General features: G+C 39.2%; 1 pseudogene; it reads right to left on the bottom strand.

Moving 5' to 3' along the window:
* Nucleotides 1–24,715: 24,715 nt before the first annotated feature.
* Nucleotides 24,716–34,244, bottom strand: LOC131515434 (parafibromin-like; annotated as a pseudogene).
* Between the last annotated feature and the right edge of the window lie 35,696 nt (nucleotides 34,245–69,940).

Raw genomic sequence — 69,940 nt, 5'->3', positions numbered from 1 at the left:
CATTCCCTTCCCCCATATCATACATTGCAAGGGCTGGAGCACTAAAATCCACATTTGCAGACATCCCTGATGTTAGAGCTCTGAGCTAGTTTATAATATGCTGATGAAATGCACTTGAGTGACTGAATTTTTTGGAGAGAGAAGACGGTCCAAACAGCTCAGATGGACTTAACATTGATAGCAGCTGGATCCCATGTTCCAACATTATCATCAGCTTCATTAGTGTGGAAGAGCTGTGAAGTCATCAGTGGTGGTAGCAATAGCAGAAGCAGTTTCCTGACTCTGAATCCCAGTCAAAGGAATGGTTCCTTGGGTTACAAAATATAATGGTGGTCTCTTGATTTCTCTTCTCTGGATTCACATCATTATGTAAGCATATAATTTCCTCTGTTAAAACACTTTCTGCTTCGGGGCACCTGGGTGGCTTAGTCAGTTGAGTGTCTGACTCTTGATTTTGGCTCAGGCCATGATCCCAGGGTCATGGAATTGAGCCTACATCATGGAGCATGCACACTGCTTAAGATTCTCTCTTTCCTTCTGCCCCCCTCCCCTGCTCATGTTCTCTCTATATATAAAACAAACAAACATACAAACAAACAAACAGAAACAGAAAGAAATACTTTTTGCTTGAAAACACGAGTTTCTGCTTCCTGCACAGAACGCTAAATAGCACAGATGATTGTTAAGAAATCTCACAGCACTTAAATTTTTAAGTATGATATGATAATGAAATATTTTAAGAATGCAATGGCAATACAATTACATATGGCTTTAGCATTCCAAAATGGTCATTCTTATCTTTGGCATGTCTTTTTCTCTTGCTGTGCCCAGGCTTTCTGGTAAATAAGCATTGAAATGTTTTTCTACATTTGAAGAGGTACCAAATAATTGGCCTAACTTGGGCACCCACATGTCTCAGCACAGCCTTGATTCCTAGACCTCTTGTGTCTTTTTGAGAAGGTTTCCTGAAGAGCCTAAGGCAAGGTCTTTGATACAGATAATTTGAGAGTTGATTCTGGGAAGCTAGAGCGAGTGTGTAAAGAAAGTAAGATCGGCACAGAGGAAAAGCCAATAAAGGGTATGTGTTAGCTTAGTTAGCACTGTGGGTAGCTGGGATACAGCTCTGCTGGTAACTCTCTGACAAACCATAAAGAAATCTTAGAATTCTGTATCTGGAGGATGGGAGACTGAGGCATCTAACTCTGCATTTCTGTCTCTCATTGGTTACACTGGGGAGTATGCTCTGCATCTGCACCTTCCTCCTTAATTCTGGAATATACCAGTTAGCCTAAGCAGCCCTGAGGCAGAAAACAAAGAATAGCAGCAAAAATGAGGTTGAAATGGGACACTGCCCGTTTTCATGGAACTGTCTATTATAGCACTGAAATGAGAGAGAGATTTGAGGAAATGTGGTTCTAGAAACAAATGTTCCTTTTGCATCTATCTGACTTGACTCTTAATAAGTCTTTCTTTTTTTAAAGATTACTCTCACTCTGTTTATAGTATAATTTCTAATATGTACAGTTGTTTACAATATTGTTTATGGTTGCTTACAAAATTGTCTATTACAATCTTGTCTAGGCACAAAATTCATTGGTAGCACATAGTGCTTTTTAAGAGTCATACAGTTGGTGTGATGGTTAGCTAATCACTTAAAGAATTTGTATAACTCTGCTTAAAAATTTTTAAGATATAAGTGTACACATATAAAAAGTAAAAAGTATACACAGTCATGTAATTTTAAATCAACAGTTTCTTACCTCATTCCTCTCCATCCTCAGTTCTGTTCCCCAGAAGCAACTCTTTTTAACTTTTCAGTTTGATTTCTTCTGGTGGTGTTTTATTTGTGTTTCTAAACATCTCCTATCTTCTGGTGGTCTCATATTCATATTTCTAAATAATAAACATGTGTTTCTTGCTATTCTTAGATTTGCCAACTTGAGGAGATTATATACCGAGTTCTGCTATCATAGACAAGGGTTCAGCTCTGTTACACCCCCTACCCACCTTGTTTAAGTCTAAATGATATACTTGCACCTCTACTTCTCTTCCCATGAGCTATAGAAAGTGTCCTTGATCTCACATTTTGTAAGATGTAAGTATAAATGCCCCTAGGTCCTTTCTCTCCACTCTTCCCCAATTTGTACTCTGCATCTGTATTTTTTAGCTTGTATTGTCAATAGTGATAATATTCACATTCTGTTCTATTATCAAAATTAAGTCTCTTCATTATGTGTTTTGTCTTCAAGATTATTCTAAAAGTTGAAAAACCAATAAAATCCATTTACATTATTTAGACCATGTAAATTCTGTGATCTTCAGAACCGAGTACTGTGTCCTGATCACATTTCCTTTCTTATATAGCTTTATGCTTTTCTTCGACTTTTGCATTACCTTTCTGTTTTCTTGAATTTTCTCTTCATTTTCCAATGTCTCATGGAATCTCCTTTTGTTCCTAGCGGACTATCTCACATAGTGAGGTATGCAGAATGTGTCTTCTGTAGGTCTTTTGTACAACCATCATTCCAGTAATTCCCTTCATTATTTACACGTGTTGAAACTGCTGCTTCTTGGGCCACTATCTTCCTCTACCTTGGTTTATTCTCTCATTTTTCTGGATTATATCCTTTCCTAAGACAAGCTATGTGGGTGATATATTTTCTGAGTGCTTACATCAGTCAAATTGTCTATTTATGTACTTACTAATTCATCTGGGTGCAGAATTCTCAGGTTGAATACCAACAGCTTTTCCTCAGAAATTTGGGGGGAATATATCCATTGTCCTCATGTGACTAATATTGTTTGGGAAAAATCGAATGCCAGTCTGAATTTTACTCCTTTGTTAGTGACATGTTTTCCCTTGCCTCACAGCATTTCTTTACCCTTAATTTTCTGAAATTTCACAGTGATTTGTCTAGGTGCATTTTTTTTTTCATGTATTCTGCTACATACTTGGATGTCTCTTTTGATTTGGCAAATATATATTTTTCCAATAAAGGAAAATTTTCTTCCATTATTTCTACAATTCCTTTCTCTTTCATCTTTTTTCTGGTCCTTCTGAAAATACTATTATTTGGGTGTTATAGCACCTGAATTGATCCTCTGAATGCCTTATGTTTTCACCAATATTTTTTGTCTTTTATTTCTTCTCCATTCTGAGAGACTTCCTTAACTGTATATTTCAATCCCTCTATTGCACTATTGTTTGATAAATCACATTTAAAATTTCTAAAAACATTCATAGTCTCTCATTATTTATTTTCCCCATAGCACTTATTTTTTTTTTATGGGTGCAGCATATTCTTTTTAAAAAAAGATATTTATTTATTTATTTTTGAGAGATAGCAAGACAGAGTGAGTCATGGAGGGGGCAGAGAGAGAGGGAGACAGAGAATTTTAAGCAGGCTCTGCACTGTCAGCTCAGAGCCCAAGGTGGGTCTCGAATCCATGAACCATGAGAACACGACCGAAGCTGAAATCAAGAGTCGGACGCTTAACCAACTGAGCCACCCCAGTAGTCTTGGGCACAGCACATTCTGGAAGATTTCTAACATTCATAAAGAATTGTTCAAAATTATCCTTGTTCCTTGAATCACCTCTGTTTCTTCTAGGGGCAAATTTTCAGTGTGTCTTCTATCTCAGAGCTATGTAATCCACGCTTGCCATTCGTATTTGAGCCTGACCCAAAGGCTGATTCAGAGTTGTGTGCTCATGGCAGGGTGTGTTCTCTGTTAGGCTATACTTCACTGTGAGCTGGCAAGGACCTAACCTTACACTGGGGGCCTCTCAATGCCAAAATGAGGAGGACTGTAATTTAAATCACCAACGCCTGTACTACCTGCCTTAGTTCTCCCCATAATTTTTTAAGACAAGAACTTTGGTGTGTTTTTTTCCTGTGAGGGAGAAAGAAGTGAAGATTGATAGTGTAATGCTATACATTTTGTGGATGAGAGTGCTAGAAGGGAATGAGAGTTTTGACTATTCCATATATAGGCTTTCCAACCCCCTTTTCTCAACTCAAATTCTCATGCCCAATCTCCATCAGGGTGGCATTTTCCAGATGTTATGGAGGGAATGTTGGCTCTCTTCTTCATTATAGCCACCTCTGCGTGTGATTCCTAAACAGTCTCCTCTACTCTACTTTGTGTTTCAATAATTTAAACACCTGCCTTCCATCTTCCAGAAAATTACTAAGATCTCTCACCTGCTGTGGCCCCTTCAACTTCTCCCCATTGTGGGTTTAGACATTTTACTACTCTTTTATTATCTTTAAAATGTTTTTAATCTTCATTTACTTTTGAGAGACAGAGTACAAGCAGGGGGGCGAACAGAGAGAGAGGAAGACACAGAATCTGAAGCAGGCTCCAGGCTCTGAGCTGTCAGCACAGAGCCTGATGCGGGGCTTGAACTCACAAACAGTGAGATCATGACCTGAGCCGAAGTCAGAGGCCCAACCAACTGAGCCAGCCAGGCGCCCCTCTTTTATGATCTTTTAAATAGATCTTTGAGAGGGATGGGAAATAGGTAATAATGATAAAATAGATACACAGATAAAAAATGTAGGTAAAGATGCAAGCTTTTTCTACCGTCTTGAGTCAGAGGACTCTTTACTGTTTCTGAAGGAGAAAACATTCTTTTTTATTTAATTTTTTAAATGTTTTTATTTATTTTTGAAAGAGAGAGAGAGCAAGCAGGGGAGGGGCAGAGAGAGAGGGAGACACAGAAACGGAAGTAGGGTGCAGGCTCCCAGCTGTCAGCACAGAGCCTGAGGCAGGGCTCCAACCCATGAACTGTGAGATCATGACCTGAGTTGAAGTCGGATGCTTAACCGGCTGAGCCACCCAGGTGCCTCTGAAGGAGAAAACATTCTTAAAGACATTCTTTGTAAAAAAAAAAATTTAACACTTATTTACTTTTGAGAGACAGAGTGAGAGTGGGGAGGGGGCAGAGGAGAGGGAGACACAGAATCCAAGGCAGTCTCCAGGCTCTGAGCTGTCAGCACAGAGCCTGATGAGGGGCTTGAACCCATGAACCATGAGATCATGGCCTGAGCCGAAGTCAAACACTTAACTTACTGAGCCAACCAGGTACTCCACCCCACCCTGCCCCTTAAAGATGCTCTTAAAGCAAATGAGAATTTCAGATCTGAGCTTGGTCACTGATATAACCTGAACAAGTTATTTAATCTTCCTGGAAGATAATAATATCTAATTCAAATAGGTAATATATAAGAATTAAATGGAAAGATGTATATAAAGTATTTAGTACGTGTGCTGCTCATAGAACTTGCTTAATGTGAATTCCTTGCATATTTCTTGGCATCTCCTTGAAAGTTCATTCATCCTCCAATTTGGTAGAATTGTTTCATTTTTATGTTTTGATTTATTCTGTGGCAATAATTCTTTCCACAGTCTTAAAAAGAGAAAGAACTACTGCCCTAGGCTTTTTTCTAATTGGAAGTGATCCACATCTATTTTTTTTTTTCAAGTTTTTAATTTATTTTTGGGACAGAGAGAGACAGAGCATGAACGGGGGAGGGGCAGAGAAAGAGGGAGACACAGAATCGGAAACAGGCTCCAGGCTCCGAGGCATCAGCCCAGAGCCTGACGCGGGGCTCGAACTCACGGACCGCGAGATCGTGACCTGGCTGAAGTCGGCCGCTTAACCGACTGCGCCACCCAGGCGCCCCTACATCTATTTTTATATTCACCTCTAAAAGAGGTTATTTTTCCCTTCAAAGAGACAAACTAGGCACTTTTTAAGACAACTTATTAGTTTCTTCTTGTTTTCTATTTACAGCTTAAAACCTACTTCTAAAATGGCTTTGCTATAGTTGGAAAATTATAGAGCCTTTCTTATGGGTTGATTGTATTAAACCTTTTTGAGATAACATAATACACTGTATGTATTAACTGCTTAGTAAAGGATTCAGTGCACTGTTATTTGCATAGCATAGCTAGTGTATTATGATTTATCACAAACTAGCTACAGTGATGCTCTGAATTTAGGGTTCCCTAGGAAAATATTTGTAATGAGATGCAAATAATAAAACCTCTAGTGCAGAGGGAGACCTTCCAATTAAAGAGTGATTGGGGTATTAATTGTACCTCTGCTGTCTTGATATTATTGATGGTGGATTAATACACTATAATTTGAATTCAGACAAAGAAAATCGCTAAAGGAAATAACATGATTTATTAATCAAGTACTGAAGCATTTCGAAGTTTATTTAGCAGTGCAATAAATTTAAAGGAATTTCTATATTAGCTCTTATTGTTTTATATTAGGAATTAATTTTCACTTGTTATAAGACAGTGCTGGAATAGATATGGTTAGAATAGCAGGAGAGATAATCAGATTAAGGGCTCATGGCCGGGCACTGTGACAATAATAGAAATTAATGACTTTAAATCCAGAGGGACCTGCCATGGATCCCTGGATTAAGAAACATTGCTAATACCATGCCCATCCCTGTGTACATCTATAAAACTCAGTTTGAATTATAAGTGTAATTATGAATAAAACTCCTCTAAAATCCACGTGTAGGCTTTTGTGTGGATGTAAGTTTCCGAGTCCTTGGTAAATACCCAGGAGCAAACTGCTGAATCACGTGGCAGGAGTATTTTTGCTTTTGTAAGAAACTAACAAACTGTCTTGCAAAGAGGCTGGACTATATTGCGCTCTCACGGCGGTGAATGAGAGTTCCTGTTGTTGCTCCACATCCTTGCCAGCATTTCATGCTGCCAGGCCATTCAAATAAGTGTATAGCGGTAATTCATTGTTGTTTTAATTTGCAATTCCCTAATGACATATGATGCGGAGCATCTTTTCATACCCTTATTTGCTATCTATACATCTTCTTGGGTGAGGGGGCTGTGCAGGTCTTTTGCCATTTAAAAAATCAGGTAGTTTATTTTCTTATTATAGAGTTTTGAGAGTGCTTTGTATATTTTGGATAGCAGTTCTTTATCTGATGTGTCTTTTGCAAATATTTTCTCTCTGTCTGTGGCTTGTCTTCTTGCTGTCTTGATAGGTCATATTTTTTTGGATTAAGTAGTTTATCATTCCTAAGGGGTTATAAACTCGAGCAAATATATCCCAAAATTGTGATTCTTGCTTATTAGAGATAAATTGTGATTTTAGAAATATATCGTCAAAGCAACCTTAGACTACTGCTACTTGCATCTCTGAATAATCAGTCACAGACACTTAAAGTTAATCACTTATGTTCCCCATTTTGTTTTACGGAGACATTATTGATTGAATCATCATGTTATGCCATCAATGTGCTATAAACTGGGTAGGGAAAGGGGATGGAGGAATTCTTTTTTCCAATGAGAAATTGAGGTAGCTTAGTTCACCTCAAATTTCATTTTTTTTAAAGTATGCTTTACATCCAGTGCAGAGCCCACTGTGGGGCTTGAACTCACAACCCTGAGATCAAGACCTGAACTGATATCAAGAGTTGGACCCTTAACCGACTGAGCCACCTGGGTGCCCCTCATATTTCGTTTTTGTATTTAAAATTCATGTCAGTTTTCCCACTTCTCTATCATAACTGAGTGGCTATAGTTTTGATGAGAATTCAATGAGATATTGTTTGAAAAGCATTTAGCCTAGGGCTTGACACATATTAAATGCTCAAGAGTCAATATTATCATAGGGTTTCCATAATATTATTGCTATAATAGTAATCCTTATTGTCACTGTCATTTAATTGTAAAGGTACATAATAATTATTTTGAATTATAACTTGCCTCATTTTGATTTATATTTATCAACATAATTATAGTTGAAACAAACATAAATAAATTCAACATAAATAAACTTGGGGAGCAGTGCTCATCTGCTATAGAGCTCACAGCACTATGTGGCCAGCAAGTTTCAGGAAAGGGATTGCCTTCAACATACACTGGACTGGGAGCCTATTGTAGGCGATACGATAGACTCAGGGTTACTTAATAAGCATACCATATGCAACTGGAAAAAAGTTCTGATTTTCCTATTCATGGAATTATATAAAGTCAGCCACCAGGACATAATGGGACTTCTAACTATTGTGGATGTACAGTGTTAACTATTTTCTAGTAAGGGAAAGGGATGATAGTAACATTGGAGAAGAGTAAAAAAATAAAGCAGATATGCATGTTATTTAATACTTTTCTCATAGATTTGCTAAATGGCATAAATTAATATATAGTTTTAATCTTTGACAGTTGTATTTACATATAAAAATTTTATTCTGAAAGGTTCATTTTATATATAAATTTTATATATATATATATATGTATATATATATATATATGCTTCTTAAGATACCTAGACATGGCTATGGAGTTAACTAACTTTCAAATTAACTATCTTTCAAAGACTTAATTTTAAACATCTTCAGGGATGATTAAAATTACAACTTGTAAAGGTTGTTTAAAGGTTAAAATTGCAACAATTTATGCAAAATTTACCCTTTCATATTCAGATTTAAGTCAGAGATTTCCTAATTATAACCATAATTTATGTAAACATTTGGGGAGGGGCAGCTACGTAATTCTGGAAACAAGACATTTCCTTGTTCAAGAAGTAGTATGCTTATGTTAGAAGCTGTAATATGAAGAGAGCTTTGCCTACCATTTGTATGGTAATTTTACTTTATGCTCTCAGATTATTGTTGAATATATTCATTTGACAAATACTTAACAAATTCTTTCTATGTCCCAATTATTGTGCTAGCCTGAGGGAGATAATAATACACATCCCAAGCTTATGAAGAAGCCAATGACTTATGGAAAAGATGGGCAAAGAACCAATTAATTATATTACAAAAGGTGCTAAAATAGAGGCCTAGACAAAGATGAGAGTTCTAACCACTTCAGAAATGCTTGTTTCTAATTTGTAAAGAGCTTTTTGGAGTAATATTTTCATGCCTAGACATGAATAGATTTGCATGTAACATTTATGGTCACCAAGGCAGACTTACATGTGACACTATAATGGAAACTGGACACCATGTTAATGAAATATACTACTTTTCTATAAGTTAATTGAAGAATTCATTGACTGAAACATGTGTTAATGGAAACATGAATCTGGGAAGATACTTAATTTAAATACCCCCTTATTTTGGCTATGTATAAAAAAATTAATCAGAGTACAAGCCAGAAAAATTTGACTAAGTTCTTCAGCCAGCCAGAATCTAAGGATCCTCTTTCCTAGTCTGTGTTGGCCCCCTTAACAATTAGAAGCCATTAGTATATGTGAAAGAGTTAAATAAAATACACTCCAAGAAGTAGGTAATTGGTCAGCGTGTTTCATATCTACTGGAAATGAGATTATGGTTTAATATAAGAACATGGTACAATTTAAAAGAACCATTAAAATCAGTACAGTGGATTTTTTCAATTAGTTACAAATTTCTAGAGTTAATGTTGCAGAAATAAGGGTTGTTGATATGGTGCTGGAGAGCACGCTATATTTTAATTCATTCCTTTAATATGTAGCTGTGGAAAAGGCCAAATGCCAACATATGCCTAGAAGAGAGTACATAGTAAATGCTCATGAACATAAAGGAAAATGTTAAACTTGTTGAAAATAAGAGCTAGTTGAGACCAAGTTGATCCAGGTCATTTTGTAATTATTAATTTAAGCAATAATAACTAACTACGTGTTTATTACCCATAAAGAATGATGATGGAGTTTGTCTTGCTAAGCAAGTTGGGATTCATTACCACTAGTTTAAATTGGTGCTATGGGGATGTTCTCCAGGCATGGTGATATTACACAATGCGCTAAACATCTGTATCAGTAGTCTCCCAGTCAATATTGAATTGTGCTTCAAAAATTTGTTGGTTATTCATTTGTTTAGTCCTCCAGCTAAAAGTGTCCCACGTAGGTATAAACTTCAGGCCTAAACACGGACTACAGCATTTAAAGGTCATGCGGAATGAAAAGATGTACTTGAAACTTACCATCAAGTAAATCAGCAGTATTTATCTGGGGAAAAGCTTTCAGAGCTCTGAGGTGCCTTTCCATAGCTGACATCCCTATCACACTTGAAGCAGGAATACATTGAGCTATATGGCGTTGCTGGCAGCTCTAATGGCTCAGAGCAGGACCACCGAAGGTCAAGGTCTGGGTAGAGGGGGGGTACAGTGGGACAGAGAGGAAACAGGCCAATGGGGAGCTTCCTATCAACTGGTGAGTTGTTTGAGGGCCAAGGCAATATCTTATTTGCCTTTGAATAGATGTTTCAGGCCTTAGGGTTTGGCAAAATAGCTTTTTAAAAATGGCTACTGTGATTTGTCTAGTACTGGCTAACGTCAGTATTAATACATAATATATCTCAGGAGTAAAGTGATAACTTGGACAACATCCATGAACTGAATGAAGATAAGTATCACATTTTTAGAAAGCTTTAGATCTTAGAAATAAAATCGACATTTCCTAAAACATAATACATAGTAAATATCACTATTATTACTTCTATTGATTAAATGCCTGCTATGACCCACTCGACACTGCCTCTTTACTCTGTCTATCCCAGCAATTTCAAATCACCCCCCAAACCTGTTATCATTTTATTTTATAAATATGCTCAATTAAATACAAATTTATCTCAGGTCAATAGATATCTGTTGTGCATCTCCTTGGTATAAGATGCTGTCCTAGAGAAGAGGTGTGTGTTCGGCCAATGGAGACTCAAAACTACTGATTTAGTGGGGTGCTCAGGTGGCTCAGTCAGTTAAGTGTCAGACTTCAGCTCAGGTCATGATCTTGCAGTTCATGAGTTCAAGCCCCACGTTGGGGTCTGTGCTGACAGCTCAGAGCCTAAAGCCTGCTTAGGATTCTGTGTCTCCCTCTCTCTCTGCCCCTCCCTGACTCACACTCTGTCTCTGTCTCTCTCTTTCTCTCAAAAATGAATAAACATTAAAAACATTTAAAAAAACAACAACTACTGATTTAGTTAGGAATATATTTGACTTCAAATAATTTTTATCTTTTTTCTTTACTGATCCCAACTTTAAGATGTTGATATTTTGTCATGTATTTTTTGCATTGATTCTGATTTTTTAAAAATATTGCATTACAACCTTAATGTGGATTATTGACTTTTTGTATCCTCTTATATTTTGTGACTAAAGCAAAGGTCTGTCTTGATTTACCCTAATCTTGTCCCTGCCTGTTCCAATTACTATAACAATCCTTGTTCAACACATTTACATTGATTAGTTTGTGAAACTGTCTCTTGAATTACTTTTGAATTTTCTGAAGCTTAAGATGAGGGAAGATATTTCAGGAACAAAAAACGAATGAATTGGCGTTTGTGTTTTCAGCTATTGGAAATGAGACTAGAAGGATCCAACCTTGACGTTGTTATGTACAGACACGTCATGAGATGTAGCTACAGGGAACAGGGGACTGATTACTAAGAGTATGACTCTTGTCCTGGCTTCACTCTTTAGAGTCCACGAGCTATTGAGCCTGTTACAAATCCTCTGTTGGCCTCAGTTTCCTCACCCCTAAATGAAGGTAATAAAGTCTGCTTTGCCTATTCCCCAGAGTTGCTATAAAGATCTAATGAGATCAGATGTGTGAAAGGCTGTTTAAACTGTAAAGATATGAAGAAGCTTTTTAAACTGTAAAGCACTTTTTGAGGAGGTCAGCTGGGGACAGTGTAAAAGGGAATAACTAAAGAACCGGGATCACAGAATTTAGGCCATAATCCAGGCCAGCCCTCTCATCCTGATGGCAAGGGAAGTGAGGACAGGGGAGTTTGTGCCTCTCACACACTTCAGACAGAAATACTGGCAGTGATGGAACAGGACACAGGCCTCCTGGGTGTGAGCCAGGTCCTGGACTCTTTCTCTTACTTAATTATGATCTCAATGACATCAGATTCAGAATAGAATCAGGATAGGTCCTTCTAGAAAAAGAGAGGCAGATTCATGTACTTAGTGAGAGGGAAATAATAGGTGCATAGGGAGAGAGGGAAGAGATGGGAAATTGAGAGGATCAGTTTCTGAGGTGTGGATAATTTTTGACTAGGACAAGCAAAGCTGGTGTTTCCAGGCTCCTATCCTGAGGTGTGGCCACACAGACAAACCACAATGAGTTACAGCAACCAGGTTTTTTAGTTCTGGTTGGTTCTGCCTGTGGTACACAGACACCAGCTTAACAAAGAGGCAAAGATGAAAACAGGAAAACCATGATGTAAGAATTAGTCATTTGTGTTTGCAAATAAACTATCTTTGAAAAAACATGTACGTTAAAATGATATGGCTCTTATATACTAGTCATCTACCTTATAAACCAAAGAAGAGCACCTGGAAAAGGATCTTTTTTGGTAATAAACAAAATTTCTTCCCATGAAATTAAAAATTTTGTTAAGCTCCACCCAATTCTTCATTGCTGTACCTGACTCATCAACTTAATCATTAGCTTTTACATAGTACAGTATGTGGTCTAATGGCATACCAAGCGAGAGGCTTTTTATTGTCATTAGTCTCAAATGGAAAAAAAAAAATTATGAAGGGTAAGAGTAAGAGAATCTAAATTTGGTTTAATTATCATGACTCACAGCACACAAGTAACTGGCTCAAAACGAAAGATAAATGGCATCATAACTCTATTGTGAGCAATGATTTTTGAGGGAACAAAATTATCCGCATCTTCTCAAAGTCATTCCCAAAATCTCATTGTGTCTTGGAAGTCGGACATTTATAACATGATGAAAAAACACTGAAACTGTTTTTTGGTTAGTGTAAACACTTAGCTTGCTTCTGCTGGACTCCACCCAAAAAACAAATTCTAGTGACCTGTTTGAAATAATTATGCTAAGCCTCCAGCAAAATTACTACATCACATTAGCAATGTCAAATTTCCTAAAGCCTAGCTACTCCTTGTGAAAATATTAGGAATCCTACGTGGATTGTTTTGTTACAGATTAGTAGCCACTACTCTTCATTCCTGGAAAGGGTGGGTCCACTCCATTTGAAAGGAAGTGTTAGGATCTATATTCCTGTGCCGAATGGCTCGTGTTTTCTCCAAAATTTAAAAGAAGAGATGTGTGTCTCTTTTGCAGTCTTAACATGGGTATTTTTTTTAAGATGATAATATTGCAGGAAACACACATAAGACTATTTTAATAGTATCTGCTTTCTTCTTCCATTCTTCTTTTAACTACCTTGGCACCAATGATACAAATTTATTGAATATATATGCGTAGATTTATTACTGGATTCTTTATTTTATTCTAAGAATCTAAACGTTTTTACACCAACACCACATTGCCTTGATTACTTTATTTTTTTTAAATATTTATTTGTTTATTTTTGAGAGAGAGAAAGAGAGAGAGTGCGGGGGAGCAGAGAGAGAGAGGGAGACAGAGAATCCCAAGCAGGCTTTGCACCATCAGCGCAGAGCACAATGCGGAGCTTGAATCTGCAAACTGTGAAATCATGACCTGAGTCAAAATCAAGAATCAGAGGCTTAACCGAGTGAGCCACTCAGGTGCCCCAATTACTGTATCTTTATAGCAAGTCTTAAAATCAGGTAGTATAAACCTCCAATTCTGTTCTTTTTCAAAATTCTCTTGGCTATTCTAGGTCCTTTGATTTGCCCATATAAACTTTAGAATCAGTTACTATGAACAATCCTGCTATGGTTTTCATTGGGATTGTGTTGACGCTATAGATCAAATTTATGAAAATGTCAATTGACACCTTAACAATATTGAATCATCTGATCCACAAACATTCTACATCTTTCCATACAAATCATTAAATGTTTCTTAGTTCAAGTTCCAAACTTTTCTGATTTCAGATTGTTTTTACAAGATCAAGATTTTTTTCAACAATCTTCAAGATTGTTCACCTCAATTTCATAGGTACAATTTTGTCTCACATTAGAAATGTTCTAACTTGTCTTTTTTCTTGAGTAAATCCACCTCGAAGAAAGGCATTTCAACTTCATCCAAAGGCATTTTCTCCTTTAGTAAGTCTAGTAGTTTTCCTCTATTTTCTCATTCAGAGATAAGCCCCACTATGATGGCTTCCTGCTGGTTACAGCCACGTGCTCTGGGAGAGGAAGGGGAAGTTCCTCCTTGCTATTGGGTTTTTGCTTGTTGTGTTCATCTACTCCAGAAGGAGGCCTACCACACCAAATTGCTGTTTTTTTCACTTCCTGCCCTTATGCCTTTCAATCTCAAAGTCTTTATGATTGAAATATGGTGTTCGGTGCTCACTTTGCAATAATCCAGTATGTGTGTCTGAGAGTGGGTGGAGGTGTAGACAACAAAGTTGATCAAGTTGATAGGGCTTCAAACTGGGCACTGGGCATCTGGGAGTTCATTATACTTCTTTCTGTACTTTTGCATGTTTAAATTTTTCCATAGTTAAAAGTTCAAAAAAGAATTAACCTGTGTGAGAAACAACAACAAAAAAAGTTAAATCTCTGTTTTCCACCTATCAGTGAGCTTATGATATGTTCACATTCTAAAAATGTGTGTATGTAGAGAGACTTCTACCCAGGCTGCATCACCACATCCCAGATGTCAGGGTTTGGGGTTATTGTATTGTTGCTCTTCCCACTCATGACTGAAAGAGTGAATTTGTATCCTATTTGACCTCCCAGACCATTAGATGTCACTGACTGCCCACTTTTCTGTCATATTAGAAAACACTCGTTTCTCTGTCAGCCTCTCGGACTCCCTCTGTTTTCTCTGGTGGGTAGTTCTTGTTTTCGTCCTTGGTCTCCTCTCTCTTAACACACCTTTAGCTGTTGATCTTCCTAATTCCATTGTTTCAACTATCGTTTTCTTTATCCCTTTGCTATTTTACCTTATTCTAGCCATTTGGTACAGAATCTACTTCTTTAGATTTGTAGCATATTAATTTGTTCACTTATTTTCCAAACATTTCAAAGCTTCTACCCTGGACCAGACACTAGGTTGAACACAGAAGATAAAGAGCTGAATAAGACATGATCATTTTCTTAAAACATTCATGTGCTAAAATAAAATAATAATTTTAATGTGTTTAAGAATGTGCTAGGGGCACCCAGGTGGCTCAGTTGGTTCAGCGTCCAACTTCCGCTCAGGTCATGATCTCGCGGTTCATGGGTTCAAGCCTTGAGTTGAGCTCTGTGCTGACAGCTCAGAGCCTGAAGCCTGTTCAGATTCTGTGTGTGTATGTCTCTCTCTCTGCCCCTCCCCTGCTCGTGTTCTATCTCTCTCTCTCAAAAATAAACAAACATTAAAATTTTTTTAATAAAAAAATAATGTGCTAAAGATTCCCCAGTTTTTCAAGCTCTGATCACTTTTCTAAGATCAGAGAGATGAAACTCGGTGGTTTGTTGGCCTCAAAATTGGCCCTCTATAAAAAAGTCTGACTTTGCCTCTCTACCACTCTGGGGTTTTGTTTTTTTTTTTTTTTTCATCATTTCTCCCGGTGGTCTCAGCATGCCAGCACTGAATTATCTTCCTTCTTTTGTCCATCTTCTCCTGATCAATTCCTACTCCTTTCTGACACTTACCTGATACTTTAGTTAATAGCTATGTCCTGAACACACGCCAACCTCCTCCCAGCCATCTACTGTCAAAAGGCTTCACTCCTAAGAAATGCTTCCTGGTGTTTATTCTGGTAAAAGATAGCATGCACACTGTAACAATATTAACTTTTATTTGTCAACTTCTATTCCTCCCTTACATGCATTTTCATAATGAATCTTCTATCTATGGCTATCTGAGGAGGATGTGTTATCATTTCATTTGATATATGGAGAAATCAAGATTATGCTACCAATAAGGGTCGAGGTCAGAAAAAGAATTTCCCTGTTTCCCAAGTATACATCTTTTTCATCGCTTGATGACTGTGAGGTAAATTCATTTCAGCTTCTTTTAGCAACATTTCCCAAAGTATGTTTCTTGAGATGCTAATTGATGCTATTAAAAAAAAAGAATTCTAGGGGCGCCTGGGTGGCGCAGTCGGTTAGGCGTCCGACTTCAGCCAGGTCACGATCTCGCGGTCCGTGAGTTCGAGCCCCGCGTCAGGCTCTGGGCTGATGGCTCGGAGCCTGGAGCCTGTTTCTGATTCTGTGTCTCCCTCTCTCTCTGCCCCTCCCCCGTTCATGCTCTGTTTCTCTCTGTCCCAAAAATAAATAAAAAACGTTGAAAAAAAAAATTAAAAAAAAAAAAAAGAATTCTATACAGATATGAATTTGGAAAATGATAGAAACCTTAAATGTTTTTTCTGCTAGTATTTGAATCTTTAATGCACTAATGTGCCTTCCCAATATATAAGGCACAATATATGTGATATAGCATTTTCCAAAGGTGTTTGACCAGAGAACCAGTGCTTGACAGCCTCTCCCAGGATTTGTTTTCTCTGGAATAAATCTGAGGAAATGTCATGCTGGATGGAGGGAACTCTAGACCACAGCTCTAGTTCTTGTTCTATTAATTTCACTTGCCAGGAGAAATCTGAACTTGAACATTCCCCCGGTTCACTATTCAACCACAGGCCATTTATGAAATGAGTCACACATCATTTTCATCCCTTATTGAAATCTTTTCTTAAGCTTAGTCTAGCTTATGGTTCCAGGAGGCCCTCACCTTCTGGCAGAAAACCAGTCGAGTCTGTGTATACATGCCTGGGAAAATCATATTATGAAGTGATAAGAGCTTCCTCTTATTGTGTGCTTGCGTAATTTAAAGCACTGGAACAAGTACTTTTATAAGTAGTGTCTCATCTAATCCTCACACCTGCCCTGGGGAGAAGGCACTGATGTGATCTCTGTTTTGCAAATGGGAATATGAAGGCTCAGTAGTACATGCATGTCCGTGAACACACAGGTAGCAATGACGAGGTTAAGTCTCATATTCAAGTCTCTCTCACTAGCGCCCATGATTTTAGCCTCATACTCTTATAGTTTGACTCATTATCAAAATATTTAGAGATAGGGGCGCCTGGGTGGCCCAGTCTGTTAAGTAGATGACTCTTGATTTCGGCTCAGGTGATGATCTCACAGTTTGTGAGTTCGAGCCCCGTGTCAGGCTCCGTGTCGACAGTGCAGAACCTGCTTAAGATTCTCTCTCTCTCTCTCTCTCTCTCTCTCTGCCCCTCCCCTGCTCTCTCTCCCTCTGTCTCAAAATAAATGAACTTAAAAAAATAAATATTAAAAAATATTTAAAAATAGATGAACCTGATTAAGTGAATAGAAGAATATAACAGAAGAGACAAGTGTCTGTGTCCACTTGATGATACCTATGGCTGCATTCCCAGCTCTGAGCTCAGTGTCTAGCATGTGAAAGAGGCTTAAGACATCTTTGTTGAGCAGAGATCGAATTGAATGAGAGTGAAGAGCCTTATAAGCAACTATAGAAACAATGGAACAAGTGTGAAGAAAAGCATCAATTAAACAACATAGTCTCTTCACTGCAAGCATGAGAAGAAAAATCCCATCACCCCCTGGAATTTCTGGAATGATTTTGGGAGCTGTTTGTTTCACCAGGCCATAATTTCCCTGTTGGCTTATGGAGCTAGAGAACCAGTTGCCATGGCTGGGCTGTCATCATCGCCGCTCTTTGTTGTTGCTCTATTATTACACACTGCAGTTGCAGAGGTATGAATCAGGTGTACTTACACAACCTTGAGTTTCCTGAAAGAGAATTGCCTGTTAATCATATATCAACTACTTGCCTGCCCACCCAGTAGATTTAATCTTAGATATTTGAGCAGGTGACATGTCAGCAATGTAGACAGAGGTTTTACAAGGAAACAAGTAGAAATAAGGTATAGAAATCATTTTCTAAGTAACTTATTCAATTAAAAGAGAGACAAATTATTACTGTTATGATATTATCTTCAAAGGGAAGTGCATAGGTATGTTTAGGTGTGTTTCTTACACCAAGATAAGATAATGATAATGAAATGTATGTACTGTGGGTGATGACTTAAAGAAGGAAATAGTAATTATCTAAGAGTATGAACAGTGCAAATAGCCAAGGAGGGAGCCATTGAGTAGCCCAAGAATTAAGTTATTTGGAAAAACAAAAAGTGGTAAGAGGAAAGAGGGGGACATTTAGTTAAAAGACTTAAAACTGTTCTTTTCTGGTTCTAATCGTAAGCCTAACCAGGTGACTAAGCTCTTTCTCTCTCCTGGTCCAGGAGAAAGACCCTCACCAAGGACCCAACCATGATGGCACCGTGACCTCAGACTTCCAGCTTCCAGAACTATGAGAAATAAATGTCCACTGTTTAAGCCACCAGTCCATGATGTTTTGTTGTAGCAGTCTGTGCTAACACACCATGAAGATCACATAAGGTAACAAGAGATGGTACCTGCCACATATTAGATGCATATTATTATTTCCTTCTTTATGAGTAATTTAAAAATGGGTGAGTACCTGATGTCTCAATTTCCTGTGCAAATACCTACCACCCTAGTGTGTGAGATGACAGATCAGGGCTAAGACAGGTGTACAAGGGGATGGAGGGCCAGCATATCTGTGTAGTAGGTATTAAGAGACAATCTGGTTAAAAGGGGCAACTTCTTGGCAATTTGCCTTGAAAATGCAAAGCAAGATGTTTGCTTTTGCTTAGATTCTCGCCTTCTGTGCTTGAGGGAGACTGAGGGAGACTAAAGTCCACCCTTGCCCCTAATCATCCTTAGTACTGCCACTGATGGGGGGGGGGGGGGATGTAGCTCCTAACACCAAAGTTGGTCATTAAAGTCTCTACTTGCCTTGCCTTAATCCCAATAATGTCAGTGAGTATGTTTCATGATAGGTAAATTTTGGTGTGGAGACAGCTGTGATAGTTTCATTCATTCATTCATTCATTCAACAAGCAACCATGGAACACCTCTACTGAAGGAACTGTCTGTCCTTCAAGGAATTCAAAATGTGAATCTGGGAGTCACCTCTGGATTCTAGAACCCATGCTCAGGCTCCATTCCACTATCATAGACGTTTCACTTACATTGTGAATCGTGTACTGTAAAACAATCTCACACTTCTTTCTAAACCCCTCACTTCAGCCAATGGTAAGTGAGGTAAGTCCACTATGGTAAGAGCGGGAGCGGAAGTGGAATTCCGAGACCCAATTCCACAGTCATTGCTGAAAGTTAAGTACTTCAGCTACCACCCCCTCTCCTCATGAAGTAGTCATTATCTGAGGATAAGAATGGGTTTCTTCTTTACTTTTAATTCAAAGCCACTAGTGTGCTACAATGTGAAACATATTTCAATGAAACATATTTACTGGGTGTTAGGCACATTACAGAAGACCGGTTAAGTGTCTCCACCTTCTTGGAGCTTGCTGTCTCAATAAATACTCCTGATAAAGCATTTGGGGTTAGTGGGGAGAAGGCCTTAGACTTCCCTTCAGGACGCAGTGACAGCTATCAGTCGGTCATTAGTGATGGAGTGCAGCGCTGGGTTAGACATTAACCAACAGCTTAGGTTGTTCTAGAGAGATTTTTCTATTGTACTTTGAATGGAAACAAAAGAAACTCCATTTTTGCTAATGGGAACAGGGCTACTTTCCTGTAGCCCGGGTGGTGGGGGGTGGTGTGTAATGGATCTAAGTTTAGCCCGCTTTGAACTTGGGCGCTTTCCCCACTGCTTGGAGAACGCCCCTGAGGGTGTGGTGTCTGAGCTTCTCCCAGGCCCCGGGCGCAGGGCAGCCGCTGCTCAGAGGGCACCTCCTCGGCGAGTGAGAGGTCCCTGACGGCCGCTAGAGGGAGCCAGCGCCCGACACAGCGGCGGCGGTGACCTGGGCCTCCTTCCCCTTCTGGCTTAGTAGTAGCTCAGGGGGGATTTAGAATGCCCTGGAAAACAAAGCAGTGAAATCAAAGATGGGTCGCCACATGAAATTCTGGACTCCAGTTAAATTTGAATTTCAGATAAACAATAAATGTAAATGATAAATTATTTTCTTACATGGAGATTTAACTGAGTGTCCTGTACTTTTTCTTCGCTAAATCTGGCAACCGTAATTAAAGAACAAAGGGACCCTGGGAAGACTGAAAGTCCTTCTAAGGGATGGGGGCGGGGGGAGGGAGACAATTTTTCCTACTTACCTGTTACTTGAATCTAGAACAAAATTTTACATCCTTTGGACTGGAAAATGTTGCTTTCTTCACAGTTGCAGAAAAGCAGTGATGTGGCCCATGGCCTCTGCTGGGAGAGGCATGAGGAGCTGCCCTCTACTCCAAACACCTCCTCCATTGTCTTCTCCAAGGGTGGATGCGCCATTGAAGTCCTTTCTAAGTTCAGGACTTTCTCCTAAAGATGTGTTCCTTTGAGAGAATGTCTTAGCTCAGGCCGCCATAACAAAATAGTACCCGGGGGGGGGGGGGGCGGGGGTTCAAACCATAGTCAATTATTTCTTACAGTTCAGGAGGCTGGAAATCCAAGATCAGAGTGGCAGAATGGTTGGGTTCTTGGTGAGGACCTTCTCCCTGATTTGCAGAAGGCCACCCTACTGTATCCTAAAATGGTGGAGGGAAAGCTTTCTGTTCTCCATGTGCCCTTATAAAGGCGTCAATCACATCATGTGATCTCCCTTCTCATGATCTTATCTAAACCTAATTAAACTTCCAAAGGCCTCACCTCCAAATACCATAGCAGTGGGGTTAGGGCTTCATCCTATGGATTTGGGGAGGCCATAAACATTCCGTTCATTGCAGAGAAGAGTATAAGCTCTGTCAATGAAAACTTCCTGAAGGATTGCTTGGCCACTTTTGGAAATTAGTACCAGACCAGAAAAGGAAATAGATCGAAAGTTCGGGTTGAAAGGTAATAGGCAAGGAAGGGCCCAAGACATCAAGACAAATATGAGGATCCCAGAAGAGGGGAGGGTTGGGCTGCAGTTGCTACGTTTATAGTTCACTGTTTTGTCCAGGGCTGGAGCCCTTTCAAAGGACACATTTAGAATCTGAAGAGGTCGTTCATACCAAATTAAAAAAATGACTTCCAGTCGCCTTGAATGTATGACCATGATTGCTATTCATGGCAATGATAGTATTCTCAGACTGAATAAACTCAATCAATCACAAGGAGCATTTTTATTTCTCCTGATAGTTGGAACGGAGTTCTAGCGTCCTTTGTGTCCTAATAAAAGTGAAAGTAATCACAAGGGGCTGTGCTCACCATTAGCCCACACGTCTCCCTAAGCTTTTTGTCTTGCCTGCTTCTCCCATTCAGAGGCGACAAAGGTATGAGGAATACTGAGAAGGTTCTTATATGGCTCACAAAAGGAAGTATTCCTCTTTTGATTCCTTTTTCTCCAAGGTCGATATCAAGCAAAGAGCTCTTAATTGCTGACAGAGGCTGCCTTAGAATCCGAGAGGACACTAAAATTACTGACCTTGAAGACACAAGCATTCTCCTGCAGTCCTGGAGGTTTCAAAAAAAATTTTTTTTAAGCTGATGACATTGATATCAAATTAAATCAGCAGGGGGCACAATTTCTTCACCATGTGTTAGGCTTCGTTTTTTGATTAGAAAGAAAACCTGAAATGTTTCTTTGTACTGTTTTGAATCGGTGTTATCTGATATATCTGATAATTCAAATAGCAAAATGTCATGTAGATATTCATTTTCCACAGAAGAAGGCAAACTGAGCCATCCAAAGGGGACTGACAAATGATCTGACAGTGCCCAGCTAATTCTATCATTGTGGCATTAACAATTCTTATTTTTAAAAATAGACAATCAGAGGGTGGGCATGTTCAGCACTGTAAACACAAGCATTACAGCTGAACCTGTTGCCTGTAGTTAAAGTTTCTCCTTAGAAACTCCCAGCCTCATGGTAACCCCTGTTTTCTGGGCAACTAGAAAATTAGTAGGAAGATTTCATCAAGAATTGTAGCAGTTACTTTCAGGGGCTGTGTTTTGCAGATGCCTTGCTCATCTTGAAACGGTTTGCACATTCCTAATACCTCAAAATCAGATGTATTATATTCTCTGACTTGGTATAAAGGAATAGAAATCAATGCACTGGTCTCATAGTGTTCCCATATGTGTGACGTGGAACGAGATGGCAGTACCCAGGTGTCAGCTCCTGCATTGGTACTTGGCTCTGATTCAGTGCCCTCTTGGATTAATCACTATTTCTCCTGGCATTCATTTTATTATCTTTGAAAAGAGAAATAGAGTATACCTATTACACGGGAATATATTTTTTTATTATATGAAATTAATTGTCAAATTGGTTTCCATACAACACCCAGTGCTCATCCCAAAAGGTGTCCTCCTCAATACCCATCACCCACCCACCCCATCCCCCATCAGCTATCAGTTTGTTCTCAGTTTTTAACAGTCTCTTATGCTTTGGCTCTCTCCCACTCTAACCTCTTTTTTTTTTCTTTTTTTTCCTTCCCCTCCCCCATGGGTTCCTGTTAAGTTTCCCAGGATCCACATAAGAGTGAAAACATATGGTATCTGTCTTTCTCTGTATGGCTTATTTCACTTAGCATCACACTCTCCAGTTCCATCCACGTTGCTACAAAGGACCATATTTCATTCTTTCTCATTGCCACGTAGTACTCCATTGTCACATGGGAATATTAGGAAGATTCTGGAAATCTTATCACAAAAGCATTACCCAGAGTTCTTCAACATTATTATTATTATTAAATACAGTATTTTATTTTTAAATTTTTTTTTTTCTTTTTTCAACGTTTTATTTATTTTGGGACAGAGAAAGCCAGAGCATGAACGGGGGAGGGGCAGAAAGAGAGGGAGACACAGAATCGGAAACAGGCTCCAGGCTCCGAGCCATCAGCCCAGAGCCTGACGCGGGGCTCGAACTCACGGACCGCGAGATCGTGACCTGGCTGAAGTCGGATGCTTAACCGACTGCGCCATCCAGGCGCCCCTTAAATACAGTATTAATAACAGCCAAAACTTACACAAAACTTACTCTGTTTTAGGCTTTGTTTCTTTGCATTTATCAACTCCTCAAAATCTTCTTCAGAGAGGTTAAGAAGCTTACCCAAATTCACTGATGTAGTAAGAGGTGAGGCAGAGATAAAAAGACATAGAATCTGGCTCCAAAACCTGTGTGCAAAATGTAAGATTTTAAAATTATGACTTAATTTTTGGAATAAGTAATAATTCACAGGTTTTAAAAATGAGAATGGCATGCGATGAGAAGTTCTGCTTCCACTCTACCCGCCCTGTTCTCTGATCTCTTCCCTCCCCTCGAAGTATACACCTTCAGTACTTTATGCAATTATAAACAAAAATAAAACAGGGTGCCTAAGTGGATCACTCAGTTGAGTGTCTGACTCTTGATTTCAGCTCTGGTCATGATCTCACAGCTTGTAGGATCGAGCCCCATGTTGGGCTCTGTGCTGATAGTGCAGAACTGAACCTGCTTGGGATTCTCTCTCTCTCTCCCTCTCTCTCTCTCTCTCTCTCTCATTTTCTGTGCCCCTCCCCCATTCATGTGCACACGCACTCTCTCTTTCTGTCTCAAAAGTAAACATTTAAAAAAATAAACAAAAATAAATTTACCCTCCCTTTTATGACACCACAGGCATCCCAGTGTGTTCACTAGTGTGAATTTTGCCTTTCCACTCAACCATCTGTCCTGGATGCCTTCCTCCAGCACAACAGAGAAGGGAACCTCACTCTTTCCCAGCTGTATGGATTCTGTTGTGAGACGTTCCATGGTTGACGTCACCAATCCTCCATTTATGGAAACGGGCTGCTTCTCTTCTTATGCTCTTACAGTCAATACCACAACATAGCACTTGTGCATATGCCACCTTGTAGCTGTGCAGGCACTGCTGTAGGATCAGTTTCCAGAAGTATGAGATCTGGGTTAGAGTGAGGAAACATTTCTAATGTTGCATGGTTACCACCACATGGCCCTTCTAGGGACCGTGCTATTTGCATTCTACCAGAAATGCCTATTTCCCTACAGCTTTACTAACAGAGAGGGTATTGCTGAACCTCTGAATGTTTGCCAGTATGATGGGTGAGGATGGCAACCCAGTATAGTTTCATTAGCATTTAAAAAGTTATGAAGAAGATTGAACATCTTCACACTGGTTTAAGGTTTCCTTTACTATTTTTTTAAAACTTATTTATTTTGAGAGAGCGAGAGAGGGTGCACGTGCAGGTACTCATGTTGGGAGCAGGGGAGGGGCAGAGAGAGAGGGAGAGAGAGAATCCCACACAGGGATTCTCCTTGTGGACTCCATCTCACGATGTGAACAGTGACATCATGACCTGAGCCCAAATCAAGAGTTGGATGCTCGACTGACTGGGCCCCCCAAGCTCCCCTAAGGTTTCCTTTATACTTCTTTTTACGTGATCTGCCTGTCCATGTCCTTGCCTGCTTATGTTTTGTCTTGTTGATCTTTTTCGTCTCAATTTGTTTGGGAGTTTTTAATGTTAGAAAAATAAACCATTTTTACATGATAGGAGTTGCAAATATTTTTCTTGGTTTGCATTTGCTTTTTACTTTGCTAATCTCTTTTTGGAGACCATGAATGCATTTTTAATTTTTTGACAGTTTCAATGAAGATATGGGGCTTCAATGTCGTAGGTTGTTACTTATTCAAGTTTGTAATTTTATTCAGTAAAAATATGTTGAGAACTTACTACTGTACTTCCCAATTTGTCCGAAGTGTTTGGAACAAAACTACTCCCCTGGATAAGTTCCTAACCTGGTTGGTTAGTCAGGGCTAAGTAAATAATTCCAGCGTGTCAGTCAGTGGTAAGAGTTAAATCAGAAATATGAAGAAGGGCTGTAAGACTACAGATGGTTCGACTAGCTTTGAGAATTCTATGAAAGATTTTGTAAAGAAAGTTATTGGTAAGCAGGGTCTTGCGGGATCTGTAGGGGTTTGACAGGTGAAAGAGAATGCAAGGCTTATATACCTGTACCCTAGCTCTTGAGGGAGTAGGTCCAATGTTAGCATTTGGAAAACTTTCCCCTCCAGACCAGATGGGTTGCCTTTCCTTGTACCAATTTGCCAAAATACAAGTAATAATCCCAACTATTTCTTAAGAGAGGATATAGTACTCTTACTTGAAGGAAACTTATTATGTTTGATTTTCTGCAAAGTTAAGTTTGTGGTGGCTTCAGACTCTAGATGTCCACCTAATGTCATTCTCTTCTAAGCATTTGATGTTAAGTCTGGTATTTCACCTCTAGAATAAAGAAAAGAGAAGGATTTCAGAAACTGGTGTATCTTAAGTTCTTGATTGTGACAACTCTAATAGTTTTTTCTTTTAGGTTAGTCTTACGGTTTCTGCAGAACTGGAAGTTGTTTTCGTAATACCCCCAATCGTCTCTTCATTTGCCAGTTCAAGTATGAGATACAATTGACATGCAAGCAAGGGAAGAATGGGGTCAGCTACTGACTGGTCTTTGGGAGCTGGGAAGCTAGGACTCGCTACATTAGTTCAAGTGGCAGGCACAACTGTTGTCCACCCAAACTATCCTCCCTTTGTGTCTCTCCTATGGAACTCCTGTCCAGTACAGAGAGGCAGGGAGGCAGCTCAGGAGTGTATTGTGACTAATCTGGTCTAGTCTGGACCAATCATACCAATCTAGTTCTTTTCTTTCAAAACTGGATATCTCGTCTCCCTTAAGCCCAGGGTGGTGTGACCCTGTTAGGGTCAATAATACACAGAGGAAAGCGGGGGGGGGGGGGGGCAGGTTTTGAGAAAGCTTTGCTTTCCTGAAAAAATAAAACCAGGCAGATAGTTGATCTGCTTTCACTGCTTCAACCTGCCTTGAAATAAGATGTGATGCCTAGAACCACAGCAGCCATCCTTTGGCCAAGAAGCCTGAAGAATTTTTGCACAGACATGTTGCTGACTTAACATGGCAGTTGCCTATGTCCAGTGGAGGAAAATAAACTTTTCTTTTTCTTTGCTTTGCTTTGCTTTGCTTTGCTTTGCTTTTATCTTCTTTTCTTTTCTGTCTTTTGAAAGAGAGAGAAAGACAGAGAAAATAGGAGGGGCAGAGAGAGAGGGAGAGAAAGAGAATCCCAAGCAGGCTCTGCACTCAGTGAAGACCCAAACTCAGGGCTTGAACTCAACAAACTGTGAGATCATGACCAGAGACAAAATCAAGAGTCAGATGCTCAAGTGACTGAGCCACCCAGGCGCTCTGAACATTCTCCTTTTCTTAATCTATTGTTGGTCAGGCTTTCCTTGAAGCAAACAGTCACTAAGGGGCAGCGCGGCCACTTACAACACTACCAGGTTGGCTTGCCACACTTCTACAGATTCAGCCGAGAAGGAGACCACAGACCCAGTCTATTGAACAAAGAGCATAGACAAGAGCAGCGTGGCGTCAGCCACCTGCACCCCCTGTCCCACGGGCCCACACCAAACCAGAAAGGCCAAGCGATGCGCAGCACAGGCAGTGGGTGCTGTTGCAGTCCACAATCACCCCACCAGAAAGAGTTCCTGTGGCTTCCTGGGAATATTTATTTCCTCTCACAAATTGGATTCTGGAGATGACATAATTCTCACCCACTTCAAATATGTGATACATGTCTCTCTCTGCTTCTTTTTAAGGTGTTAATGGTTTTTCACTGTGTGGCTGTTTCTATGCTCATATTTATACTCCATATTTGCTTTTTTTAATAGTTGTTATTAAACATCACATCTGTGGGACCCTAGGAAAATAGTATAAGCATAGTCTAAAACAGATCAAGCAAAGTTTGCCTTTACTTTGGCCTCTACGTTTCAATTTTCAGGGTTCTCATGATGCTTACCAGTATCTAAATTTTATGTGTATCATTGGTAATAAAATTGCAGAACTAAAGTGCCCAACCTCTCCTCGGTCCTACAGTGCTTTCTGCAATTAGGAGAATCTTAAAACACACTGTAAGGGCAAGTGTGGTGGAAGGCCTTTTCTGGAAATGGGGTTAGCACGGCTGTGGAAGCTAGTATCCCCATGTAAACTTATCTCTTCGCTGTTAAATGCCATAAATTTTCATTAGGTGATCAACAGAAATGGCATGATTGCTCAGGAGCTCAACCCTGGTATTTAAATTTCTTCTCCTCAACTTTAATGAGGGCATATATCAGAGCAGTAGAGTGGGGTGACATTTACAACACTGCCACTCCATTCTGTGATTAGACACACATCATTCAGAGGTTGGGCTTCAGACTAGTGGTAGTTCCAACGTGTTCTAAACAGCAGTCATGGTAATTACAAAACTTACAATGAGAAATAACAAATAATATCTTGTTTTTCAACCTGCACTTCCATTAGCAGTAGCATCACATAGCTGGAAGCGTGGCAGGGGGCTCTGCTATATGTCGCTCCCTGAACACAGGAGTGGGAGAGAGAGGAGGGCCTTCTGGCAGATGAAGAAATAGAGAAGAAATGCAGGAGTTGGGAGGACACCACAGGAAAAGATAAAAACCACAGAACATAAGTATATTAATCAGGGTTCTCCTCAAAGCATTAAATAAGGTCTTGTTAAAAGATCAATCTATGACCTTCATTTGTAAGTTTTGGTAAATTCATAAAGCTTGAGCCTCACTCAGCCTTTAGGTCAAGATATATCCATGTGTCTTGATCCAAATTCCAGAAACAGGAGAAAATTCAGAATCTCAAGTGGGCTGTATGTTTTACCACGTAGCCATCAATGTTTCTTAGAACTCTAAGAAAACTGATCTATCCAAAGAAATTTTGTGATAACTGAGTTCTCTTTTTTAAGTTTTTTTAAATCTTTATTTATTTTTGAGAGGGAGAGAGACAGAGTGCAAATGGGGGAGGAACAGAGACAGAGGGAGACACAAAATCCAAAGCAGGTTCCAGGCTCTGAGCTGTTAGCACAGAGCCAGACATGGAGCTTGAACTCACGAACCACGAGTTTATGACCTGAGCTGAAGTCAGACACTTAACCGGCTGAGCCATCCAGGTGCCACTGTGATAACTGAGTTCTAACACTGTTTCATTCTATTGCTGGACATTTAGATCTAGACAAATTTCATCATAGTTGAGACAAAATTCTTTAAATTTGACAAATATTTCAACTGGTGATCCGTCAGGCAAAAGCCATGGCCAATCTTTGGACTGCCAGACAGGACCCAGTATGACAAATGGTACAACCTGGTGCCCCCGACTCTTGAGGCATGTGCTTAAGGGGCCGGCTGCTTAAGGGTTCACTTAAGTGAACTGCTACTCTATAAGGAACTCAGCCCTCTGGCTGCATTTGCTCTTTTCTACTCGGAATCATAGTTTCATTTTCTCATTGGCAGCCTTGTTTTCCTTTTCACCTGATGTGACAAATTCAGAGACTGTAGAAGGTCTTTTGCATTAAGCATGGTGTTTAAAGAGGTAGTATGTGCTTAATTTATGATCATGGGTGCTAAAGATTCTTTTGTCTCATTTGGTAGAAGACTGATTTGAGAAACCGGTCTCAGAACTGGCAGTGTTCAGGAGTCTGGGTCTTATGGGCAGATGAGTCATCCTCTGTTACAGATTTCAGTGGCCTTCCCTGGTAGGTACCATAACATCATTTTGGAAGACTTCCATTTCTTCTTTTCCTTTGAACGTCTCCTGGTCATATCTGTTATAGGCAGCTGGGACAGGCTATTTGGTATACAACATGGGATCTACAGATACGATATTTGGGATAAGGTATATTTCATTCTTCTCTGGCCTTTACAGATTGAAGAATTGCAAAAGTATTCTTGGAAACAGTTTACTGTATTTCTGATCCTACCCCCAATTCTGCTGATGATATATCTTGGGCCTTAGTTACCTCAACATCCCCCCAGAGCCTCTGTTTCGGGGCAGCCATATCATCATCTACATCAATCTCGATTGTAGATCTTTTCTTAGCCTTGACTTTGCAGCAATTTTTTTTTTCCCACTGACACAGCTTCAGACAAAGACTGATCTGTTCAGCTTGTACAATCCTTCCTTTTGGCCCCTCCAAACCAGCAGCCAATCTCTCTTTATCAAGGTCCACACATTCTTCATCTTCAGTTCACAGTTTCTTTGCTCCTCCTACAACATCCCCTCATTTTAACTTGAGCACATCCCTGAGGACCTATTTCTAAGGGTGCCCTTCTGTCCATCCTTGCTGAAGTTAATGTTTCGCCGTGAGTTATCCGAGAACATCTCCTCAGTCAGGGCCTCTAACCACAGCAATGGTTTCAGTAGCCTCAGTAGGGCATCAACAGTAGGATGCGAAAAGCATACATTGTTCAGTATGAATAAGGTAGAATCCAGCGTGCGATGTTCTCTGGTTTGCCTTCCTTTCCCGTCTCCCAGACTACGTAACTGATCTTGATGTTCTGGGGTTACTAGAATGCCTGACAGTCACTTTGTCTTCCTTCACAACAATCTCCTTTTCTGGGTGCTGTGCTGTTGTACGATGGTGGGTACATGTGTCCCCCACCTCTCTGCCATCTCTGATAGCAGATGTGGCATCGGCCCCTCAAATCTCTGAGGACCCCACACTATAAGGCCTCATAAGGGCATATGAGATCATCTTAACTGGGCCTTTCCACCCTTAATGTATTTTTTTGGTAATAGCTGGGTCCAGCGTGCACATCTACAATACATATCCCCATCAAGAGGGATTTTCTTATAGTTTCACACTTATGTTCAAAATTGGCCCCCTGTTTTTTTTTTCTTTACTGATAGTACTACTCAGTTGGTGAGGCTTTTAACCAGTCCTGCATTTTTCTCTTTCGTTTCCACTCCATATCTAACCCAACCAGAAATCCTGTCTCTGGAAGATTTCTGTAATAATCCCCTAACTGGTTTTCCTATTTCTAGTTTCAGCCTCCTCCTCCTCCTTGCACCCCACACCTCCATCTAGTCTCCAAACTGCAGCCAGAGCATTCTTTTAAAAGGCACATTGGATCGTGTCACTGTCTTGCAATAACCCTCCAGTCACATCACTGTCATTTAGAACCAACCCAGAGTCTTCTCTGGGACCTCCAAGCCCTGCATGATTGTGTCCCTGGCTATCTCTCTGAACCTAGTTCACAGACCTGACCCCTGGCTCACTCTGCTTATCACACTGCTTCTTTGCTGGTTCTTATATGCCAACTGAGGACCTGCCTCAGGTCCTTTGTTCTTGCTGTTCCATTAGCCTGGAATGCTTCCTCTAGGCAGCTGCTTCCTCAGTTTATCTGCTTTCCCGCTCAGAGTCACCTCTCCCTTGAGAACCCTATCTGAAATATCACTCCCATCCCCTCACCGTCCTTTATTCTTCATTGTAGCATTTATGGTTATTCAGTATCATATTATGTATTTCTTATTGATTTGTTTATGGTTCCTGCCTAACAAACAAAGACCCCTGAGCACAGGCAGTCTGCTTTGTGGTCTGCAGGGTCCCCCTCACCTAAAAGGATACATATTTGTTGAATGAATGCTAGATGGGGAAACTGGAACTTAAGACAAACTATCCTTATTTTCCTGTTTTTTCCAGGACAATTTTGCCAAGGGTAAGGACAATCCAGTGTGCAAGTAGTGTGGGCATACATGATCAGAAATGGACCGTAATTTGAACTCAAGTCCTGTTGTATCCCTTTGTGGCTCCCTGTTGATGGCTGCAATAAAATTTTATAATGGTCTGCCCAAAGAATCTTAAAATTAAATTTTAAATGATTTCCTCCTAGTGTTTTTGCCCTGACCACACAGAGGGTCTGCAGGAGACGATGTACTAGAATAGCGTGTGCCCAAGCTGGAATCGGTACAGCAGCATCAATATCGTATTTGCTAACTCATGTTGCTAATGAGGACAGTTTTGGGGAGTTTCAATGACAGGCTCCTCATTTACTTCCTGAGCTGCATGTATAATGCTATCAGCCCCTGAAACAAGGTTGGTAACATCAGTGCATAAATCACTCTTCAAGTGAGCAAAGTAAATATGCTATGACTTCCGTTTACCCCATGTAACAGCAAATGAAGGAGAACATTTATTATTTACTTACTCTGGTTACATCAGCTTTTGAAATTGTTCTAGTTGAACTATAAAACTCTACCAAATGTCTTAGACTGACCTACCTAGTGGAGTAGGGAAACTTATAGTGGCAGCCAGAAAACTTAGATTTGTCTCCATCACATGTGTAAGCTTGTGGGAGCAGTTTACATTCCTTCTGTTCCTTTTAATAGTAGAGGATAGTACAGTCGAAATTTTCCAGAGAGACCAGCATTTTCAGAAAACAACAACTATAATAGGATTCCCCTTTATTGAAAAAAGAAATAAGATGATTTAAAATATATAGAGAAAAAACGTTTGTGGGGGGACCTGGGTGGCTCAGTCGGTTGAGTGACCAGCTCTGGCTCAAGTCATGATCTCACAGTTTGTGAGTTCAAGCCCTACATCAGTCTCTCGCTGCTGTCAGCACAGAGCCTGCTTCTGATCCTCTGTCCCTGCCCTCTCTCTGCCCCTCCTTCACTCATGCTCTCTCTCTTCAAAGACAAGTAAAAACATGAAAAAACCCCCACATATTTGTGGAACAAGATTTGACTGTCTACAAATAAATGTATAGAATAAGGAGTTTCTCTAAAGTTCTGTTTTTATGCTTTTTGCAAGTTTTCTGCATTTCTTCAGGCACAGACCATTTTGAAACCGTGACTCACACCAAAGTTCAGGTGATTTAGGTATGTTTCTCCTTTCCCTAAGGCATTTGCCCTATCATGGCTCAACTCTTTAAACAAGGGGAATCACTTCTGAACTTCTTACTTTATCATGTTAATTGGAGATGTAGAGTACCTTTTAATTCTGACATTCTTTGCTTCTAAATGCACAGCTTAGTATTTGTGTGGATATTATGGGGCAGAAGGGAGGAAAAGCAGGGGGTGAAATTTTTTTTTGTGGAAGACCCTATTATCAGTTAGGGTGATTTTCCTTACAAGTAACAAAACACCTAACAGCATTTTATCCAATAAAGTCATTTAATTACCCAGGTAACAAGAAGTCCAGAGATGTGAGTTTCCGGAGTGGGTCAGCAGCTCAACATGGCTAAGCCACTGAGTCAGTGTCTCTGATGGACTTGTCTTCCCATCATACCTTCCCAAAAGTCTGCAGCAGCTCCAAGCATCTTATCTTCACCTAAGTGTTCAAAGACAGAAGGGTTGTCCTCATGGGCCTTTCCCCCTTTGTCTGATGGGATACTGTCTCAAAGCTCCCCAGCAGACTCCTCTTATCGCACATTGGCTGGAACTGGGTCATTTCCACCACCTGTAGTAGCAAGGAGTTGACAGACCAATCACAAGTTTTCCCCAGGGCTAGGCATATTGAGAACTGGAACAAATTGAGATTTTGTTAGCAAGGAAGCAAAGGAAAGTGTTGCTGGAAGGCAGTCAATAGTGTCTGCCGCAACCTTGGGACCACATCACCAAGGAGCTACTCTGAGCAGATCTGTGACCATGCTTGAAAATGGCTGAGTCAGAAACCCGGGCTTTCTCTAGTCCCTTCCACCTTCTAGTTCCTTCCTTGCAAATGTTCAGGTTAAGAGGGGAGGGATGTGTGATGGAAACAGATGGTGATGTTCTAAATTAAAAGAGAAATGGGATGTTGTAGTGCTGTGTTCAACTTGTCTATTCTCAAAATTTTTTGTCACACAATTTTATTCTTTAACTTGAATTTATTCTGCTGAACATCTTCTGCAAACTTGCTATAAAAACAATAGATTTTTTTTTTTTTTTGGTCAGGCTGCTCTTTCACTGAAACAGTCCAGAGATGATTGTATTCACTTTTATTTTTTAAATCTCCACTTATCAAATACTAGTGTGCAAAAAACAACAACAACAACAACAACAAACAGATGGTATGATTTGAAGCTTCTTTTGTTGTATGCAGGCTAATGTTTTAAACATCATGCCAAAATTTGACTTGTAATTTTAAAATTGCTATTTTCCCAGGCTGAGCTTGGAATATCCTCAAATTTCTCCAACAGTGTCTCATGAAGGGAAAGCAAGATTTTTGCATGTGGGCAAATTCAAGAAAAGGACAAATGTTTAAAGGACACATTTTTTTCAAATGAAAATTAAAATAGTTTTATTGAGGGGTACCTGGGTGGCTCAGTCAGTTAAGTGTCTGACTCTTGATTTCAGGTCAGGTCATGATCTCACAGTCCTGAGATCAAGCCCCCTGTTGGGCTTTGCTTTGGGCTCTGGCAGTGGGAGTGGAGCCTGCTTGGGATTCTCTCTCTCCCTGTCTCTCTCTGCCCCTTCCTCGCTGGCTCCCGCTCTCCCTCTCAAAATAAATAAATAAATAAATACATAAATAAATAAATAAACATTAAAAAAATAGTTTTATTGATTCTAATGTAGCAAAAAGTTTCTATTTTTAGAACATATAGTACCTATGGCATCTAAAATGAATGTTAGTTTTCAAAATCTCACTTCTTTTTTAGTTATTAAAATACTGGTATCTTAACATCTTTGAAAAGAAGCAAACAGATTCATCTTTCTAATCATCTTTTATAGTTGGGTAGAGTTTAGAGTTTATAAAATTTGTTCATACACGCTATTTCATGTTATCTTTCAATGAACCTGCAAAAAAATATTATTTTTCCCATTTATATACGAGGAGATTGAGGATCAAAAAAATACCTTACCTAAGGTCAAAGAATGTTAGCTGTGGAGTTAGGGTTAAAATGAGGTTTTCTATCCATTGCAACTCTTACTAGTGCCTATCCTATGTCAAGAACCATTCTGACACTAGAAATAATAAAAGAATAATAATCATATCTAACCTTTATCGAGAGCCAGGCACTATCCCAAATACTTACACATGTTGTTACCTCTAATCTTGTCAACAAATCTATGAGATGGAAACTATTAAAATTCCCTTTTTACAGATGTAGAAACAGAGGTCTCAAGACTTACATAAGGTCATCCAGATAGAAATAGGGAATTGTCACTTCTTAATCATGTAACAAGCACACACCTCTCTGTGTCTAGGTTGTAGTTACCTCCTCCATGGCTGGTCAGAGACTGATATCTGCAAGATGGAGCCACCTTTGGAAGCATCGGCTGCCATGATATATGGCTGCTCTTTGCAGTACTGTTGCATTTTTTTCATGACCCTTAAGCTGCCATGATGCAAACCCAGCTCAAAGAAGTTAAGCAAAAGGGTTGTCTATTGACTCATAGAATCCAAGGGAGGGCTGAACAACCAAACCACCCACCCATGATAAGGGCAGGATGCTGCTGGTCGTGGGCGTTTCTGGAAACAGTAACTTCAGGGCTGGTTGAATGCTTGCCCTCTTTTTCTCTTATTTCTTTGTGCATGTTGGCATCATTCTTTCTTACTACCAATAGCTTTTTTTCAAATGGTAGAAATCCCAGTCACTGATACCTCATGAAATTCATCTTTTGACTTTCACCAACAGAGTCTGACTCTATTCGGTCTAGTTGGAAAAAATTCCACAGAAGGGCTCTGATTGGTCTGGCATATATAAGAAGCCACATGTGGACCATTCATATCATGTATGAACCTGTAAGAGTTGACACGTGCAGCTGGGCAGTGTGTGTGCTTTACAAAGGTGCCTACCCAAGGGGCATGTAGGGATTGAAACGAAGCCCATTCTCTGCTCACCAAGACAGTAGCCTGGGATAGGCATCATCCTAGAAGAAAAAAATGCCCTATGCTTCCTTCAGACAATGGGTTTTTCCAAGCTGGGTACCCACTGGGCTCAGCACTTTTATAAATGGAGGTATAATTGACATATAACATTATACTAGTTTCAGATGTTGTAATGATATGATATTTGTAATACTGTGAAATGATCACCCCAATAATTCTGTCACTATACATAGTTATGACAATAATTCTTCCTTGTGATAAGAACTTTTAAGATCTACTCTCTTAGCAACTTTCAAATATACAATACAGTATTATTAACTATAGTCACCATGCTGTATATTATATCCTCATCACTTATTTATTTATTTATTTATTTATTTATTATTTTTTTATCTTAGAGAGCACACAAGTGGGGGAGAAGGGCAGAGGGAGAGAGAAAGAGAAAGAGGGACAGAGAGAGAGAGAGAGAAAGAGAGAGATGGGGAGAGAATCTTAAGCAGGCTCCATGCTCAGTGCAGAGCCCAACTGGGGCTTGACCCCACCACCCTGGAATCACGACCTGGGTCGACATCAAGAGTCAGATGCTCAACCGGATGAGCCACCCAGGTGCTCCACAACTTATTTATTTTATAATTAGAAATTTGTGCCTTTGACACCCTTCACTCATTTCACCTCCCAACCCTCCATTTCTGACAATCGCCAATCTGTTCTTTGTATCTATGAATGAACACCCACACACACAACTTTTTTTCCACTTGGAGGCACTGATTAGGTTTGCGGTTACCCTGTGTAAAATATGACAGCTTCCGAGGAATGTAGATGGAGGAAGAAAAGGGAAGTGCTCATTTCAGAGAAAGAGGAGATGAGCAACAGAACACTGAAAGGGAATTTGAGCCACTTGCAGCGCTCAAAGTTTTCTTGCTTAGTAACACACAGTGAGTGGATTCTCTGTAGAAAACTGTTTCTACTTCACATAAATTAAAAAAAAAAAAAACAGTTCCACAATCAAGGCATGAAAAAATGATAAATAGAGGCTGTGAGGTGAACAAAACCCACTGCCATTTCAAGGTTTAATAGCACGTTGGGAAGCAGCTTGCTCCTCCCGGGCATTACACGTCCTCTCTTTGAGGATGCAGAAGCTCTCTCACCGTGGATTCAACTAAACGATTTCATGGTTTTTATTGAAAAGACAGTCTGACATTTAATCGAGACGCCTGATGGTCTGATCGTCTAGGAGCAAAGCACTACTGAAAGCAGCTTTGGTTACATGGAAGTGATATTTTTAGCACCAGGTTTGTGGAGCTGCAAAAATTTAAAACTTTAAGAAAGAAAAAAACCTAATTCTCACGGGTCAGAACAAGCAAGGTTTTCTCTGGAATGCAGTCATACCACCCTTACCGAGTAGGCTCAACTTCTTCTCTGAAACCGCGGCTGCGAGGACGTGGGAGGACAGAGCGTGTTTAAAGATGGGCAGGAAAAGGCTGGACCTAGGAGTGTGACCAGCCAGGCCCTATTTCAGTGCAGGTCAGTCCTCAAGCCATGACACAAAGGGCCCAGTGTATTTCTTCTGAGATCACCAATTCCCAGCCGGCAATCGTCTTCCCGGGGTCACACACACTATCTCAAGGGTGCAAGCTTTGCAAACATGATCAGGAGGAATGCAGCAAGGGAAATATCTGGTATTTCAAGGGCCTCAATAACAAATTGTATCGTTTCATCGTGCGCAGCATCTCTCCCAGCTTAAGTAGACTCTACATGGGTGGCCACCATGTTTTTTTAGCTCCTTTTTTGCCCTGGCTTCCCCCCCCCCCCCTCAGTTTATCCTTCTTTGGTAGCCCACACTCATCATGTGTCTTGGATTTTCCCACACCCTCCTGCTCTTCCTTGCTGCTTCCTTTTTCTTAGGGGTTTTTCTTCATCAGATGAACTAGTTAGGACCTCAAAAAGTGAACCACAGTGGAGAACTGGAGAAATAGAAGGTTGTAGCAAAGCCAGTCAGGGGAAGAACGGGGGATGCTCACTGTCTTGATGCGCCATCTCGCCTTCATTTCTCTTATTTCTCCTCTTCTTATACGTCACTCATCATCTACTCCTCACTACGCTTTTGTCTCTCCTTTTTTCATCTTCTCTATGAACCTAGCCCTCCTTACACAATTTCTCTTGTCAGCAAAGATAACAGCCTACTCAGTACATTTAAAATCTGATTGTTGTTTGCTGAATTAAAACAACACACTCTTCAGCAAGGTGCTCCAGGGATTTCCTGAGAAAGGTGCGGAGTGTGTGGGAACCATCAGGCTCTAACTCCGCGTTCTGACCCTGCTGCCTTTCCCTGGGTGTGGGACTTGCACTGGGTAAGCAGAAGTAACATGTGTCACTTCCAGGGGACATATGTCACTTCAGGGTGGAAGCTTTAAGGCCAGTGCCCACTTTTCTGTGCTCTCTTTCCCTCTGCCACAATGACCGGCCATGTTTTAGAAGGTGGATACCCCCTCAGCCTGAGTCCTGGAAAGCACATGACTTTGAGCAGAGGCTACAAGCTGACCTGCATTCAGCACCTAGATAAACAAGGAACAAATCTTTCTTATTTTATGCCATTGAGATTCTTGGGCTGTTTGTTACTGCAGCATAAATACAGCACAGGAGCTGATAACAAGGAAGACAGAATGACATGTTTCCTACCGAGTAACCCTCGTGGAAAATTTCCATTTGCACCATGAAATTGCCTCTTGCAATTCACTGAGATCGGGAAGGTAAGCCAGTGACAGAGACTATTTTTGATGCTTAGCACCTTAGTTTTATTTGTGCTTCAGACAGGAAAGGACCATATGAAATGAATTACTGCGCTGTGTGTATTCTCTTCGACTTACTCCCTACTCTCTGGTCCTCAGCTGGGCAGTGGTTCTTTGCCTGCAACTTCTGGGGATAAGAGCACTGTTTCCTCCTTTGTTGGTGTGTTGGAAACAAGGCACATCCTTCCCTAAATGCCCATAGCATAGCTGAAACCAAGCTGTTACTCAGAGCAAGGCTTTATTGATGGTTTAAGGAAAATGGAAGGGAAATGCAACAGCAAGAAAGCCTACATTCTGACCAGGCACAAGCCTGTTGATAGGATCTCCTGGCTTTCCCCATCTCTCCTGACAAGATGGAAGCTTCTGTGCCTGTTACACTCACCACCCCTTACATGACTTCCAGCATCAGAAATGCCCCCGGAATCTCCCTGCCTTAGACCAAAGACCCCAGTGGAAAGGAACATTTTCCCTCTCCCAACTTGCTTACAAAATCCTTCTTTCTTATCTCTGGCCCAATCACTGAGATCAACTGCTCCTTTCAAGGAAACTGTATCCTCACCTTTATGTACCATGATCTGACCCTATGGCCCCAACAAGACAATCACACGATTGTATTAGAAAGGATAAAACTGGCTCTCCTATAGCAACAAACAACCCAAGACCTCAGAAAGTGGCTCACAGTTCAGAAGGGTCTTATGTGGTCAGTGTACTGGTATTCAGGAAAAGTTGATCATGTTTCTATAGTGTTTATTTTTTAGAACTAATTGGAATGTATTAATTTCAGACTTATCTGCACCTTGACTTGCAAAATCCTATTACTTTAAGTGCCAGTTTTTCTGTGAAGCCTTCCCTGAGTCTAGGCAAAGTGAATTCCTCCATTCTGGGTAATTCTTCAGCACTGCCCTCCATGCCTTTATGACAAAATTATTTACCTTATTATATTCTGATTTTTTTTTTTTTTTGCATCTCTTCATTTCCTAGAGGATACCTTCTTGAGGACAGCAATTAGGTATTTTTTCTGTGTCTATTACACTGCCTAGAACAGTACTTGAGAGCAATAACCAGGCAATATAAATCAACTCCGTGGAGAAGTGAAATTCAAGTTGTCATCATGTCCCTGTTCTTGGATCATGTGTATATGTTTATGTGTTGTGGGGTGTGGGATATAGTTATATCTGTGTAGTATCATGTCTAAAGGGATGTGTTCAAAATGGTGCACGTCAAACCTCTCAATACAGTTCATGGATTGATGTATATATGAGTTTGAAAACTACTTATGTAGACAACCACATCCTTCAAAGGAAGCTTGAAGTTCTTATTTACCAAATAAGGCTTCCCATATCCCATAGTAGTTACCCCATATTTACCCCTGAGCCACTCCCTTTTAGTTTAAATTGGAACTTTTTAAAACACATTTTTTTTATCCCTTAAAGGCACATGACACAGTCTTGTATACTTAAGCTGGTAGCCTGAGACATTTTTAGTATGAAATAAAGGAAATAGATGGCCAATTTTTTTTGACAGGGATTTTTAAGTCCACATGATAAATCAGGATTTAAAACATATTTCTTCATCTAAGTTCTCCTCTTCTGGTTTCACCTCTTATTTATTTTATTTATTTATTTTTTTGAGATGAGCATGGTAAACTTTGCTGAAAAAACAAAAAAGAGTGAGAGATTTTAGCTGTTATTGTAGAATTGCATTACTACATTTTCCTCTCTTTTATTAGCAAAGGTATTTTGTCATTTGTCAACCCCCTGCAAATATCCTTTTTACCCCCTATAAGTCAAAAATGACTTCTTTTAGGGCATACAGGATAAGTTGTAATAACACATTTGGTAGCTTTAAATAATTCTCTTCTACCAGTATACACAGTGAATGTTATTAATGGAAAAGTCTTTGCATGGGCCCTGAAAATAACCAATAACTCAACTTGTCAGCATTTTGATAACTACAGGCTTCAATTTAACATGAAGAAATATAGGATTCAGTTTAGCAGTTTCAAAAGCAATGAATACAGATGATGAAATCTCTTCTTTCAGGCAAAGAGAATGAAAATTATTATACATAGACACTTACTTCTAATAATGTCATTTCAATTTACTTCTCAGTTGCTTGATATTAGAAGTATTTGTTCAGGAATTGGATGAGAATTTAATCATTATTTTAGAGCTTCAGGCCCAATCTCAGGGACCAACTGAAAATCTTATCAGCACCTGAGTGGCAATGCTTCTCATCTCTTTCCTGCACTCTTACCTCCTCTCTCTTTTTACCTTCCAAGTCTACTTTTAACTATCCTAGAAATAGCCCTCTTTCAGATGGGAATTAACCATGATGCCAGGGTGGTTATCACCTAATATGGCTTTATGTCTAGTCCCTCCTTCCATCCTTATTCCCTTCAGTGGGACACCTGGGTGGCTCAGGTGATTGGTTGTCCATCCCTTGATTTCAGCTCAGGTCATGATCCCAGGGTTGTGGGATCAAGGCCCATGTCAGGCTCTGCGCTGAGCGTGGAGCCTGCTTGAGATTCTCTCTCTCTCTCTCTCTCTCTCTCTCTCTCTCTTTCTCTCTCTCTCCTTCCCCTGCTTGCTTTCTCTCTCTCTCTCTAAAATTAAAAATAAAATATTAATATTTTAAATACATAAAAAATTAAGTAAAGTTAATTAAAATAAAATAATTTAAATAAAAATTAAATTAAATTAAAATTTAAAAAGATTCAGATCAGGCCTCCTTTTTCTAAAAATTCCCTCCCTCTTCTCTCAAATACCTTCATTTTGGGTGAATGAAAAGAAACAAATGTTCTCATGTAGCCAAGCTGCATGGAGCTGTAAGTAGGAATGTATGCAAGACTATCACCTGGAATGGGCAAACTTCCGTTACCAGGCTGCTCTTCTCGTTAACAAGGCCATTGCTGAGCTGGAAAGCCTTCCAGTTCCACTGTTATGCCTTTGGTAGGTGCTACCTGCTCCCTTCCAACTTCACCCAGCCTCTCTTCCAAAGGACACCCCATGCTTCTCGGAGCCATGGTAAGACTGTGTGCATTGTAATGCTCTCTTCCTGTAAGATTCCCCAAGAACCTACTTTAGTCGGCACCAAGTGTTGCTTTGTTTAGGGTGTTAGTCCCACACATGCACTAACAGGTTTCCCTTTTCTGTAATTCCATGAACCTTGTGTTTCCCTCCTATACCGACCTCTGTCATAATCATCTGTATGCTCCTTTGGTGGCATATTAGGCCATGGGCTCCCTGAGGGAAGGTATCACATCTTCTACTTCATTATATCCAGAAAGCCTAGTATAGTGACAGAAGGTGCTCAATGAATACCATTCAATGAATGGCTGAATGGTCAAAAGTTACAGACAGCAAGATCAGAGGAAATGTTGGCTTGGGTACTTCTTTTCCACATTTACAGATTTCTTGCATCTACTTTCTTTTTTTTTTTTAATTTTTTTAAACATTTATTCATTTTTGAGAGACAGTGAGTGGGGGAGGGGCAGAGAGAGAGAGAGAGAGAGAGAGAGACAGAATCTGAAGCAGACTCCAAGCTCTGAGCTGTCAGCACAGAGCCCAATGCGGGGCTTGAACGCACCAATGGGGAGATCATGACCTGAGCCAAAGTCGGAGTCTTAACCGACCGAACCACCTGAGCGCCCCAATTTCTTGTGTTTACTTGCTAATGGGATTCTATTTTGCCTCTAAAATCAGTTCTGATATAAAGAGCAGGCCCACTCTTGGAGACGGTATGCTGTAGTGAGGACCGGTGAATGTCCTGGTAAATGTTTTCCAGTGTAGCAGATTTCAAGTTACTCAGTGTTATCACCGAGTGCAGCATTAGGGAGAGGTGTCCAGCAGCACATCTTCTGGAGTATTTCCGTCCTATAGCTACAATGTAACAAAATTACTTCAAAAGCGCAGATAAGAGTAAGATGTAAAATAATCAGGAAGCAGAGGGGTTTGAGTGTTTATCATCTTTGTCTTTAATATAACCTATTTAATTGTAAGTTTAATATAATTTTTAATAATTTCCATACGTAACAACAGGCTTGCAAAATTCCTGATAATTTAATAATTTTCTTTTTTTTTTAATTTTATTTATTTATTTTGAGAGAGAGAGAGAGAGAGAATGGGGGAGGGCAGAGAGAGAAGGAGAGACAGAATCCCAAACAGGCTCCACCTGTCAGTGCAGAGCCTGATGTGGGGCTCAAACTCACGAACACACAAGACCATGACCTGAGCCAAAATAGAGTCGGATGCTTAACCAGCTGAGCCCCCCCAGGCACACCAATTTAATACTTCTCTTTCATGATACTGTAGGAGCTGGTTTCAGAAGCCACTGTGTAGGACTCTTCTCAACCTGCGTCCAGTACCCGGACCTTCCCTATCCAGCCCTGAACCCACTTAGGATCACTTCACCTACTTCCTTGCTAGCATTTTCAACCAAAACTATCTGTTGTTTGATTGAAACTAGTTGCTTTGGTTAGTGGCAGAGAAGTACAAAGATTTGTAAAAAAGAAAAGATAGACTGGGAAGAAGATTGGGACATTCTTTAACTTTTCAAAACCTAGAGCCTTTTACTAAATACCTTACGTTGTAAGTGAATAGCCTGCTTCAGCTTAATATTTTTGTGTTTGGCAACACATGGCATTTCTATGCCTCACCACCTCCCAAGTTCTACTTGATTTCAGCCACTTATTTTCTATCCAGCTGTATTTTCTGGACTGTATATCTCCTTTTCAACCTTCTAGATTGTACAAATAACCTTTAAAATCCCTGGGGCGCCTGGGTGGCTCAGTCGGTTGAGCGGCCGACTTCGGCTCAGGTCATGATCTCACGGTCCGTGAGTTCGAGCCCTGCGTCGGGCTCTGTGCTGACAGCTCAGAGCCTGGAGCCTGTTTCAGATTCTGTGTCTCCCTCTCTCTCTGCCCTTCCCCTGCTCATGCTCAGTCTCTCTCTGTCTCAAAAAGAAATAAACGTTAAAAACAATTAAAAAAAAATAAAATAAAATCCCACTGGAGTTGTGTCTTGACTTTTGGAGGAAAGGTGATGATTCCACCACCATTACTTACTCCTGTTGCTTCAGCAACCAAATCAAATGTACTTTCGTTTTTAATAACATCAAAAGAAAAACTTCTATGGGCCTTGATTTTGTGAATATCTTGTGAATATATTGAATATTTTCATTGCCCTTTTCTATGTCCATTTTACGCGGCCTGTTCTTGATGAATAGTGCTCAGGAATCATATGCATTTAGTTTTCTATGCATCTTACTTAGTAAAAAATCATAAACAGCTTAAGTGTCTTCATAGCTGCAGGAATGGGGATATTCATGATGAACCGATTGATAGGTGTAGAATCATGCTTGTGCATGGCAATATATGAAACAATGAATCTTAGAGCACCGTTCCTCATTAAAGAGAAGTAATGATGATGATAACAATGCTTTCGAGCTTCTGGCATTGTCCCCATGTCCTAGCACATTATGCATGCACCATAGCCTACCCACAGATTGTGCCAAGACACCTCAAAAATCCACAATCACTGTGTCTTTTTAAATATATTTTCTAAGTTATGAATACATGACACATAAACAAATTCTAGTTATTGTATGCATTATGAGTAATGAAACAATATTTCAGTTGCCTTAGCCTTGAAAACAGTAACAACCATTAGGGTTTATTTCTAAATGTTTAATTCATCACCATAATCATCATCATCTGGACCACAGATGGCAGACATACTTCCTAGAACTCTATTTCTAAGTAAACAGCATTTCCCTGAACAATTCTGTAGAGAGAACATACAGTATTTACATTCCTCTCAGTTCTTTGCATTTTGCCCAAGTTCACAAGCACATTTGGGATGAGAATGATGTCACTAAAGAGCAAGTGTATTCTCTCAAATGGTTAAGGAGAAAAACTAAACCAGACTAGAGGCAAAACCCTTCTAGAGAGACTCTTTTGGTTGGGTTGCTTCTTTCTTTTTTTTTTTTTTTTTTTTTTTTTTATTTACATATAGCTTACTCAGTCTTTTTGTAAGGGCACACTTATCATTTCCATTCGGATTTTCTTTGCTCATAAATAACTGACCAAACATAATTCACTTAATTAACAGCTCTCTAAATAGATTGAGTTTGCTGCCTTAGGGGTTAGCCATTGGAGGCCAGAAACTCCTGAGTTGTCTGGCAAAGCTCCAGAGGGCCTAATCACATGCATGCTTGGACTGAAGAAATAAAACAGGCTGAAATGCAAATGACAATAGCAATGACCGAGGCCACTGGGCACAGGAAAGAGGGGGTGGAAAGGAGGTGAGCCTCCCTGTGTCTCCCATGTCTAAAAGGCCAGCTTCAGGCATGATATTTATGAATTCCAGTGATGTGCACAGTTAGAGCCACAGGGCTCAAAAATCAGAACAGGCAGATGTTAGTAAAGCCAACTTACTGGAATTTCTGGAAATAACAATTTCAATCATTCGACACGAGCCTTTGATCACGGGGAGTATGAAACATATAAACAACAATTTAAGAGAAAAATAAAACAGGTAAAATGAAGTTGATGGAAACCAACAAATGAAAGAGTTTACTGGGTTTACAGGAATTTATATTGTCTATAGCATGAGTACTATAGTTACATTTCTGAGGTTTCCCACTAACAATGCGATTTGGGGGCTGCAAGATAACTGGGGCAAAAGTTGTTGAATTAGCTGACTATGCTTTTAGAGAGAAGTTACAAATTTCATACAGCTGAGATCAAAGTGGGACACGTGCATTGGGAGATTGAAATGTTTGTGACAATTAATGTACAGATTTTGATCATCATTTTATGTCTATCTCTATATTTCCTTACTCGTAGGTTAATCTGATACTTGACCAACAAAGAATAACCAGAGAGAAAATTAATATACTTATAAAGCTAGATTACCCCACCTAAATTATCATCTGCAGTAAACAGTTAAATTTTCCTATATGGTTACCTTTTCTCATGTCAGCCCCCCAAAGCATCCTGATTATAGAGCTCAAGGTTTGCTTCTAACTCAGGAACTATTACAAAGCTGACTTCATGGATTCAGATATTTACTAAGCAGCTCCTCTGGGACCAGCATAATGCTAGGCAATGTGCTATCAGCTAGAGAAGCAAATTACCAAAACTTTGAATGAACATGGGAAAGAGAGTATAGAAATACAACTTATATGCTGAGATTTTGAAAAGAACATTGTGGTTAAACAGTCCTGGCCATAAAGCAGGGCTACTGGCCATTTGTGGCAACATGGATGGAACTGGAGAGTATTACGCTAAATGAAAAAAGTCAGGCAGAGAAAGACAGACACCATATGTTTTCACTCATATGTGGATCCTGAGAAACGTAACAGAAGACCATGGGGGAAGGAAGGGGGGGAAAAGTTACAGAGAAGGAAGGAGGCAAACCATAAGACACTCTAAAATACTGAGAACAAACTGAGGGTTGACGGGGGGTGGGGGGGGGGGAGAGGGGAATGTGGGTGATGGGCATTGAAGAGGGTACCTGTTGGGATGAGCACTAGGTGTTGTATGTAAGCCAATTTGACAATAAATTATTTTTAATATTAAAAAACAGCAGGGCTAGAACCACAAATTCTTTTGCTGTTCTTTTAAAAAATAAACTCAGTATCTTAAAATTAGGAGATCATACACACACACACACACACACACACACACACATAATTCATATTTCTATTTCTCTTTAAAAAAAATCAGAAAATCTGGGTCAGTATTTTTTCAGGGCCACAAGCCCCTGGATCTGAATAGTGATCCTTATATGGCATTTGAGCTGTCCAATTCAAGCCTCCCCAGTCTCTAGGGAGTAAATAAATGCCTGGTGCCATTACACCCACAGCTTCCTCCATTCATCCTACTTGCCTGACCACAAAGAGACATGTGGATCTCTGTCTTGGAATTCTGCATAAAGGTTGTCTTAGATCCTCTAACACAATAGTACTTCATAGTGTTGGAGTGGAGATCAAACAACCCTGGAAAAGTACCTGCTACAGAATAAGTGCTATATGAGTATGAGCTACTGTTGTAATTTTATCATTAACTAAGTAAATCTTATATAATTAATTAATTGTTAATATATTATACATTATATATGATAGTATATAACCATTGAATTATATAATAGGTAGTTTATTAATTCTACCTGATTTTTCTTTGTTGTATATTATTAGCAATATGTTGAGTAATCAATATGCCATAATTTACTGTTATGTATCTTGCTGGTAGTGATCAGAAGCAGAGTCACTATAAAATTAATGAAATGTCAAAATCCCAAAATGGCTCCTGGACCATGTATAAGGCATAGGAGAGACATTAGAAACATGTCCACATAGTCCTATGTTTTTGTAAAATTTGCCAAAGTAAGATATTTTCACCAGTTAAGACAATTGTCTCTTTCCACTCCATGTTTTTCCTTGTTAGACTTGCCCTAGGGTATCAGGGTTTTAGAATGGCATGGGTTGGGATGACAGGGGGCTCAGTTGGCTAAACGTCCAAATTTGGCTCAGGTCATGATTTTGTGGTTCGTGACTTTGAGCCCTGCCTTGGGCTCTCTGCTGTCAGCATGGAGTGCGCTTTGGATCCTCTGTCCTCCTCTCTCTCTGCCCCTTCCCTGCTTGTACACACTCTCTCTCTCAAAAATAAGTGAAAATTAAAAAAAAAAAAAAGAATGGCATGGGTGTTGAGAGACAAATAAAGGGAGTTGAGCTAAGGAAATGTTTATTTTGGAGGCATATTTCTATAACTCAACAGAAGTACGTATTGTTATTTATTGCTAGGTGTCCAGGTATAGGAATGACTTCCAGGGATACCACTATCTTCCCCAGTGCTGACTCATCCACATGTAACAGAAGTGTAGGGTCACAGATTGTGCTACAATATGAACATGCCCCAGATATGAGGGCGATGCAGGAGAAGCAAGGTCTGGAATGTATAGGCCTGGAGCCAGTCTGCTGACATTTCTTCCAACCATCAGACACGCAAAATTGTTAGTGGAAAAGTTGGTTCTCTACAATACCTACATAAAATGGAATTTTTATTAGGAATAATCTAAATAATTCAAAATATACCATTTAAAATACTTTACAGGTTTTTGATGGGAATCATGCCAGAAAGAGTCTATAAGAATTCCTGTGTTGGGGCGCCTGGGTGGCGCAGTCGGTTAAGCGTCCGACTTCATCCAGGTCAGGATCTCGCGGTCCGTGAGTTCGAGCCCCGCGTCGGGCTCTGGGCTGATGGCTCGGAGCCTGGAGCCTGCTTCCGATTCTGTGTCTCCCTCTCTCTCTGCCCCTCCCCCGTTCATGCTCTGTCTCTCTCTGTCCCAAAAATAAATTAAAAACGTTGAAAAAAAAATTAAAAAAAAAAAAAAAGAATTCCTGTGTTTACAGAGCAAAACTGTAACAGTGCCATGTGCATCCAGAATATCTGGGTGTGAGGCTGCATGTTTTTGCATCCCAATGTATGCAATCATATATTAGACTCTCCAATGCATCTTGTCCTGACAGTAGTTCCAGATGAAAAAGCATATAACATTGACACTGATATAATGAGACCACACACAAAATTGCCCCAAATGTAGTAAAAGGACCTGAAGAAAATAGTGTTCCAGTGATAAAAATTCCTGCACACGTCCATCAGCAAGTCAATGTTCAGAGTAAGAGTAATTTGCTTACCAATTTATATAGCCCTATATAATGTAGGAGCAATTTTAAATATGCATTTTAATTGTACTTTTGCATATCTTAAATTCAGATTAATTTTGGACATTTTTTCTGAATTATTGAATATATCAAAATTTAAATAAAGTGGAAAGAATTGTCCTACTAGGAGCCAAAAGCCTATTCTGGGAAAAGAAGACTGCAGTAGCTTTAAAATGTCCAATTTCTCTTAATACATCACAGAGCAACTGAAATCTCTCATGAACAAAATCATGAATATAAGGAAAAGGGCCAAAATAGCCCCAACAAGCAAACAAATGTAATAAAAAATGATAGAAAAGATGAATATGTTTATGAGAACTAGACTACTTTTAGAAGAAGAAGAAAAGGATGACAGAAAGTAAAAGAAGAGAAACTGTAAGCTCAACACAACACTCCAGATGGTCAACAGCAGATGCATTTTGATGAAGAAGTTGGTTTCATGAAGAATCATGTCTTCTTTCATCATGTTGTTACAAAAGGCAAGACAAATTTCACATTGCTAATGACTGCTTTTCAAAACTGTGTTCCTAATAGGTATTGAGAACTGAACAGAGTATAAAATAATCAAAAAGAGTCTCAAACAAAAATATTTTGAGAAGAAAGAAAGGAAATGGCTTATTTTGAGATCCTGACTGGCCTAGACCAACACTGAAGGTTGCATTAATAGTTTGTAGACTGTTTTCAATCAGACAGACACAACTTATACAAAACAAGTGCTCAAGCTGAATGACCATATTGAGAACGCTCAAGTCGTGAAGATTGCCTAGAGTATAAGGAAGCCGTGTTTATTCATTTTACATGCAAATCAAACAAAACACACAGCATCAGTGTCTGTAAGAACAAAGACACGTCAATATTATTTCTAGAGTGCTAACAAGTGGTTATAGTTGTTAAATTTTAAGTGAAAAAGTTTTGTCACACAGAGGTCACAGTGAAAAATGAAGTTCTCAAATAACGGAAACTTGATGGAAAGCACCTAATTATTTTTTTAAAAAAATTTTTTAATGTTTATGTATTTTTGAGAGAGAGAACGAGAGAGAGACAGAGCACGAGTGGGGGAGGGGCAGAGAGAGAGGGAGACACAGACTCCGAAGCAGGCTCCAGGTTCTGAGCTGTCAGCACAGAGCCGGGTACGGGGCTCCAACTCACAAACTGCAAGATCATGACCTGAGCCGAAGTCAGACGCTTAACCAGCTAAGCCACTCAGGCGCCCTGGAAATTACCTAATTATTAAGATTAATTCATTGTTGCACAAGGACTTGAAAAAACGTCAAAATGAAAAAAATAAATGTGACTTTTTTATCCAAACATTTTACCAAAATAATAATAATAATAATAATTGAAATGATGAAAGAACATGTACAAAATGAATTGTTCAGTAAACCAGACACTACATACTACTCCACTAACATAGAACCTACACTGGATGCAACACATTCTGATCGCTTGGTAATAATGATGCAAAAGGGATACAAAAAGAAATTTTATGAGCAGTTTTAAGCTCCCCCCCCCCCCCAGTGGAAATCTTCTATTTGTGAGTTTCTTCTACCAAGGAAATATGTTCTGGACAATTGCAACCTGTCATTGAAAACAGTTGCCATCAGCTGTATGACAACACAGTGGTCAGAGTTGAGGACCAAGAGCTGTGTGAACTCTTGAAAAAAATGAGTATGTAATATGTGTTGCTCCTTCTCTTCAACTCATTAGATAAAAAGTTGCCTCTCAGGACCAGAAGTTATTAATTACTTTGGTATTTTAGCAACAACTTTGTTTTCTTTTCAGGTTCATCTAGTTGACGGAAAAAATTAAACACACACACTGTCTTAGATAATTTTTGAAGAGTAAGTGTAACAAGATGGCCCATCCCTAATAGCACTGGGCCTAGGGGTACAGATGGGGCAAGACTGGCCTGTTTATGTTTGCTAGGGTTGGGCAATGGATTCATTACACTGGTTTATCTACTTTTATGTATATTTAAAAATTCTCCATTAAAAAAGTTCTTTTTTTTTTTTTTTTTTTTTTTTTTTTTTTTTGCTTGGTGGTAGAAGGGAAAAAACCCGATTTTCTGTTCATTCAAATTATGTACAAACACAGATTTACCTATTAACTTACTTCCTCTAGCAACATCAAAATTTGGGGGGAAAACTCTAAGTAATTTCCCATTTTCTTATATTGACATTGGGCTCAAAAGTTGATGGCCATAAGAAAAGTAATGAAGAATAACAGTGAAATAAATAGATATTTTTTAGGCACTAAGAGGCGAATTGTAACAAAAACTTTTCAGAGCACAGTAATTCACTAAGAGATGAACTTTGATAGAAGTAATATATAGGATATTCAATTATTTGCTCATCTAATTAATGAAGAAGGAGGAATTATATGAACAAAGAAGAAAGATACATATATATACATATGTATATATATATATATATATATATGTTGATTTCACATGAAATACTAAAATCAATGAAAATAAACTCAAATTTATAGCACATTTGAGTCACTACAGAAAGCTTCCCTGTCCCAGTTTTGAATCAACCCTCACACCCTTACCCCCATGACCAGATGCAACTGGTATTTTGATTTCTGCCCCATAGCTTAAATTTCCCTCTTCTGGAATTTTATATAAATGGGATTATATACCATTTACTCTTTTCTGAATGTCTTCTTTCAAAGAATTGTTTTTGAGATTAATCCATGTCATATGTATTGTGATGTTATATTGGTAAAGATAGCCTGTCAAAGAATCACCTTTTTCTGTTACATTGACTCTTTGCAAAGTAACATTGCTAGTCTTCCCATCAAGAGATAGGGTCTATTTCCAACCCCATGAAACTGGGCTGCTTTTGTGACTTGATTGGAAGTGATATCTCTTGACTTCTGACTTTTGACTTCAGACCTCTGACTCCAAGCCTTAAGAAAGATGGTAGCTTCCATTTTAAATTTTGGAACGCAGCATCCATATAAAGAAGGCCAGGCTGTCCTAATGAGACAGAGAGAGAGTCTACATAAAGAGAGAGAGAAAGCCTGAAGGATGAGAAGACCATCTAGATAAAGTGGCCTTATGGAATAGGTCTAAAGTGGCTTTAGCCCACAGCCAGCATCAAGGCCTCAGACAATGTGGGTAAGATTATCTTGGATCTTTTCAGCCCAGTTTAGGCAATAGTTGAATATAGACGCAAGAGTGAGCCTCGGCAAACCTACAAAACTATGAGAAACAATAAATTTTTGTTGTTTTAAAACTACATTGTTTTTCTTCAAATTTTTATTTAAAGTCTAGTCAGTTAGCCTGAAGTGCAATATTGATTTCAGGAGTAGAATTCAGTGGTTCATCACTTACGTACAACATAAGTCACTACTACATTTCAAAGTGAGTTGTTACATGGCACCAGATAACTGACACACAGTAGTTTGTTCATATTTATTGTTGAGTAGAATTTCATCGTATGGATATACCACAATATAATTTAGCCATTAACTTCCTTAATTGTTTTTTGTTTGTTTGTTTGTTTGTTTTGTTTTGGCTTTGGTTTTGACTATTCTGGAAGAGTTGCTTTGAGAATTCTTGAGCAGATTTTTTTATGAATATATTTTCATTTCCCTAGAGCAAATACCTAGGAGTTGAATTGCTAAGTTACACCCCATAAGTCTATGTTTAAACTACCAAATTTTCTCCAAAGAAGTTTTATCTTTATGTATTCCCAGCAGCAAAGTGGAAGAGTGACATTTGTCACAATGTTGTCCATCTTTTTAATTTTAGCTATTCCAGTTAGTGTAAATTGGTATCTCACTTTGGTTTTAATTTGCATTTCCCTGAGGACTAACAATGTTTAGCATCTTTTCATGTGTGTATTGGCCACTTGTATGATTACAATCATATAATTCGTTTCGTAAAGCATCTTTTTCAATTTTTGCAGTTAAAAAATGACTTGTTCTTCTGTTACTGAGTAGTAGTAGGAATTCTTCATATATTTTGGATATGAATCTTTAGTGAGATATTTGTATGCAAATATTTTCTCCCAATTGTGGCTTGCCTTTTCATCATATTAGTGATCTTTTGATACAGAAGCTTTGAATTTTGATGGAATATATTTTATGATTATTACTTTTTGTCTGTCTATTAAATATTTGTCATCTCTAAGATCACAAGGATTGTCTATGTTTTTTTTTTTTTCCGGAAACTTTAGAGTTTTACCCCTGAGGTGTATATATAAATTTATATTGAAAAATATATACATGTATGTATGTATGTGAATATTAGTATTCTGCTTCTCTGATTGAACCCTGACCAGGGTAGCTTACACAACGACTTAGATCTGTAGCAGAACCTATTCCTTTCTCAACTCCACTAAAAATTTCTAATATTTTAGGTTAATTGGGTGATATTGGTACACCCAAATGATGTATATTTTGTTTCCAAAACCCAAAGAGACCCACTGAGCACTGTGTCACTTTCTTAGGAGGCCCAGATGCAGCAACTTTCCTTCACTTTGGAAAAGACATGTCAACATGTCCTAGACTAGTGGACCTCTAGAAATCTCACAGAGGTGGCAAGCCCCTATATTTTCAGGGATTTATTTTACACTCTTGGGCATGCATGTGTATTAACAATTTTCCTAGGATAGTTGCTACTTCCTGCTCACCAACTGGCATGGTATCATGAATGTAATGAAACTATGTGATAAGATGTTCTATGAAGTGACTGGGGTCCCTGAAGACTAGATTATGACATACCACTAGAGACCTGACAGAGCTCCGAGCTAGGACTTTGAAGTTGTGCTATTGGCCCTGCCACCCAAAAGTAAAGAGTCCCTGTTGATATTTATTAATAGTTACAGATTTTTTTTTAAAAAATGCAGTAACAAGTTCAATAGCTGCATACCATGTGCCAGGGGATGTGTTGATTTGCTCCAACAATGAAACATACTAAAAAACCAGGTGCAATTGGAGTCACCACCTGATTACAATAATCTACTATCACTTCCTGAATTTCATCTGCTTTCTGCAAAGGCAAAATAGATGAATGCAATGGGAATATTCTGGAAATCACCATCCTTCAAGGGAAGCTTTCAAGTCTTGGTGATGACACTCTGAATTTTTACTCTTCCAGTAATGCAGAGTTACTTCGAGTTTACAGTTTGGTAGTGAGGGCAATTCTAGTGGGCAATCCTCTTGGCTAACTTTACTCCTCAAAGATCTAGAGAAAGAAGAACAAACCAAGCCCAAAGTTGGCAGAAGAAAGGAAACAACAAAGATTAGAGCAGAAATAAAGTTGAAAGTAGGGAAAAGTCAATACAACTAAGAGTTGTCTTTTTTTTTAAGATAAACAAAACTGACAAATGCTTAATTTCTTAAGAAAAAGAGAAAAAAAAGATTCAAATAAATAAAATGAGAAATGAAAGAAGAGTCATTATGACTAATGATACAGAAATAAATACTATCATAAGAGACTACTATGAACAATTGTACACCAACAAACTGGATGACCAAGAAGAAATGAATAAATTCTTAGAAACATATAACCTACCAAAACTGAATCATGAAGAAATGGGAAGCCTAAACAGACTCATAACTAGTATGGAGATTGAGTAGGTAATCAAAACATCTTCCAGCAAAGAGAAGTTTAGGACCAGATGGCTTCACTGATGCATTCTACCAAATATTTAGAAGTATAAACACCTATCCTTCTCAAACTCTTCCAAAAAATTGAAGAAGAAGAAACACTTCCAAATTCATCTTACAAGGCCAGCATTACCCTGATACCAAAGTCAGACAAAAAAACCAAAAAAACGGAAAACTATAGGCCAATATCCTTGATGAATACTGACACAAAGATCCCTAATATATTAGCAAATGAACCACAGTTTATTTATCCAATTCACCTACTGAAGAACACATTGGTTGCTGTCAAGTTTTGGCAATTATGAATAAAAGTTTCTGTACACATCTGTGTGCAGGCTTTTGTGTGAATATAAGTTTTCAACTCATTTATAAAAAATGACCAAACTCTCTTCTAAAGAGGCTGTATCATTTTGCATTCCCACTACCAACGAATGAGGGTTCCTGTTGTTCCACATCTTGGCCAATATTTAGTGTTGTAAGTGTTAAGAGATTTTGGCCATTCTAAAAGGTATGTAGTGATATCTCATTGGGGTTTTTTATTATTATTTAAATTTTAGTTAGTTAACATACAGTGCAATATTGCTTTTAGGAGTAGAATTCAGTGATTCATCACTTACATATAATACCCAGTGCTCATCACAAGTACCCTCCTTTGTACCTATCACCCATCTAGCCCATCTCCCATCCACCTTCCTCCATCAACCCATAGTTTGCCCTCTATCATTAGGAGTCTCTTGTGGTTTGTTTCCTTCTCTTCTCTTCTGCCTCCCTTCCTATATTTTCATTTTTTCTTTTCTTAAATTCCACGTATTAGTGAAATCATATGGTATTTGTCTTTCTCTAATTGACTTATTTCACTTAGCACAATATATTCTAGGTCTCCATCCACAACATGGCAAATGGCAAGATTTCATTCTCTTTTTTTATGTTTACTTATTTTTGAGAGAGAGAGAGAGTGTGAACAGGGGCAGAACAGACAGAGAGGGGGACAGAGGATCAGAAGCAGGCTCTGTGCTGAGAGCAGAGAGCCCAATATGGGGCTTGAACTCACGAACCATGAGATCATGACCTGAGCCAAGTTAGACAATTAACCAACAGAGCCACCCAGGCACCCCAACAGATTTCATTCTTTTTGATGGATGAGTAGTATTCCATTGTATATACATACCATATCTTCTTTATTCATTCATCAGTAGATGGACATTTGGACTCTCACCATAGTTTATCTATTGCTGATAATGCTGCTATAAACATTGGGGTGCATGTACCCCTTCAAATCTGTATTTTTGTATCCTTTGGATAAATACTTAATAGTGTAATTGCTGGATCACAGGATAGTTCTATTTTTAGTTTCTTGAGGAACCTCCAATAGTTCTCCAGAGTGGCTGTGCCAGTTTGCATTCCCACTAGCAGTGCAAGAGGGTTCCCCTTTCTCTGCATCCTTGCCAACACCTGTTGTTTCTTATGTTGTTAATTTTAGCCATTTCTGAGTGTGAGGTGTGAGGTGGTATCTCCTCATGACTGATTTATATTTCCCTGACGATGAATGATGTTGAGCATCTTTTCTTGTGTCTGTTAGCCATCTGGATGTCTTCTTTGGAAAAGTGTCTACTCATGTCTTCTGCCTCTTTCTTTCTTTCTTTCTTTCTTTCTTTCTTTCTTTCTTTCTTTCTTTCTTTCTTTTTTATTTCTCTGACCATTTCTTAACTGGGTTATTTGTTTTCTTGAGGGTTGAGTTTGATAAGTTCTTTATAGAGTTTGGATACTAACCTTTTATCAGATATGTCATTTGAAAATATCTTCTCCCATTCTGTAGGCTGTCTTTTAGTTTTGTTGTTTCCTGGTATCTCATTGTTTTAATGTGCAATTCTTTAATGACATATGAGTATCTTTTCATTATTTATTTGACATCTGTGTATCTTCCTTGGTGATATCTATCAGTTCTTTTGCTCATTTTAAAAATTGGGTTGTTCATTTTCTTATTAAGTTTTAAGAATTAATTTTATATTTTTATTTTTTATTTTTTTTAAATCTTTATTTTCGAGAGAGAGACAGCATGTGAGCAGGGGAGGAGCAGAGAGAGAGGGAGACACAGAACGTGAAGCAGGCTCCAGGCTCCGAGCTGTCAGCACAGGCCTGATGTGGGGCTCGAACTCACAAATAGTGAGATCATGACCTGAGCCGAAGTCGGACACTCAACGAACTGAGCCACCCAGGCGCCCCTTAATTTTATATTTTAGATAGCTGTCCTTTATCAAATATGTCTTTTGAAAATATTTTCTCCTAGTCTGTAGCTTGTCTTCTCATTCTTTTGTAGAGAAGAAGAGTCTTTTACAGAGAAGTTTTAAATTTTAGTGAAGTCCAGCTTATCAATGATTTCTTTCATGGTAATGTACCTAAAAAGTTGTCAAGAAATCCAAGGTCATCTAGATTTTCTTCTATGTTATCTTCTAGGATTTTTATACTTTTGTGTTTTACATTTAGGTCTATTATCCATTATGAGTTAATACTTGTGAAGGCTAGAAGTCTGTACATAGATTTGATTTTTCAGATGTGCATATCCAGTGGTTCCAGAACCATTTGTTGAAATGACTATTTTTCTCTATTGTATTGCCTTTGCTCCTTTGTCAAAGATCAGTTGACAATATTTATATGGGTCTATTTCTGGTGCCTCTATTGTGTTTTATGGTATATTTGTCTATTCTTTTGCTAATACCACATTTGATTATGGTAGCTTTATGTTCAATTTTGGAGTTGGATGGTGTCAATCCTTCAGCTTTGTTCTTCTTCAATATTGCATTGGCTATTCTGGGTCTCTTCATATAAACCTTAAAGTCAGTTTGTATATATCCACAAAATAATTTGCTGGCATTTCAATTGGGATTATATTGAATCTACAGATCAAATTGGGAAGAAGTGATATTTTGACAAATTTGCATGTTCCTATCTATGAACATTAAATATCTCTCCATGTATTTAGTTCTTTTATTTCTTTCATCAGTTTCATAGTTTTCCTCATATGGATCTTGTGTATATTTTGTTAGATTTATATCTAAATATTTCATTTTGAGGGGGGTAGTGTAAATGGCATTGTGTTTTTAATTTCATATTCCATCTATTCATTGCTGGTACATAGGACAGTGATTTATTTTGTATATTGACCTTGCATCTTGCAGCCTTGCTGTAATCTCTTATTAGCTCAAGGACTTCTTGTTGAGTCTTTTGGATTTTTTAAATAAACAATCTTTTCTTTTAAAGGAAATTTAGTTTCCTTTCTCCAAACTATGGATCTTTTCTTTCCTTTTCTTGTCTTCTTGCATTATCAAGGACTTCCAATATAATGTTGAAAAGGAGTGGTGAGAGGTGACATCCTTATCTTGTTCTTTTTTTTTTTTAAGTTTTTATTTAAATTCTAGTTAGTTAACTTACAGTGTAATATTAGTTTCAAGTGTACAATATAGTGATTCAACACTTGCATACAACACCCGGTGCTTATCACAAGTGCATTTCTTATTTCCCATCATCTATTTTAATCCATCCGCCCACCTCCCTGCTGGTAACCATCAGTTTGTTCTCTATAGTTAAGGGTCTGTTTCTCTCTCTCTTTTTCCCCTTTGCTAATTTGTTGCGTTTCTAAAATTCCACATATAAGTAATAGACTGCATGAGGTGTATGATAATTATGTAAAAAGCATTCACATTCTATAATTGTACTCACTGGCTTAACTTATTTTGTATACTTTTTCTGATTATTAAATAAAAGACAAAAATTTGAAAATAGTGAAAAGAAGAAAAAATTTAAAATTATTCAGAACCTCTCCACCCAGAGATCATCCAGTTTAACACTTTGGTATAATTCTTCTGATTTTTTAAAAAAATACATAATATTTGCAAATATATTACAAATATATTAAAATTCACATATAGGTAATTTTGTTACACATGGCTTTACACTATGGATTTTTACAGTTAAAGGAGCCAAACTTTTTCTAAATAGCTTCTAAAACAAAATTTTTGTAAGGGTTTAATATTCTATCATATAGTTTTCTTTTTTATTTTATTTTTTCTATCATATAGTTTTAAAAAATCATATTTAAAATTGATACAAAAAATCTAAAAATTTCTCTATTATTGTATTTTATTTTGTGTGTGTGTAATATATAATGCTGTGATAAACATCTTGAGATGCACACACACACACACACACACACACACAAACTTATTCAAACTTATGTTTGTTTATTTTTTTAGTACAGATCACTAGAAGTGGAATTACTGACCAAGAGTTACAAATATAGTTAAGATTGTTTATAGATTTTGCCAAATTTAATGATTCTTGAAACAATTTGGTTATTAGAAATTCCTTATACCACAAGAAGCAGTTCCTAGGGTAAAGGGATGAAATTAAAATTTTAGAGAGTAAAATTATGCAACACGATGGCAACACACTACAATGTTTGATTCAGCCAAGAAATATAAAGATTACGAAGAGTCTTTTTCACTAACCAGAGTGAGATTCCCCATGTGCCCTATGTTAGGTTGTTCTATTCTATCATCTATCTTCACATGATTATAAATGAAAACACTGGCTTCCTCTACAGTTTCTCTGAGTGCAGTTCTCTGAGAGTAGCTGTCTTATTAATCTGTTCAGGCATTTAACAAAATACCATAGATTGGCTGGCTTATGAACAAAAAACTTATTTCTCAGAGTTCTGGAGGCTGAAGTCTCAGATCAGGGTGACAGCACGGTTGAGTGAGAGCCTTTCTTTTGCTGGGATGCAGACTTCTCCTTGTTTCCTCACATGGTAGAAGGAAGCAAGAAAACTCTCTGGAGCCCTTTTTATAAGGGCACTGACCCCATTTCTGAGAGCAGAGCTCTTATGACCTAATGATGACCTAATCACCCAAAGGTCCCACCTCCTAATATGACCACTTTAGGGGTTAGGATTTCTATGTATGAATTTAGGGGAAAGGGGACACAAACATTCAGTTCATGGGTGTGCCCTTTGTATATCAGTAGCTATTTGAATAACAATCAGGTGTTATTAGCTTAAGAAACTGAAGGTTTTAAAATAGAAATTTGTTATGTGTTTTCAGCAGCAAGCTTTGGAGAAATAAAGGAAACAAAAGACCATCTTTCTTTTCCGCACTCCAATCACAAATCAATCCTCCCTCACTGTTAACTGGGAACTTTTTTCTAGCATATTAAGCCTTGGGGTTTAGAATAATGGCTTAGTTTGATTAATGAATCGGATTAGCCTGGGAAAAAAATCAAGGTGGAAGGCATTATTTATTGCCAGATGTATTTTGTTTTGTAAACGGAAATGCAAGTGAACTTCTTGTTCCATATACCTGGGGTGCTAGGAATCATTAATCACAGCCGTCTTCCCTACAGCTCTGGGTTCCCAGCAAGTGCTGGCCTCCGAGGTCTGCATAGTCCACGAGACCACCTCTCAGATAATAACACCATTCTCAGCTCATGTTGATTACAAAGCCCAACATATTTTCATTTAGCTAGTCTCCTGGGAAAATTTTTTGTCCCAATTGTTTAGTACAATTTTCTTTATTGCTAGCCACCAGGCTGTTGTAGCTTAATGAAAGACAGAGTAAGGAGTTAGAAGATAAGTAATTTTTCACATAAGAAATGGTCTAGAAACATTTACAAATGGGAGCAATTTAGACCATATCCTTTCCTATGATTTCCAGCCAAGACCTGGAAGACCCGGGTTACTGCCTCTACAACTGCCCCCTGTTTCTTCTTGATTGTTTATTTCCCAGATGAAGGAATCAATAAAGTCAAATGGAATTCAAATGGAATAAATATTACTGCCTGAATCACTCAATTTTGGGTAAGCTCCTGAGGATTCTGCATTAAATGGTAGCCTTTGTCCCAGAAAAGAAAGTTAATCAAACTGGCCTGCAGCTTTCCCACAAAATGTCTATCTTTTTCCCAGAGCATGTTTTAGGAAGAAGTAAACATGGTTTGCCAGTTCCGAAGCTCCTGGCATTCAACAAAACCCTGCAGTAACCCCACATTTTAAAATATATTTCTTTCCTTGAGCAGTCTTTTACACCATTACTTCATTCCTTCGAAAGTAACCATGACTTTTTCCCTTTTCCCTTTTGCTAGGACCTGTGTGATCAATGGCTCTTCAAATATAAAAAGGTATCATTTGTCACCTCAGCAGAGACTGCATGTCATTGTAGTAAACGCAGTGGTTTTCTACCAGATTTGCTGTGAGGTTAAAATGCCCAAGACTTAATGAAGCAAGTGGCATTATTTTGCCAGTATTTGAAATCTGAATAGATTTTATTTTAAGGGTAATTCTAAAGACTCATAATTAAATGTGAAGAACATAGAAAGCACCAGAAAATTTAAAAATAAAATGAAAAGAAAGAAAAAATAACTTTAGAGGTCAACCTTTAACTTAGAAGAAACTTAGGTCCATGTGGACATTTACGTAAGTTTGTAAAAGTTTCTCCAAGCAAAGCTGAACATTTAGCCCATACAGTACCTTACTGTACTGACCAGTTGTCTTGCCTCGCTGATATTGTAAGTACTACTCCTCTCAGTTCCCCAAGGAAATCACTCACCTTATCTCCAGATTGTTTATTTTACTTAAGGATTTCTTTTCTTTTTTTTTTTTTAATTTTTTTTTAACGTTTATTTATTTTATTTTATTTTATTTATTTATTTATTTTTAAAATTTTTTTTTTCAACGTTTTTTATTTATTTTTGGGACAGAGAGAGACAGAGCATGAACGGGGGAGGGGCAGAGAGAGAGGGAGACACAGAATCGGAAACAGGCTCCAGGCTCTGAGCCATCAGCCCAGAGCCCGACGCGGGGCTCGAACTCACGGACCGCGAGATCGTGACCTGGCTGAAGTCGGACGTTTAACCGACTGCGCCACCCAGGCGCCCCAACGTTTATTTATTTTTGAGACAGAGAGAGACAGAGCATGAACGGGGGAGGGGCAGAGAGAGAGGGAGACACAGAATCGGAAACAGGCTCCAGGCTCTGAGCCATCAACCCAGAGCCCGATGCGGGGCTCGAACTCACGGTCCGTGAGATCGTGACCTGAGCTGAAGTCGGACGCTTAACAGACTGAGCCACCCAGGCGCCCCAAGGATTTTATTTTCAAGTAACCTCTGTACCCAATGAGGGGCTCGAACTCACAACCCTGAGATCAAGTCAGATATCCTACTGACTGAGCCAGCCAGGTGCCCCATTCCAGATTATTTAGCAGTCAAAGGTTGGATACAGGGAGGAACTGGGCTGGTTAAAGAATGCATGAGTCTCCTCTCCTCTGTCTAGCACCCTAGACATCAGGACACAGGCTGATGTTTGTCACCCAACCAATAGATCCCACATGGTCAGCCCTGGAACTGCCAACTGGGAGACTCATTTCTATGGCTATTCACTCACGGAAAGAGTTCTAGAAGACAATCACCTTTTCCAAAAAAGGTAGAAAATGAATATAGGGGAAAGAATTGATCGAGTCCAGTAGTACCTAGTCTTTTGCCCTTGATCCTTGATCTTAGATAAAGCCTGCAACTGTGGAAGAAAGAAAAGAGCCATGTTAGAGGTAGTTTAGATCTCTGGTCATAGCCTGAAGTTGTGTGACCAGTTCTGTGTTCTCTGCCCTGATGATCCCACTTCCAGTTGATGCTGGCTACTGCCAAGGGTCGCCTTAAAGTTTCACAATACACCTGTCTTCAGAGGCTATGAGGGTAGCCAATCATATACCTTCTGTAACCCCATAGAGTAGGAGAGGCTTGTTGAATCAGTTTTCTCTGGGATGTCCCTCAGGCTTAACTAGCCCTGAGGGGGAAAACCAGTACAACACCTGGAGACCACCAACTCGAACAAAAACAGAGAGCACATATAGGAACAAACGGTAGCAGAAAAATAAAAGTAAATAGCCAACAATTGATGGGTTTACAACTCGTAGATGAGTTGGGTTTTATATATATATATATATATATATATATATATATATATATATATATATAAAGAGCAAGAGAAAATTAGCCCAGTTTTTAAAAATTTTTACTCTAAAAACTTCAAAATGAACCCAGAGCATCTTAAAGTATATAGTTTAAGAGATTAATACTAAATATCCATTACAAATTAATGGATTTAATGATTAATATAAAAACAAGAGCTTAGTATTCACAATGAATTCTTTTGAGTGCTCTACATGAGGCTCACCTCTGAGTTCCAAACAGATGACAAAATATACACCATTAAAAATAACATTGTTTAGCCTATTTACATCAGTCATACAACTGCTGAAGGCAGTTTTCTGCTGGATGTGCTCTGGGTACTGAGATATCATGTAACTGGATGCATGTATTTTTCTTCACACCAATGGGTCTAGACCGTTTTCTCTAAAGATATTTGCTTATTCTTCATTCCTTTCAATGTATAGCATGACTTATGATATATGCTAAGAGGGTTATCTACTTTGCAAGTTATTCCCAGCATTCCCGTGTCACTTGGAAACCAGATAGCCTCTTCCCACTGCCAGAGGGAAGGTACACCAGAAGACAGGCTCATTTGACATTCAGCATTGGAAAGATATATTTTCTGCATGAAAACTGCATTGTATTTCCAAGCCAAAAAAGGCTTCTGTATTATCTGCACAGGCTTGTTCACGTTGCCGTTCATTATTGGAAGAATGGAGACCTGACTATAACTTGTTGCATTTCACTCAGGCTTTGGGAAGCTTAAAGAAATGTTAGTTATTTGAGATGTTAAATGATAAAAATGTAGCTTAAAAATTTTTTTTTGAACATTTATTTCTTGTTGAGAGAGAGAGGCAGACCACGAGTGGGGGAGGGACAGAGAGAGGGAGACACAGAATCTGAAGCAGGCTCCAGACTCTGGGCTGTCAGCAAAGAGCCCAACACGGGGCTTGAACCCACGAACCACGAGATCATGACCTGAGCTGAAGTCGGACACTTAACTGACGAAACCACTCAGGCGCCCCAAGAGGGACTCTTGAAGGGGAACTCACTGTACGGTCTTCTGGATGGGTAATCTATGTTCAATATAGAAATTCCAGTTTGGCATGGAAGAGGGTCGATTTTGAAGAGTAGTTGAAAATGGCTCCTTCTTATCTACCCACCCAAGTATTGGGGCATCCTTTGGGAGCAAAAAACATGTGAATATAACAATAGAGTCCTAACTGTGGCACCCAAGATTAGGGCATCCCCCACCACCCGGAGTAGAGCATTTAAGGAATGGAATTGTTCTCCCTAAATTACCTATTATAATATTTTTGGACTTTTTAAAGCAGCGGAATTCATTAAATTTTCCTACTTTCCTTCCTGAATCACTGGCCAAGATTTCCTGCTTCTGCCCAATCAGGAATTTTGAAGTGTCCCTGCAGCTTAATTCTGGGAATATGCATTGTAATTGCCGCAGATTTCTTTTGTCTTTTGGGGGGATGTGGGAGTTTGTTTTGCAGCAAAATCCATTGCCTTTTTCAGGCTTTCTCTCGATCTTGCTCTTTCCCCTTCTGCTCAAATTTTAATTGCTTGAGTGCTAGAACATTGTCTTGGGTCCCCTTCCTGGCAAACTCTTTCACCTCAATGCTTTGTATCTTTGACTCTCAAAATTAGGTCTCTAGGGCCTCCTTTCTGAGCTTCTGACTGCATATAAAACTGCTTACTTTACAACTCAGCTTGAGTATCTAAGAGGCATTATAAATCAGAACTATCCAAAACAAAACTTTATTCCTACATTCTCAAGTCACACTTGTTTCTCTTCTCTGACTTTCCTATCTTAGTGAAAGGCATCACCATTTATCCAATTGTTAAAAAATAAATAAATAAATAAATAAACAACCAACTAGGAGTTGTCCTTCATTTCTTTCTTTATTTCATCTATCATATGTAAACCAACAGCAAGTTCTGACAGCCTCCATAAAATGCCCACTGTGTCTATTTCTCTCTGCTTTCTTAATGGCCAGTGTGAAACTATCTTAATCCCACCCAAATGATAGCTCGCTGGAATGATCCTAGTTGCCTCCCATTGGCCCTCTTGTTACTCTCTCTTGCCTCCTTTCACCAAACACACAAAAACAACTTTTTAAAAATTAGATCATATCAAACCTCTGTTTAAAATCTTTTGGGGCGCCTGGGTGGCGCAGTCGGTTAAGCGTCCGACTTCAGCCAGGTCACGATCTTGCGGTCCGTGAGTTCGAGCCCTGCGTCAGGCTCTGGGCTGATGGCTCGGAGCCTGGAGCCTGTTTCCGATTCTGTGTCTCCCTCTCTCTCTGCCCCTCCCCCGTTCATGCTCTGTCTCTCTCTGTCCCAAAAATAAATTAAAAACGTTGAAAAAAAATTAAAAAAAAAAAATCTTCTAATGGCTCAAATGTATCACTCAAATATCACTTTCTCAGTAAGGTGTGTCCTCACCACCTTTTGTAATGATGCCTGACCCCTTTGGTGGCCCTTTATCATACTACCACTTTATTCTCTTTATTATACTCAATTCTGCTAGTATTATTTTTAGTCTGTTGTGTATTTGTGTATTGTCTGTTCTCCACTAGAACATAAAGGTAGGGTAGTTTGACTTTCTTGTTTGGGGAATATCACAATACCTTAGCATAATGCTTGAAAGATAGTTGGGTTTTCAAGGGACAGTGGTTACATGAGTGAAAGAAAATCAAGAAGTCCCAATACATAAACAAAACAAAACAAAACAAAACACAACAACAACAACAAACCTCAGAGCAAAGTTGCTCTGGTTGAATAGAGCTGAGGGTGGGAATGAGTGGTGGTGACGTAGATTGACCCCTACTTGACTTTCTCCTCTAGTTGTTCTTGAAACTCCTTAGAGAAGAGTGTGAAAACCAGGGAAGGTGTGGGGAGGGGAGGAGCCAGCAATCTGGAGCTGTCTTGGTCAACTATTTTAAAAAGAGTTTTAAAATATCACTAAAATGACTCAGTAAAAATAGTAGCACTTAACTCCAGTGTTTATTCATAGCTCCGTATATGACTTGCAAAATGTATATCTCCCATTGATACAGTGGCCTCAATTAGTAAAGAGCAAAACACAAAAACTCCCTTTGCTGCAGCCAAAACATATTCATTGGATAGTTCCGTGGTAAGCGTTTAAACATTGCTTAGGGCAGCCATCAGCCAGGCCACCAGCCTTCAAACTAATCAGCAAACAGTCCCCAAAATTGACACTCAGTAACATTGGGAAAACAAATTATACACACGGTATTGTCATTTGGGATCAAGTTGTTTACCACTGAAATTGTAAACAATTCACCTCCCAAGAAGTTCTCTGATTTAGAAAATTACATGTAATACACTTCTTATCTGAATATTAATAAAGAGATTATAATTATTAAGAATGGGATATGTGATTTTAATAAATGAGATGTATAATTATAAGAAAAGGAGTTAATTTCTCCTATCATCCAAAAATAAATTGCAACATTTAAAAAAATATTGATTTGTAGGGCTACTTTTCCCAAGGCATTTATACGTCTTGACCTTACCTGAAATAAATGAATGATATTCTCATGGGAATATGTTTTTTCTGACAAAAACCCTACACTTCTTTAAGCCATCATGACACAGAAATCCTGCACAGATGGTGAGACTCCCTCACGAGCCCCAAAGCTCTATTCAGCTCCTGCTTTAATGAAAGAACTAATTACTTTAGATCGCAGACTTCCTGGTTGCTCTTGAGAAGCTAATATTTAGGATGAAAAATAAAAGATTTCCAAGGAATTTTGTACTTTAAATTTTTGGGAAACATTTAAAAATTACGCTTAACTAATTCCAAATTACACTTATTTAAGTTCTGTACCAGCAAGAGTAGAGTGACAAGTATTGGGAAACAGACCCATGCCTTGTAAGCATAGGGACAATACAAATATTGATTTGTTGACTGCTAAAAGTAGGAAAAGAGAAGAAACTGAGAAAGAACAAACCCAGACTTTTCAGCACAAGATACCAAAAACCAACCTCAGACTGACTTAATCCTTACCGAGGCATTTATTGGCTCTCAGCACTGAAATCCCAGCTGTAGAGCATTTTAAACACAGCTGGAATTAGGGGCATAAGGGATGTCACGGGGTTCAGTTTCTCCTTATCTCTTAGTTTTTCCTGCACTGTGGTGACTTGATTCTCACCTCCACCTGGCAGAGAGCATGGGCAGCTAGCTTCCAGCTTCCCACTGGTTTTAATACTAGCCTGTGTGAGTGGAGAATGGCATTTGCTTCTCCCTCTCCTGTTCCACCAACAGTGTCAGTGGGTCTTATTGGCTCTCCCTGAACCAATCACTGCAGTCCAGGAAATAATAGCACAGGTCAAAGAGGACTGCTAAGAGCTAAGAGAAGCCAGCCTTGCGCGGGTCAAAGTTACAGGAGGGAAGTTACAGCCCCAAGGAAGAATAATGTGATGAAGCTCTTGGGAGCAAGGCTTTGTGAACTTGTGTAAATTTCTTGATCTGAGCCTCGTTTCTTCATGGATAAAAATGCCTATTTCATAGTATTAAAACCGTTAACTAAGATAACGTAAATAAAACATAAATAACAGAACAGTCGACTCAATAAATTTTAAAGGGGAATTAATTCTTACTCTATCTCCTTCCTGGCTTTTGAGTCTATAAGCATAAGCAGCAATGACCATTATCACCACTAGGTGGCAGTCGTGTGCTGGAAGGTAATGGGCTGGCTTTTTGGTTAGTGGAAAATTAAGAATTGGCTGAAATGAGGATTGGCAGTTGGAGGAAAGCATGCGTCCAATTCCTGCTGCACGGAAAGCCGACTGTGTGACCTTGATCAAGGACTGAATTGATCTCTGGCCTGAATTTCCTCAAGTAAAACTCAGAGACCAATTCTCCATTTGGCTTTTACCTTTTTTTTTTTTTTAATTCTATAAAAAGTAAATCTTGTGTTTCATAGTAAAAACTGTGACTATAATCTTGGAAGCCAAAAAAAAAAATGCTCCAACAGTCTTGGTTGTTAATATACGCTTGTTTTAAAATATGACTGTATGAAGCATAATCCATTCATTTATTGCTAAATCGTTGCTACCCCAAGAGGGCTGGAAGAGTTCATGTAATTTTGTAAGGTGATTAATGGGCTCAGGGAGATGCTCTGGAGTTATACACAGCTCAGAAAATTGTCCTCTGAGGCATGCAATTCGGAAACCTCACTGTTAAAAAAAAGTCTCACTGAGCAGGCTTCAAAAGTATTTTCAGTCATGTAATTATGTTTTAATGCTAGGTTCTTAAAGTAACTTGGAAAAGAAGAAGCAGTTCAGAAAATTTCAGGTCTGAAATGTGTTGGAAGTATCTGGGGCAGCCTGAGGATGAATCAGGAAATAGTGATTTAATTGGGCTCACGAATGAGAATGACTCTCTACTTTCAATCAAACCTTATAACAAAGTTGAAATAAGATGATGTGATAAAAGTTACCATTTGTCTGGTATAAAATATTGGGGTAGGGTATTGTATTCTTTAATATGGAATTCTTTACTACAGGAAGTTATATGCTGGCCCCACCTTGGTTAGTATAAAAATCCTTGCAAAGGAGACCCAATTGAAATTCTGAGGCTGTTCACACGTTTCTACATTCCATGGAGATGCGGAACAGCCTAGTCTGAACACTTGACCTTTATTTCTCAGCATGCCCTTTTTTTTTTTTTTCCTCAGGATAAAGCCTCCTGAATTTTTAAACCTGGAAGGTGTGGTGAGGATTTGTTGGAGAGGGGTGGATCCAATAAGTTTTCAGGTTTCCTTCATTCTTTGTAAATCCAGACTGTGCTTTACACAGTGCCTTATAAAAGGGGTATTTTTGTTGTTGTTGTTGTTATTTTATTGTTGTAGAAGCATGGAAAGAATAAGAGCTGTTTTGGTTTTACCTCTCTTTTTTTCCTCCCTATTTAAAGGAGGTAGCCAAGACCTGAAGATCTTTTGCTTCTGGGTAATTGCTGGGGGTGTAAGCAGAAAGCCCAAGCTGCTTTAAGGCCCCAGTAATGCTTACTATACAGCATGCTGAGCCCTGCTCCCAGGGTTTCTAATGCAGCAAGTCTGGGGCAGAGTTCAGGGACTGGCATCTCAAATCCTAAGTCTATCTTTAATATTGATGCTGCAGGCCAGGGCCACGCATTTGAGAACTACTGCGTTAAGGTAATCTTTCTTCCTGGCAGCCCGGATATGTCCCTTCTGTTTCAGAAGCCTGAGCTTATTGAGAAGGTCATGCCAGCGAGTGTGTCAAATTGTGGAGAAGGGATGGCAAATGTGTCTGTTGAGGGAACAAGGAAGCTCTTGAAATGGAGGGAAAGGACATTCCCAAAGCCCAGGAAAAACATGGAAGTCTGTAGATCTTGGACTTCTTGAGGATCAGGGCCAGTCTTTACCCATGCCCCGGGTCTGGGCTGAGCTCAGGTGACAATGGGGCTTGAAGGAAAGCTGCTTGGCCAAGAACCATGCAAGTTCACTCCTCAGATGGACCTTGGACAGTGACGATATGAACCACGTGGAACACAGAGAGACTCACTAATTTTCTGGGCGTCGAATAGACCTTCCAGATTTTTATGTTAACCCTGAGAGGAGAGGACACAAATAACTGAATTTCTTGCCAATGCTTTGGCACAGATTGAATTTGATTTGAAGAGGATAGATATTTCTTGCCTTCCCAACTTTGAGAAAATGCCACACCCACCACATGGATTTCTGACTTGTAACAAGATAATCCACATGTAAGTATTTGAGGCTTCAAACCAAGTTCAGACCCTGCTATGGTTTGAACTCTATGGTCACTTGGGGGTGGGGGGAGGGACCTTCTTGGCACAGCTGTGTGATTCTTGCCCTGCCTAACACCTGGCGGCTGAAATCCAGCCAGGCTGTGAGCAAAGAATGACTTTGTCTAGTTTTCAAGTGGACATGCACAGGTCCTGTATAACGTTATTACACCCTGGGAGTATACTACCCCTTGGGCATTTTCTTGTCCACTTTCATGTGGTTTCTGCTTTTCACTGTCCTAACAAATAGCCTTGCACATTTCTCCTGCCCATGGAGATACTTTTAAATTAGATATTTAGCAAGGGAAGTGCTCAGCTACCTGAAATTTTCATTTTCACTTTCCTCACAGAAATTCTGCCAATTAGAGATACAGGGAGTATTAGAAGCCATTTGTTTTCTCTAAAAAAATTTTTTTTTTTAATTTTAATTTATTTTTGAAGGAGAGACAGAGCATGAGTGGGGGAGGGGCAGAGAGAGACACACACACAGAATCTGAAGCAGGTTCCAGGCCCTGAGCTGTCAGCACAAAGCCCAGCACAGGGCTCAAACCCACAAGCTGCAAGATCATGACCTGAGCCAAAGTCAGATGCTTAACCCACTGAGCCACCCAGGTGCTGCTATTTTCTTTTTTTAACAAAGACTTGTTAGTGTTCGGGCCTTCATGCAGGGGTATAAATTAGTCCACACATATGGCTCTCCTCTAACTTCCAGTTGAGATATACTGTCCTCAGCAAATGGAAGAAAAAGCAGAGGAGGATTATGCTTAAAATAGGTACATTTGGAGTGGAGATTGGGGTGATATGCCTGGTGGCTTATGTTACATAAAGGCACTGATTTCTTGAGGGGGTGAGCACAGAGAAGGGATGTTAGAAGATAGAAAATTGTCAAGGATTAGCCTGTATCTCAAAATTATAGCTCAGCCCAATCCCATTTCCTGCTAAGAAAGAGGGAAAAACACCCACTTTCTTCTCCCTGCGACCCAGGGCGCAGGTGATATGTGTTAAGCCTCCTTCTGGGTTAAAGAGACTTTGCAGGGGATGACATGGGAATTTAAATATCATCGCAGCATTATTTCTGTAGGAAATGGGTTTCTTTTTCCAAACGATTGATTTAAGTATATGCTTTCGGTCCCTGACCGCTTATCAGGAGGATGCCGTCTATGGTTACAAAGCTCAAACTTGAAGGACCCTGGCTATCTGACTTCAGTAAGCACAATTAAAATGGCTTAGCTGAGAGGAAACCCTGTTTGAAAATTTCTGAGAGATGCTGCAATATGTGTTTACTGCAATTCTTGTGTTGGGGTGGTTTGTTGTCATTTTCAAAGCGAGGCTGTTAACATTATTATGTGCCCTGTCTTTTTTCTCTGGGGCAGCTCTGCGGAAAACACAGCCGGCAATCTCTGGCCACCCTGGCTGTCGCAAGGCGGTGGGAGGGGGTCGCACCGCCAGCTGCAGGAACTGTTAAATTCCTGACCTGGTTTTTGAGAATATTCAAGGACAAAGCAGGGACACGCAGTCTCGCCCTGTAGCCTAGCTAAATAAGACTGTGTTCCTTTTATCATTTCATTTTAGCAGCATTTGTTTGAGCAGCAGGTGAAGCGCCTTTCAAAAGACTGTCATCTCCGAGGGAAGTCATCTGTTTTACATTAATTGTCCATTAGTCTCCAAGCCTCCATCCATTAAAATCCTCAGCCGCTCATTATGTATATTGTGCCCGAGTCCTGCTGTCAGCTTGCAATGCAGGGCTGTTTTTCCACATCTGACTTAATTGCTCTAAGTGCCTGTTCCTTTGAGAGAGCGTTGAGGGTACCAATTAATGCTAACTTTCTTTCCTTGGTAGGTTGAACAGATAAGCCACGGTGAGGACAGTTCAGCTGCTATTTGCGCTAATTTATTAGAGGCCATTTTGCTTTACACTCACACAGTGGGTATTTTACATCTATCCTGCTCTGTTTGCCTGAAGACTGTTAGGTATGTTTTCTATGGTGAAAATGCTCCATAAATTTACAAGCCATCCACGTTATTGTGATGAGGGGTTTAAATTCCATTTTCTTCTGATTAATTTAAACATGTAATTTTTAAATGCATATGGCACTCCGAAGAGCAGCTTGGATGAACCTGACTTTGTTGATGGAAAAATTAAGCTTTCATCCTTTTAAATCACAGCTCTAGGGGTGGCGGCAGAATAATTTAATTTCTGCAGCTGCCTTATTATAACTAATTCACCTAACTTTAGCCCCGTAGCTGCTGTTTTGAAAAAACACATTTAAGTGGAGAGAGGGAAAAATCACTAAGGTAACCAATCTTAGAGTAGTTGTTAGACATTTTTGATAGGCATGGATGCAAATAAAAGTATGTGGGACTGAGAAAGAAACAGATTAACAGATTATCTTCAACTCTATAGATATGCTAGAAAAACATCATTCTATTTATTCTTTTATTTTATTCTTTTTTAAAATTTATTTATTTCGAGAGAGACAGAGAGAGC

Source organism: Neofelis nebulosa, chromosome 6, assembly GCF_028018385.1.
Source record: "Neofelis nebulosa isolate mNeoNeb1 chromosome 6, mNeoNeb1.pri, whole genome shotgun sequence".
Taxonomy (NCBI): Eukaryota; Metazoa; Chordata; class Mammalia; order Carnivora; family Felidae; genus Neofelis; species Neofelis nebulosa.
This window is presented reverse-complemented; position numbering and strand designations above follow the sequence as displayed.